Raw genomic sequence first — 71,526 nt, forward strand, 5'->3', positions numbered from 1 at the left:
CAAGAGCAAAACGCAGTATGTTTTTCCCTACCCTCTCAAGCCCTGACAACATACAGGTGCAACTTGTTCCAGCAGTCCAGTAACTGGAGCTAGAATTTAACAAGTCACATTATCTTGATTTCAGCAGCCATCCATACAGGTCCTCCAACCATCTCCAAGCATTCTGAAACACTCAGCATCTGGTCTTGGTTCAGCTGAGTCAGTTACACAGCACCTGTAGCGAGGAGGCAGGGGAAGGCATGATCATCATCAAGGAACAGCAACAGGAGAGATGGATCTAGGTCACAAATTCTGCATTTTCATGATGGGCACCAGCTACATTCCCTACCCCATGATACATAAAAAGTCTACGTAAGGTGCTCACTGCACCACAGGTACGACAAAGGGTTTGAAATTCCAACCTACTGCAGACTTCCACTACTAATCTCCTCCGATGGTCCACGTAACACAGATGATTTATGAAACCTCCAAAGCAACTGGGCAGTAGAAATAAAGACAACAGAATAAACTTCATCTTTTTTATTCTGCAAAGCAATATGCACATCTTAACAAACACAAAAATTAATCTAGGAGAGAAATGTCATTTCCAAATCAGCTATTAACTGTCATGCAACAAGACAAGTGAAATGTAAGAACAAAACAAAACAAAAAAGCCATCTTAACCCTACAATCACCTGCAGAGGGTTGAAAACCAAGGCTCAGATTTTCTATGTAATGCCAAAGAAAAACGCAAAAGAAAATGGCAGCTTTCTAAGAACAAGAAAACACATACAAATAGAATCAAAACTGATTCAAGTCAAGTCTTAAAAAGAAAAAGAAAACAAAAAAGGAAAGATCAATATGATCTGAACTTTAATATTAAGTTTTTACTCTTCTGTTTGGCTGCATTTAACTTTTGTACATTGTGCCTAGGAACAATCCAATATTCCTCAGTATTACAGCATTTCAACCTGATGGACACCCTTACCTCTCCGCTGCAATACAGGGGTGCAAAGGGATAAACTAAGGCCAAAAAATACCACTCTTCAACATTTTCCCTTTTGCGTTTGTGGGTTGCAATCTTAGTATTTCTGGGTACTTCAATACATTGGGTGATAAACTGCAAAGCAGGCTCCTCTAATTACCAAATAGCAAAACCAGATTAAAAAAAATTCTGTTTTCCCCAACAGACCAAATTCCACTTAGAACATTTGGAGTTTGATTTTTAATTTGCTGAAACAGAAAGGACTCGGCTTTGCTTTTTTAAAGGAGTTGCGTTATGTTGGGTGTTTTCTAGGTATTTCCAGAATTTGCAACACCACCCCAATCCATTTCCTATTCCTGCCTTTGGTCCCCAGTTCAAGCCACCCTCGTAGGCAACTCTAGAAGTCAGTATTAATGCAGAAGGCTGGGTATGCGTGAATTAGGAACAGCTTGGGCAGTTTTCATGAGAAGCCGTCTACCTGTTTTGACTTCACCGATTCATTTCAGCGAAGCAGTATTAGCCCATAGCAGCATCAGGAGAAAACTGGAGGCTTCATTTTATCCCTAGACTTCAAACTAGGCCATCTCTAAAGCTTTGCCTTAACATCCATGGAGAAAAATGCATGTTAGTTAACATCACTTAAGTAACTGAAATTCTATAAAGGAAACATGTTCTGAAGAAAAGTGTGACTATTTTGCTTCAAACGCTCTGAAGACTGGTGAACTTACTGAAGCCCCATACGTATGGGCCTACAGACCAGCAGGGTACCATTCAATAGTGTCTATAGGTAATAAACTAAGAATCTTATGCCAGCATAACTGAGACTGAGATTTTGACTTGCATTTCTTCTTTTGTGTAGTTTAGAGTGAAAGGAGGAGTGAAAAAAAGCTTATGTGTATGTACGCAGACCCACACTACCTGATGAGAAAGCTGAAAGACAAGATGAAAGGTCAATTAAGGCAATCAAGCGAGATTTCAAAAGCAGTGGTGGAAATGTCTGCAGGAAAACCCTGAATCCTGAAAATCAAGGAGGCTACTCAACAAGAAGCCAGAAAGAAACAGCAAAAGCCAGAATGCACAGAATAAAACCTCTGATTTAAGAATGGGCACAGAGAACAGTGTGTTTTACTGTGTGGTTTCTTTGACCTTAATCACAACAGCCCTAGTTCTCTCCTTGTCATTTTCCCCTGAGCGGACAGCATTAAATGGAAATCGGGCAAAGCTAATAAAAGTGTCATTTTCAGCTGCCCTTCAGAGATGGATGGAGCGTCCCAAAGTGAAGCTCTTTAACAGACTATGGGATTTCTTTTCCTTTCATTATTTGCACTTGCCCAAGGCTGTGCATAGCCCCAACAGGCCGTTAATACAATACGTCTTTTTATTAAGTTTCACTTTCTAGAAAAAAAAGGTTTACAGAAAGCTGCTCTGCAGCAGAGACGCACAATCCTGGTTTGAGAGCTGTGGATGGGAGGCCAAGTGGAAAGCTTTCCAGATAGTCTCTATGCTGACTGATTCTCTGGCATTCAGCAAGCCAAATGAAAAGGGGGTGAAAAAAACCCAACCAACCAAAACCAAAAAACAAACAAAAAAAACAAACCCAAAACTTAGCACTTTTCAGTAAGAAACATTTTAAAATGGGACTTCACTTCTTAATTTTTTTACTATGAATAAAAGCACAAGTTTGTCCTAAATACAGCACTATTAAAATGTGAATATGTATTTCTTTTTCAAAAAAAAAAAAAATCTAAAATGTTGATATCTTTTCTTGCAAGCAAGGAGCAAATGGAAGAAAGTATTAGGCCACACAAATACACATTTAATTCATGTAGTAGATTGGTGGCTTTGGAAATGCAGTATTATATCAAAGGTGCATACTGTTTCAAACACACTGTACATATCATTGGGCAAGAAACAAAGATCCGTTGGTTTGTTTGAGACACTTGCAAAGGCATCTTAACCTGCCCAGATGCAGCTAGACAAAAATATCTTGCTCTATGTAGCCATATCACTAAACATATCTACACAAACATTCGGCTATGTCCACAGGTAAAGACTGAAAGTTTCCGGCCGCACTACAATGCGGAACAAGTGCATCATCTGACCTATTCTGAATATACTTTTATAAATATGTACAAATCAATTACAGGCACTTGAAATGTCTTTGGTTGGAATAAACCAACATTGCAAGATAATGTATTCACAGAGTGTTAAGACCCATTCTGGGTTCAGCAGGCAATGATTACGGTTCTCAGTCATTCTCAGTAAAAGGAGACGATGGATTATGCTTCTGACAAAGCAACCTAAACAAAAGAAAAGATTTAATTAAAGTCAAATTCTTAATCCCATAACAGTGATATTACTTATCTCCATGCAGCTGGCATATCTGTCCTTGCCTTTTCAAAGAACCTTGAGAAGTCTAACTTGGAAAGGAAATCAAAGTAAGTCTGAAGATGTTTTGCACTTAGCATAACCAATTAAAAAAACCCAAACCAGCTTATACTACAAAATATAATTTCAATAAAAAGGTGCCACTATTAGCTTCCCACTTCACAATTAAATATATTCGTATTTAATCCTTCAAGCAAAGTGCAGGTCTCCAAGGCAGTACTGAATAGTGACTGTTTCAATAGCTTTGTCATTGTTTTGATTTAATTATGATTAACAACCATTAGAATTATCATGTTTGTTCAAAGTTTTCAGTCTGTTGTGATGAAAGATAAATAAAACTACTCAATGCTATCTATTCATGCTTCATACAAAACGGTGCAAGTAACTTCAGAATTCTGGCAGAAGAGATGCATTACAGCACTTACTGAACTGCAATACTCCACTTCTGTAGGAGAGAAATCTAACTCTGACTCCGAGGATCTACAAAGTACATATATGTATTTTGTAGCACCCATCTGTACTGTCCACAATGAAACACCCATGTCTGTTTGAAAGGGAATTAAATCTACATCTCCAGAGATAAGAAAAACCAGCCTGAACTATGCAGAAAAGGAGGGTTTCTATGTCTTCTTATCGGAGTCAACATTTTGTTATTGCACAGACTCACCTTTTCAGCGCAGAATTCTGTATTGCTTTGCCTCAGTTTGCTTGGTCTGCCCTTAATAACTGCATAGCAGAACATTGTAATCACCATCACAAAAAGAAAGTAACTGGTATGCATGAGATGCAGGTTTATTAGAGAGCGATCATCCTGCACAGAGAATTAAAACAATTTACTGACAATGCACCAATAGCTGCCATTTTATATTAAAGCAATAATCATCAGATCAGCACAGAAATTAGTTCATGAATCAAGTTTCTCCCCTTTGCACAGCTGGCATAGAAATGAAAGTGATTCCTAAGGCCAAAATGTTCCTTAAAAATCTGTACTAGAGATCTCTTCCCATATACTGGCAGTGTCTTTGATCAAACGATTCCAAAATATAAATGTTAGTTATTAAAAGCTGTGAGGCACATGGAGGTTACATGAAGACCAGCATGCCCACCAGGGGTAAAGCATACCTAACTCTGTCTCAGCCCTTGCACTACCTAATAAACCAGCACTGAATATGACTATTTTAGGACATAAAGAGAACCATATTCAATTAGAACAGAGCTAAGCATTTATTCAACGTAACATATAAAAACACCGTGGCACTTACATCTGGAACTATAACAGTTAGCTTGGGATTTAAAGCATGATACACTTTTCCGATTGCTCCTTTGTAACACCAGAAAGGGTTATAATCCTGTGCATATTTTGTATTAGAGTCCCTTGCTGTGGTAAAGATCTTGTACCAAAGCGTAGCATTGCTGTATGTTTCAGGAATACAATGTGGTGGCTGACTGCAGAAAAACAGAAATAATTAGCACCCCAATTGCCTTTCTCCATGTTCAATAAGGCTAACTTTTAGAACTGAGTCAAGCCCAGTCTTCTCAACAGCAGCATAAACCAGGGTTTTATTTTGGACCTTCAAAAACAACAACAAAACCAAAGCTTAACCAAAAGGGTGTATAAAACCCATATGATTCCTATACTAAGATTAGAATTTAACTGCATGTTGTTCCAGTAAGTCAACAACCCATAGCTTAATTAGAAAAACACTGGTTTTCATAAGGCTTCATAGTTATGTGAATCTATCTGGTGGTTCTCCAGGGTATATTGAATAGTGTCAGAGAGTCTAGAGAAGACAAAGGGAAACTATTTTGATGAAGGTCTGTACCCGCTGGGGTATGGCAGCAAAGCAGCATTAGGCTTACGCCGATCTCTCGGCAGGGAAGATGATAAGAACCTTAGAGTCAAGCCTTAGCTCTCACACAAGGTAATGAAACTAAATTATAGGGTATCTTTCTTAAATAGTCACAAATTATTTTGTTCCTAGTGAAGCTTAAATCACAGGTAGCATGTTGAAAGGCAGGTAGGGGCTACAGTTCAAAACATCCACAGAAAGAGTCTAGTGTTGCTAAAAGACAGCAAAAGTCTTAGAGACTCGAGACAGGGTTTTTACCGTGAGGGAGGGCAGGCAGGTACATAATTTCCATGTTCATCAGGAAGTAACAACCTCAGAGAAACACCTGAGCAACTAATCACCCAGTAACCAGTCAAGGAAGGAGTGTTTAAAAAGCACTTACACTGTAACAGGAAATACATTGCTGGCTGCTGTCACAGTCATGCAGGTTGTGAACACAACCTGCTCGCAGTGGCCATGAAGAACGCAGTCATCTGAGTTCCAGGCAGCCGGCAGGGTGAATGTAATATTTATCTCCTCATGGGATTCTCTGCCTTTGAGAAAGAGAAGGAAAGCTGCTTTTCGTTCACAAAAGTACCTGAGCAACAATCACTAGGATAAGGACAACACGCAAATGACTAAGGCAGCAACCATAACCCTGAATCTGCGCTTTTGAAGTCGTCCAGGGTCTTTACTATCAACAAAGAGAGCAAAAAGAAAGTTAAAAAACAAAACAAACCAAACCACACTACAAAAACGCCAGCTGCTAGTCTTTCTAATCTCTCTTGCCCCCAGAAGAAGTGGGGTCATTAGGCTCCTTTCAGAAATTAAAAACTCACTATTTATAAGTGAATTCATGCATGTTCAGAGAACTTTATTGGAAAGTAATTCACATATCTTTAGCCTTTCTCCTCCCAAAGACTTTGTTCCACATTTGCGTTTTCTGACACTTACTTTTCAAATTGGAGATTTGTGTAGACAAAAACGTGCTAGTGGATATTGAACTGCAGATTAAGTAGTGTACATTAACTCCACGTGGATATATTCATACTGAAAATAAATCCAGACTACTGGAAATGGAACCTGCATTTGATAGCTCTTAAAGCACTAACAAAATAACAACAACATAAAATACAGTAATACAGATTGAAAACTACAGCAAATGTCTCTTCACAGGTCTCTCGGGTTCAAGACAACTTCAGGCATTATTATAAAGTGCAACCCTTGCTAAGAGCTAAAATTCAATGAGGTTCTATTATCAATTTCTACTAATTTTCTACAATCTCCTGTCAAAATTTATTGACAGGGCAGCCACATAACAGATCAGTCTCTTCACACCGCAGAAATTGTAACCATCCTATTTGTTGCCGTTTGCAATATTACAGCTTATTCATGTATGCATTTTAGATAAACTCTATTTTTTTCAGAGAACATGCTACTTGATCTCTAATGTATATACATTAATGCCTTTAAAGTGCGAGTTAAGGACTTGAAGATGTATCAAAATGTATCAAGAACTGAAGATAGTCACTGTAGAAGCTTTTCCTGCTTGGAATTTTGTTGGCTTAAAAACTACCCTCCGCTGTCGTTAGGTTAATCATTTAAAACTGCAAAGCCTAATCTTGGCAAACCTGCAGGTTCTTTTCCATTCTAAATGCAGGGAAAAGTTTTTCTAGCAAACAAGTGAAGGGCTCTACATAGGAATAGACTCACGACACATCTGGAAACAAGATTTATCTCACCAATAATAAGCTGGTGAGTTTTCATTTGATTATATAGTTATCATTCAAATTTATAAAGGTCAAGTTTTGCATACCTGAGAGCCCAATTTGGTGTCCAAAAATTGTGGAACTTAGATGTGTGACATTGCGAGAATATCCGCCAAATGGTCTGAGCGGGTCCAGCGTCAACGTGATTGTAACAGAGATGTTTATTGGACCAGAGTCCTCAAGAGTTTGTGGAGACTGTGTAGAAGATCTCGCCTGTCCGCTAGTCACAGTACTTTCTGGAGTTGTGGTATCGTTGATGAGATGCTTTAAGGTTTCATTCTCAGATATACAGAAGTCCAAATCATTAAACCTCAGAAGGAAAGTATTCCAGTCCTTAAAACAAATGTGAAAATTTCAACCAGATTAGCAAGTTAACTCTTGGCTGCCACTTCTCTAGAGCAGTGCAGACCTTGACACATACCACCCCGCCCACAGTTCCAAGCCATTTAATGAAAATTACAAGCACAAATAACCACCCTGACTGTCTCAACAATGGGGCAAGTTGTTTACAAAAGTTATATGTGTTCAATCACAGTCACTGCCTGACCGCTGCTCACAGCGGAATATCCTCCTTTAAAATACAGAAGGAATATACTAACTTGGTCCGTTCTCCCCATGCTCAGGGTATGAGCTGTTTCTAGCAAGGTTTCCCTCGTAACAGAATAGTACTACTAGATAAGATCAGAAGTTTCACAAACAAGCTAGCTGACACAACAGAAGAAAACGAAAGGCTCCTAGCCATAGTAGGGAAGATCCATGTCAGATGATTTGGCCTCATCTTCAAACTAAAAAAAGACTATTCAAACATTCATACCAATAGCCTCTTTCCTTACAAAATTAGAGGCAAGTATAAATGAAGACAATCTCCCATAAGACTCTGCACACTCCCATGAGAGGGTTCTTGGGAGAAAAAACCCAACTCATTAGCTTTGGGTATGTTTTTCAGATTAGCATTCCCACAGTTTAGCTCACAAACTTTTTGTACCTACCTCTGTCATTTCTGGTGACTTGATCTCCTTGATTTTGAAGAAATAACCCAGTGTCAAAAAAGCTATTGCCATAGCACTTACACTGATCATAAAGACCACGAGCGGAGGTCGACTGCTGATGTAAACCTTCAGGTTCTCCAACAGGTTTATGTTCAACATTATTCTGATTGTTCACCTAAAAACAAAGAATATTGCAACAGAGTGACTGGGCTGTGTGTGTTACAGGGTGGGGGCTGGTAGATTACATAAGACCGAAGTTTGACAACAAAAAATGGAATCATATACTAAAATGAGATTCAATTATATGACTCTGTACTGTTCATTGAACACAGACTCAGTATGCCTTAAATAAAGCACAAATCAAAACACGCTTGACTTCACCTTCTCAGCACCTGAAATTGCCAGTTAGGAACAGATTTTAAGAAACGAGGACAACTTCTAGCACAGCCAAATACCGCTGATAAGCAGTGAAACCAGTTCTTTTCTTTCCCACATACCTAGGCAGGATATACTCTGCTACACTTTAATTCCAGTAATATTTGAATTTATCAAATTACAGTGCGGATGGAGTTGTAAGGCAGCCCACAGATCAAACTTTGTACATCCCTGCATATACTTTCAAAACTGAGGCTGAAACCTTAAAGATCCACCTTTCCCCCATCCCTAGGCCCAAAGGACCAGACCTTCAAAATGGGATCCGAAAAGCAGCCTACATCATTTTAGGCCTCTGAATCAAGAATCGTAACAACTGCGTTCAGGTGGAGGCTGGAAGACTCCTTTTTTTTTTTATCTGATTCTTGCAGGATCTAGAGAACTTTTGCTAGAGTCTGTAAACAAAGAGAGTATCTTATACCTGAGGAAACATATTGAATCATTAATTTTTGTCCAGAATATTGCACCTGATTCCCCTTCTGAATTTTCTTTTCATTTGCAGAGCAGAAGAACCCAAAGTTTACTGTATCTGCTTCCCCACCTCCACTCACAACAAAAAGCTAACAGTCCAGTGCTAAAGGGCAGCCTTGCGGCATCTACTTCAGAAGCTTGGCAAGGAAGGAACTTCAAGCAAACCTCTTATCTTTGTCTTGCCTACAATCCGATTGAAAAGGCTTTTAACCCCAAATAAACTAGAAGGGCAGCAACTGTTCCTAGCAATGTGTTGCTTATCCCCAAAATTCATAGGAAAAGGCAAGCTTCAAGACTAGTATTTAAAGAATTCAGCACTGCAATGGTTAATGTGTGAGCATTCACACAGATCTGATAACTTTTAATTAAGTCAGGGACTCTGCTCACTGCAGGTGTGGCTGATTCTCACTGATTCTTATTAGAAGCACCCCTCATTTACAATCCAGATGTAGCACGGCTGAAGCCATGGTAAGTCTGAGGGTGAGAGAGGGACAGGTTTTGGAAAAGAGGGCAAGGGAGGTAGAGCAATCTTTGATCTGATCTACTGATTTGAAAGAAAGCAAGAGAAAAGGACAAGCTTTCAGACAGAAGTCTTTTTCAGATCCCACAATGTACAATGATCACAACTTTCTCGCGTATACTCAAGATTTTACTGGCAGAAACACTTCTGTTATTCTTACCAGAAGGAATATTGACAAAACCTGCAAAAGTGCTCCAGAGAGGGGAAAATTCAACTCACTGAGAAGAGACCCGAGATCTGTGGCAGTAACACACACCAAGCTGTGCGTGCTGACTTTCCCCGTCTCCTTCCCCACACACCTACTTGCTCGCCTCAGTGAAATCTGCTGAAACAGGGCTCACTCCAGAGCACAAGATCACGTCCTGGGTTTGCTATTTTGCACCATCAATCAATTTGCATCCACTCTGCAAAGACCAGGAAAGCCAGCAACTTTTTATCAGCAAGAACAACTGGGTGACAAACACCCCTACAAAAATACGTAGCGTGTCTGAGAGTGAAAAGCACGGTGCAGAGAAAAGATGGAGAGAAGAAGAGAGGAAAGAAAAGGTGATGACAAACGTGCACCTTACCAGAACTTCTTTGTCCAAGACCAGCTGTGCTATGGCCGAACAGGCCAGTGAAGGTGTCAGAAGAAGGCAGGAATAAGAGGGAAAGGGAGAGCTGGTGTTGGCAAGGCTCATGCTGGGTGCGATCCGCACTTCTGTATGTTCTGCCTCCTATCTTGTTACTGGCAGCAAATTTCTTAAATGAGCCCTAGTTAAAAATCCCAAACACTCCATCTAGAAACATTGGAGACACATGTGGAGATGGAAAAAGATCAAAAGATAAACCAAAACCAGAGTTGTATTCAGTGTTCCCTTCTGAATTTCCTTTTGAAAATAACAACACAGATGCAGGCTTTATTACAGCATTTAATCAAAGCTGAATGTCACCCACAGCATCTAAGTACTGTGATTCCTTTTTAGAGGGGCTTCCAACAGCTCCATTAGCATGCTTGTTTACCACAGGGTCTAAAATCAGCCATAAAACTGGATGCGCTGAAAAGCATACATATAAAAATATTTGGGCTAATATTTTTATGTAAGAGATTACCAGCTTTTAAGTGCCGGTTGCTTAATAGGCTCCCATAACTCAACAGCTTTGAAAGCAATTAGAAAATACTATAAGCTGCAATTTCTGAAGCGTAATATGCCTTTTGAGCATTTGTGAGAGAAAAGGGAACTGTGGTTTTCAATACTAGAGCTGACGTGAAAATAGCAATTGGACACAGTCAACGCAAACCAGAACTAAGAAGAATGTTTCCACGCTGCTGCCTGAAGAACTACCGATCTTTTACAAAATAAAGTGCTTAAATACCACTAATTATCAAAGAACTTGTGAAACAGATCAGTGCACGTAAATCAAAATGTAAATTCCCACTAGATTTTAGGGGTTTGTTTAATGGTCCACACACTTAAACTCCTCCTTTCTGTTAGGACCTGTTAGAAACATAACATAAATGCTATTCTTCTACCAGCTCTGGTTGTAACTAACAACTTCCTCTGTGTAAATGAATAACCTAAAGAATGTAATTTAAACTTTTATTTCTTTTTCACACAGTTAAAAAAAAAAACTGAATGCTATTACCCCCGGCAGGTCAGGAAAGCAAGATCAGATTTCACTTTTTAGCTAAATAAATAATTTAGAAGGAGGCTCTAATAACTGCTGCCTGCCTCTCTCCACTCCGGCTAAGCCTTTTAATACTTGTGCAGTAAAAATCTCCACAGTCAGCCTTACAAGTAGCTCAAGCGCAACGGGAAGAATGAAAACTGCCAGCCTGGAACATTGGCCACCAACTCCAAAGTAATTGCTCGGTATTGAGGTGTATACATCAAGACCAAATGCCACGTTCAGGCAGAGTTACAGTTGACGGTAGTCATCTGGAAACACTCGACAAGCACTGGAGAGATACATGTCCTACAAACCCCAGAAATTCTGTTATACAGTTAAAAAGACAAAAATAGTAAGGGATGGAAATACACAACAGTTAATATATCAGAGTCCCAGGCAAACACAGAATTGGGTAGCCGTCTAAAAAGCAAGAAAATTGTCACTTATTCTACAGTTTAGGGAGTCTTCCTTCAGTACAGCTCACAACCGTATACAGCAACCTCAAAGAAGTAACATTTTAAATTCCTCCTTATTTGTACATGAAAGAGTATAGAAAAGGTAACTTCTGAAATAGACCTATGAGTTTTTCAAGAATAAATTGCAAATAAGGAAAATCTTGAAGTCTATCGCTAAGACCAAAAAGTCAATGAAATGAGTCATAGCAAAAGTATTAAATTCCCATTTCAAGGCCTAATATCAAAGGAACTGAATTCCTAACAACAATAAAAAACAAAGAGTGCTGTACTAAAACAGGTATTACATGTAGAATTGCAGTTGCCAAAAGGAAAAACAAACAAAATATGAATTTTAAAGAGATCAAAGTAAACGCCTGACAATTTTTACATGCATCTTGCCATAATGTCAACTACCATCTTTTCACCAGAAAGCTTAAAATCATGTAATTACCTTACAAGCATTTCCCCTTCCTGTTGTGCATGTAAGATAATCAGTCTAGAAGAGAAAAACATTTGGAGGGGTTTAAATAATAAAAAACCCCACCACTGAAATATCTTAAGGAAGAAAACTGTGGGTGGAAGAGAAGGGCAGCAGGCCAGCGCTTACCCATCCCAACAGCACTCCATTAAGACCTCGCATGTGTTCTAAGCCTGAACATCCTATTGCACATAATAGTGTCTAATCTTAACTGTGCAGTTCAGTTTATTTATAAATCAATTATGTTTTCAGAGATGCCCCATTACTAGTAATACAGTGGGGGTTAGGAAATGGGTCACATCAGGGTTAACCACTTTGAATGAAAATAATGTTGCCTGCCAGAAAAACGCTCATGAACACAAACCAACCAAACTGCGATTTGCCTAGCAAACCATCCATAAATAACATGCAAACAAAGAAATGGTGTTGATCTCAAACTAAAGTGCCTCTCATTTAAGAACAGTAAGCAGTAGCAGGTACCAAAAATATCTTTAATTTGGTTTTCTTCTCTTCAAACCGAACTTGATGTCTAACACCTGAAAAACAAAAATAGTAAAGCAAAACATCATAGTTGTGTTAACTGTGAAGCTGCCTATTAGAATTCAACATACTCAAAATGGTCTGTCAAAGCTTTATAAAGACTAATTAATAACAATGTCTGTATCTCTAATCTAATATCACCAGCCTATCAAACAGAACTAGCAAAAGTAACCTCAGCTGATCTTACAACTGAAAATAAAGCCTCTGCTGGTTCTCGGAGCAGCAGCAGCAATTATTATCCCCCCCTCCTTTTTTTAAGGGAAAGAAAATAGGATAAAAATTAAAATTAAACAGAAGCTTCTAAACTCAACAGAAGGCTGCCCTTTTATGCCCTGAAATGAACTATTAATTTCTACTAAATAAACTATCAAGAGCTTTTACAGTCAGTTTCTTTCAGGAATTGGGGAAGACCAATCAAGATTTTTTCTTCTTTAAATCTTTGTTATAATTTCACAACATAATATTTTTATCATAAAACATGCAGTTGGGAGGAAAAGAGGGGTTTCCTACTAATTTTATAGGAAGGCTTGCTTTACCATACTGATATGGGGGGGCGGGGGGGAAGAGGTGCCAGTATCTGCAGCTGTTTCAGTTCATGTTTTTAGGAAGCTTATCAAGACCCTGCGGGATGAAATTGGACAGCCTAAAACCTCTGTCTGCAGCAGAAGGGCAGGCAGGGCTGATTCCTAGAGGAATGAAGGGAGGGGAATTCTCCAGAGCAGAGCACTTTTTCTGTCCAGCTGATCCTCATCCCCTTCTCCTGTCCTTCAGCGTTAAAAAAATAAACAGACTCATAGTAAATGCCATCAGTCTTCTTCACAAAGTAGAGGAAGAGAAGTAATCAAGACTTGCGGAGGAAGAAAGTTGATGAAAACATCACCCAGGATCCTTCAATCCACTGCAACCAAACATAACCAAAAGATCAGCAGCCGGATGTCCACAAACACATCTACTCCCCCAAGACTGCTCCAGGAGAAAAGCACTCAAGCGGGAGACAACAGTGAATTGGCTCAAACCAGTCAGTGGCTCATCACAGTTTTCTGAGCTATTTTATCCTATAAATATGTTTACTGATAAAAAAAACATTTTCCTAGAGCCTGGAAGCAGAAAGCGTGGCAGCAAAATGGCCTGGCCCTTTGCACATGCAAAGAGCACAGAAGACACTGTACAGCACAGAAGGAGAGCAAGAACATCACCTGTTGAAATGGAGATTCTTTCCTTGTTATTCTGATAAAGGTGGCAGTCAGGAAGCAGATTATTAACGAAAGCCTGAGAACCCAGGGACTTGCAAGAACAGAAGGCAGCAAAATGCTTCATACTTGCATGAAATATTTCTTTTCACCTCTCAAAACACTTTTCAAAGCATAATTAAGCATTTCAACATCCCCAAGAACCACATAAAAAGCAAACATTTCAGTTCTACCCATAAAACAAAGCCAAGGAAGGGAAGCAATTTTGTCAGAGTTACAGTAAATTTTAAGGATCAAATTGATACTGAATTTCAAACACCCAAGTTTCTGACTATAAATCTTGTTAAAGACAGAAAACTTACAATAAAAAGTAGATGAGTTAAAAAATAAGAAGGAAAATATGTGGATCAAATGTCACTATTCTATGTATGCCCAACAAATGTGTGTTGTAGTTCAAAATGTCTGTAGTGGATTTAACACAAGCACCTGAACAGTATGCTATCTAATCCTCCTGGAACAGCAAAGTTGATTTTAATTTACCACTTGAAGAAAAATTTATGCAGAAACAGACAAATGCAAACAAGTTCCAAATACTTTTTTTTAAATGCTCAGTTTTAAAAAACTGAAGAACCAGAAAAGGGTAGAAAAGTTATAAGCCAGAAAATATAAATGATGTGAGGAAAGCCTTATTTCACTGGTTCAATGAAACCCAAATTCTGACTTTTTTAAAAAGTGAAAAACAATTTAAAATATGCCCAGCTGTAAAATGAAAGTAAACCTAACCTCTGGTTGAAAATAGACATTTTGCTGCCAAACTTTGAAAAGGCAGCTCTGTTTGCCAAGTGAGCCTGTGCCATGGAAAAGAGTATGCTTTCATATACACGAGTTCTGGCTTGGGCATTTTTAAAGCCTTCCAACTTTTACAAGTCAAAGTCGTGACTTACAACATGACTTACCACAATCTAGATCATACGGACTACAGTAAAACATACAATATTAGACTTAAGGGCTTTGAAGTTGTATTAAAAAAGTGCTATTCTGGTTACTGCTGATTAGCACAAGAACCTGGGAGAGGAAGGCAAAAGTAAAATGATTCTGTTTTATAGAATCTGTCAAAGTTCCATTACAGGATCTGTCCAAGTTCCATGAGAAATCAAATTCTGCGTATACCGTACTGACAATGGCCAAACAAATGCAGTTCCCAGAAAAGGCTTTACTCAAGAAGTATGAAAAGTATCAGTAACTGTTTAATAATCAGAAACTGGTTTAGTGACCAATTTAAGAAGGTTAATGGTTGACTTCATTAAGGCTATCCATTAAGGAATGCGGTAGAGAATTCAGCAGTGTAAGTACAGAAAAATGCCAGAAAAAGGCTCTTCAGACTGTTTCTAATGAGAACTGTTGCTTGTAATGAGAACTGTAAGGCGACAGAGATGCAGACAGATACACTGCTTGAATCACAAGCAGAAAATGACTGACAAGTTGAGGAAATGGCAGCTTTAGTGGAAATGGCAAAATAAGAGTTCTGGATGTAGAAAGAAGGTAATGCCGGCTGTGTGAGAGAAGCAGGAAAACAGCCAGCGGCCACTGGTGAAAGAGAGAATACAAACAGCACCAAAACCGACTGAAGTAAGGGACTTAAGCAAGAGCTGAAATGTCAAGGATATGGCAATAGCATTACCATGTCTCTATACTTCATCCCCACCGGTCAAAAGAAATAGGACTTTAATTTGCTTAGCCCAAACTCATGTAGGTAAGTACAGTCTCCATTTTACAGGTAGATAATTAACAAAACCCGACATGCCAGGATACATGAAAGTTTTCTTCCAAAACAAAACCCGGGAGTTCTGGGAACCAGCTTTATTCACAGGTCAGAATGGTCTTCTCAAAAAAATTAAGCTCCCAACAGAGACATGCTTTTGGCAAGGGGAGATTTGGGAAAAAGCAACAAAATCCTGACACCAACGAGTTTCACTAATATTTAGTTTAGGGCTCATTTGATAAAACAGGTTCATTTCTACAAAAAGCGTTATGCTATTTAATTAAAAAAAAAAAAGAAAAAAAGAAAGATCACAGCTAACAGCTCTGCAGGAACGCTGTCAGGGAGTGTTTAAGGAGGGAGCTGCACTCCTGTGCTGTGCCATCCACCCAGGGGTGATGGACGTGCCAGCCTCCTGTCTCCTGCCGGATGCATCCGGCTCAAACAAAGGACACCGAGGTCTGTTTGTTCGTGCCCTCAGCTGCTCCTCTCCACTGGCAGAGCGCACGGCCTATTTCGTATTATCAGGCGGCATTTCAAGTTCTTGTCTTTCAAGTGGAAAAGAAGAATCACGTTCCACCGGCCCTGAGCCACTCCTCAAATGGCGGGAAGTAACAAAGCTACCAAGGTCTTAATCCTGTTTGATGGGACTAAATCTAGGGTCAAAGAGCATTCAGTCTCGCAGGCACAATTCCGTATTACCTCTGCTCAGTCTGCCTACAAAAGTTGTCCCCTGTCCTGTGGACACCTGCTGACCAGAAATTGGATTGCAGCCATCGGCTTATTCCCAGGGACCAGAGGGAAAGCGGGTAGATGGAAGCGGCAGTAGCTCACGCGATGAACCTAGAACCATTTTGCATGTCCAACCTCGAAGCAAAAGGATTAGTACGCACTTCCGATAACTCAACCGTTTATAAAAATGCATTACCACAAAAGACAGGCCCGGCCACGATAGGCTTTCGCTCCATGAGATACTTCCAACTGCGGAATTTCTCAGAAGTTCAATGAGGATGTGGAGAGTAATGCTTAATGAATTCTTATCTAGACTCAAGGTTTGTCTAGCAGGGCAAATTTACCCATATAATTATACCGCTAAAGCTAACCATGCAAATAAATTTCCCCAGAAAAGACAAGCCTTTAAAAAGCAAACAGAGGGAAAGGGAGGTGAGGGGGGGAAGCCGAGCTGTAATCTGTTCTTTCCCTTGTCAGGCAGAAATGTTTCCCAGGGTGTCCATATCTGCGATCACGATGTACGATCCAAATTTAACGTCAGGTATCTAGCAGCCACGTCCTAGGCATGATCCACCAGACATTTTATTATTAAAAACATCATGACATCTTCAGGCAAGTTAAATCAGAAAAGTAAAAGAAGATAAAATATGGATACATACTGAATAGCAAAAAAAAAAAAAAACAATGAAGGAATCACTACTCAGAAGCTATTTTGAAACGGGAATATTTTTAGTGCTACCAGAATTACTCTTTCTTACTATTTTTTCCTGGTATGATGCCCCACATAGAAAGTTCACGCCAACAACCTTTTTAAAACAATTTTTGAAGTAAAAAATAAAGTAAAACTAACGCTAGGACATACCGGCCAAGCCAAATCACACCCGTTTATGCTATTGCCATGCAGATCTGAACACCAAGCACCTGGAGGCGAGCCTCGGCGGAGGTCGGCGGCAGAGGGGGCTGGGCCCAGCTCCCCCGCTCCTCCCCGCCAACGGGGCCGAGGCTCCGGCAGCCGCTCCCGCGGCGCTTCCCCCGTTACACAACCGTCACCGGAGCAACCCAGCGCCCCGCTCCTGCCCGCGCACCCGCCAGCGGGACCTCGGCGTCGAGGCCCGGAGCCCCCCCCCCCCCCGCGCCGCACACCGGCCGGACCCCCCCGGGGCGGAGGAGGGCGAAGGCCACCCCACATCCACCGCGCCCGGGCCCGCCGGGCTGGCGGCGGCCGGGATGCCCGCCCCCGGCAGAGCGCGGGAGGCCCGCGGGCCCCGTCAGCCAGAGCCACCCCCGTCCCCATCTTACCGGCGCCCGAAGTGGGGGGAAGAGGCCCCCGGGCCGGGCGGGTCGAGGCCCGGAGGCAGCGGCGGGGCTCAGAGGCGGCGGGGCTGCCGTGCGGGCGGGCTCTGCACCATCCTCTTGGCCTGACGGGGGCTACGGGGAGGGGGCCGGACGCGGGCGGGGGGAGGCCGCTGCCGGCGCCGCTGCCCGGACTGCTGGACTCGCGCCTCCTCCTCCGCCTCCCGCTGCTTCCGGGGACGCAGCCGTGACCTCTCACCCCGGCCGGCCGCGGGGACGGTGGCGCGGAGGGGACAAGCTTGCTGCGGCGCCGGCACCGCGCGGGCGGAGCCAGGCGGCGGGCGGGGCCCTGCCGCACCCGGAGCCCCCCCGGCCCCGGCTGAGCGGGCGCCGCTCGCTGCCGCCCCGGGAACGGGCTCGTAGGCGGCGGCTCGGGGGTCTGCGAGGCGGCTCGGGGGTGTGCGAGGCGTCCCGGCTCCCCTCGTTCTCAGGCCGGAGCGCAGCGCTGGAGCGGGGGGCGGCGCAGCCCCGGCGCCTGCTCTCCTTGCAGCGGTGCTGCCGGCGTTTCCTAGCCCCCCTCCCTCCGACCCCTTTTCCACTAAAAAATACCCAAAACCACCTAAAGGCGTTCGAGGTTAAATCCTTGAAGCAGAGGGCTTAATTGAAGAAACCAGAGGAATAACATTTTAATGATGTTCACAAGAGGAGAATGTAAAGTCTTGCACCTGGGAGGTGTAACACCGGAGCGGATCCAGCAAGGTGCGATGTAAGATGGTGGCGGGATGGGTACAGAGGGCAGAGCCGGGCTCTTCGCGGTGGCATCCAGCGAAGGGAGCGAGGCAGCGGGCCACGAGTCCATGGAAGGCGACAGCACTGCCAGCCCCCCAGCACGGCCCAGCTGCTTTGGGCGCTTGCTCCATCGTGACCCTGCTGCGCCCAGCTCTGCACCCTGCAGCCTCCAGCCAGGGTCCCCACCCTGCGAACCCACCCCGAGCCACCAGCAGCAGCTGGCCACGCTGGAAGGAAAGCAGCCCTAAGTATCTGCAAGAGTTGTGGTATCTGAAAAGGTAAAACGACGGTATTTTCCTGAGGATCAGTTAGGTCAGAAATCACCCTGGCTTCGAAGATGTCTCAGGATAGCACTGAATTACTCGCCTTAGTTAATGACTTAGTTAATTGACCGTGGCTTTTGGAAGGCAGGAGGTAGTGCCAAAGCACATTTGGCAAGCCTCTCAGATGATTAAAAAAAAAAAACACAAAACATATATACACTAGTACACATGTACACATCTCTGACAAAAGGACGGTGGCTATAGATAAAACAAAAGGACACCTCATCTCCTACTGGGTACCTAAATGAAGTGCCAAAACCATTTTGTCCTGTGTTACAGCCGCTATAGCATATGAGCCTCCGAGGTTCAGCTCCTTCTCAGATGGAACACTGCCTCATCTCCTTTTAACCATTTTAACCCTTTTTTCAAATTGCTGTTAAACAGCTACATATATATATATATATCAGCATCTGTCTGTGCCTCTCTACCTTAAGCATGAGATACCCAGCCACAAGAGAATATACACCAGAGAATTTGTAAACATTGATGATAACTGGGTAGAAGAATCAATTTAATTTCATAATTGTTGTGTGAAACCAAAGACATTGTACAGTTTAATTAACCTGTACTTCCTGTAAAACCGGTTCTTTACTACAGCAAAATAAACAGGTAGTTCACATGCAAAGAAATAGTTTACAACTTAACTTCCAATTCCTAGTAACGAGCTCACAGTCCTCTTTTTGAGTAATGCAGAACTAGTAGTGGGCTGCTGCAAAAACCCCTACTTTGGTGACTGTCACCAAAGCACAGCAGCCTGTATTCCAATTCACTGGAAGACAGTATTTCAATTAAACTCTCTGGTTCACAAGTAACTTGTTCATAGATGCTATTTCCTAACTTTTTGCATTGCTGGGGTCTCTCACTGTATCTTATCCCAAACTTGCCTGTGGGACCAGAGCATCTCCATACACTGATGCCCAGTACCTAGAGCAAGTACCAAGCCCATCTGGTACTGCTTACTAGAGTGTTCATCAGCTCATGCAGAGCCCAGAACTGACGCTGCAATTTCCCAGCTCAGCGAGCAGCACCCCACAGTGCCCCGTGCATGACTGCTTGCCTAATCTGAATTTTTAAACACTGTGAAGTTACTCTGCAGTTATTACCATGGCAACTGACCTACCTTAAGCAAGACAAAACTATTTACCTGGTTTACCTACGGACAGATCACTTGCCTAATAAAATACTGAGAAGGTCTTAAAGCAGTCTAGTTACTCAAACACTAGAATGCAAGTTCATGTGAGAGCTGCTCTCAGAGTCGTTACCACTCAGGCTATACTATGGCTACGAGCAAACCGCTCCTGCTTGCTAACTTTTAGATGGGGTATGGAAATCCATCTTACCTGCCTTTCGGGGGATTCAGAGGATTCGTTTGCTGAAAACACTCCCACTTTAGTGGCTTGATAACAAGATGGCATATGAATAAGAGATACTTTAGTTACAAATGCACCAGCAAGTCGTTAAGTACTTAATCACTACAATGATCTTTCTGCAAAGAAAAAGACATTGTTACCTAGACTTGCACTTGAATGGCTAAGAATTCTATCTCCCAAAACACAGAGAATGCAGAAGCAGTCACAATTCTATTCGCATTAATCATTAACAGCGTAACAAAACCCAGTGACGAGATCTTTAGGAACTCATTAACAAGGGCATAGTGTACACACTTTTATTTAAACATGGCAATTTACACAATAGCTAAAAGTTCACTTTTTTTTATTACTCCCTCAGGAAAACCTGTGTACCTGGATATCAGAATTAGCACCTAGTGTTTATAAAGGAAAATAAAGACTTTGCAGTATTATTTACTGCAAGCACTGGTCAGATTCTAAGCAATTTGGGCGCAGTGACACATGGATACATTAAATAATCTAATTTCTTGTGATCATCCGATTAGCTCATTGCTTCACCTCAGTAGTGGAGTTTTGGGTAACTGGTTATCTCTGAAACACTAGGAGTGCATAGTTCATAAGGCTAAATACATCTGACAAAATGGGACAAATCACAGTTGTGGTCTGAAATTATTGCAGTGCAAATTTAAAATTGCAGTGTTTTTAAAGCAGTGGAACATAATAAAGAGGTAGGTACTTTCCTCCTTGATGGTAAGAATTTAACATTGCTTAAGAGTAGTTCAAGTTAAGTAGCTTTATGTTAGATATCTCAGGTACACAAAAAAGTCATGGCAGACTGGATTAACTGGAAGATATTTAAAATTATATATAAAATGTTTCACTGGCATAAAAAAGTTATATTGCAAGAGGTTACTTATTGTGGAATAAGCTATTATTCTTAACTTGAAATACACCAATTAAACTTTTAGTGACATAAAGCCATATTTACCTTGATGTTCAATACTTTAGGAAGGTAACTCCCTTTGCTAAAGGTGGGCCACTAAAGATCAGAAGACAGATGTTTCATGAAAATAAAGTGCACTTTTCTGCTCAGAGCAATGGCTCATGCTTCTTCTAAGAAGGAGCTGCTAATTATATGAACTTATTTATCTACCAGGATTGTCAAAAAAAAGCAATCAAGACCTGATGGAAATTACTAGGCAATGCCAGAAAAAGAAAGCCACTTTTGGTGCAACTCGTGGACTATCTCCTCCCTTCCCCCTTTTTGTTCCACAGTATGCAATTTTTAGTAAAAATATTTCCTTCCTTTCTGAAGCTTGGCTCAACATTCTCTTCAAAAGTAGTAATATCAGCACTCGTGCACCACTGAAGGCTATCAGGTGTCCTGACAAAGCAGAGAGAACGTTTACATGAAGAAATGGCATATTTTAAATAGCACTTTTTTTTTTTTTTACAAAGCGGATTACAAGACGAGTGTCAAGTTTTCGAATCATTACAACAATATCCTCTCTGACTGTAATTCATCAGTTATACCATCTAGCTTACTGAAACATTCATTGCCTTTGAATTGAAACACGTACTTGCCTTTATACTGCAATGTGATTTAACTGAAAGGTGCCAAAATGAACACTTTTACATCATTTTCACTCATACACAAGATGTCATGCACAGTCGAGAGATTAGATTTTGAATCTATTTACAATTTTACATATTTTACAATATATATTTCATCTTTACAGCTACAGAATAAATTCAGACTAACATTGGTACCTTTCAAGTTTCTGCTGGAACTCCAATTCTTTAAGTTAAACTAATTATTAAAAACAAGTAAGTGCATGCCTAGAAGGAAGCTTTCAGGAAAGATGTCAATGGACTAGTGTTGCTTAAAAATTACACCTGTTTGTGTAGAAAATTTAAATTCAGTTCAAAAACCCACAAAAGCCTAATAGAAATCTACTTGACTAAAATAAATACAATTCATTACACTTAACAAAAAAAAAAGTACCTTTAAAAATGATTTAAGCTCATCTGATTTTTAGCCTTAAATTTATTTCCCTTCCCAAGTAGCAGATAGTACTAGGTGAGAATAAGGATGCTTTTCAAAGTTAACACTGATAATTATCCTGCATACACCTGAGGCTGCAGTGGTGGGGGCAGCTTGTCATTCTCCACATTTTCAGAGTCAATAGCTGCTAAGGCTTGATTTTTTGGTTTTATTTCTAATGGATATTTCTCAACAATATCTTGGACTTCCTTTGTAATTCCATCAGTCCAATCTATTAGGTCTTTCTCAAGCTTCTTGGCTTCATTGACAATTCTTTCCTGTCTCTCATTCAACTGAGATAGTAGGTCTAGGTTTTTATACATTTGCTTAACACCCAGGCACACATCAGGTGAAAAACCATCAGATTCTTGCTTCTTCGGGGATGTCTGACCAGTCATAAACCGATCAAAATCTTCTTGGCTTAGATTTAAAGACTGAGCATCCAGTTTTTCAATGAAGGCCACAGCACAGCACTACAAACAAAACAGAGAGTAAGCAACATTGCAAGCTACAGATTGGAACTTATGCATTCTATTTTTTTAATCCCACTGTTAGACCAGTAACCAATTATTTTACGCTTCAACAGATTGCTCCTAAAGAGCTTTTCCAGGAGCTAACTATATCGGACAGTTCATATGCCTCTCTCCTCTCCCCAAAGTTTGAAGTCGTCAAAATCTGGAGAATAATACAGGAAGACACCATTTCAGCTGAACGGTTCTGACTCACTGGATAATGTCCATTGCAGACCTCAGGGTCACTGCATTTTGGAGGTGAGAGACCAGAAAGAACAGGACATGACAACTAGACAAGAGCACTATATTAATATTTAATAATCTGATCAGCAGAGATCTGCTATGCTCTCTATTCATTTTCTGAAGGAATGTCAAATGCCCATCTTACCCTGTGGATGCCCTCCTCCTACTGAAAGGCATTTTTAACATTCCAAGTATTTCATTCAACTACATATTTCCCCTCGAGAATTACTTTACGATGAAATGCAGAGAAGCCAAGTTCATAATCATCATTACTTCTAATACAAGCAAGCACACCAATAAATCCCTCCTACAGAAGCTTTAAAAAGCCTGTTTACCTCCACACATTAATGGCCTAGTTCTGCAGTCCCTTCAAGGGATAAACTCTCATGGGCTTAAATGGGGAACTTTGCATCTGTAACATCTGCAGAGTCCAAACTCAGGATTTTAGGAATAGAAAGTACTTATCTCCTTACAGAATAAAAATATACCCAAGTCTTAGCATCAGACTGTTCAAATAAACGGTTTAATATTATAAAGAAAGCAAAGCACTGGTTGGTCAGAGAAGGAAGAGAGAGGAGATATAAAGCAAAAGAGCTTTCTGTACTCTAAGTAACATCAACCACTATTTGCAGAGTAGTTTTAATTTTCCTTCGATGTTATGCTGCATTTGCCTTTACTGGAAATTCCTACATTCAAATAAAAGACAGTCTTGTTGTACAAAACTTCAACACTGTTCCTGCGCTTACCAGGTTGGTAAAATAGTAGCCGTCTTCTCCTGTCATTAGCCTGCTTGGATTACAGAAGCGTGTTATATACTGGATGTTAGACTGCAGGCGGGGTGGGTTTCCCTTCAAAACAATGTATATAAGCGTTGGGAGAAAGTCATCAGCAGAAGCTGGTTCATTTTTTGTGATTTTAATAGCATTAAATATATGCTTGCTGCACTTGGTGATGCATGCTAATTTGTCTCGAGGGACACGCTTTGAATCCATTTCGATAATATCTGTAAGATAAAAGAGTTCTCAAATCATTAAAACCATATTAATCGGACACCTGAATGAGTAGGACACTTATTAGACAATACTAAAATGGCATGATTTTTATCTGTGGTACATGATGTTCCATAAAAGTATCTCCTTATTCAACCTTCTCTTGGTTCAGTCCAAGTATTTCAAATAGATCAGGTAAGCCTAAACACTTCTGTGATGGAAAAATTATTCCCCCTTCACAGATGATATACTAGTCCAATACCACAAAGACTACTGCAAATCTAAAAGCCCGGACCCCCTTCTGATGACAGCAGAAAATAATCTCGATGAACAAGAGATCTGAAATTTAAAGCTGTAAATATAAACTTCATGGTTCACAAACCTGTAATTGCTTTTACAACCATATCAGAAACTTCTGGAATTTCTTCATTGACAGGAACACACAGCATTTGTGGAGTTACCCAGTGCAAAGCCCTACGACAAGGAAAAAAAAAAGTTAAACCATTCTGTGCCAGTAACATTCAGGTGTTTGAAACCAGCTGCTTCTTGGATTCAATGCACAAGAAGTGCTTTGTGTAAATGAGGCACTAGTCCAGTTACAAGCTAGTTTATTCCACTGAGGTAATTTATTTCCAGGAAAAATATTTTCTTTTTTTTTTTTTTTTTTTTTTGCTATAACTTAACAAAAGCACACCAATTAGTTTTCCTAGGGTAGTAGCTTTCATTGTTCATTCTATTCATTCCTTCTGTTTCTTAAATAAAGTGTTTTAAACTCTTTCTGGTTAAAAAGCTTCCCATTTTTGTATGTACACCAAAAGATTTTTGATGTGCTTGATTCAGAGCTCCTTCACAGGACTGTGGATTACTCAACTATTTTTCTTTCAAAGACTTACCTGATTCTCTTTTGGACAGTAAGATCTTTCTTCTCATCATCAGTTGTTTCAGGGCAAAAGACATACTTATACTGTCGAGTCATAATGTATTTTTCAATCTGATCCATTGCTTTGTCAACTTTTTCAGGGGGCACTGAAAGGTACAAATCCCACCCCAATACAGTAAATAAACTATTCCGTGGCTGTTTTGAAGATTTAATACAGTTTGGTCCTAATATCACCAAATCAGTACTACTGACTTGAGCCAACCTGGGTTAATGAAGAATGGATATACTTGGAGAATTTTCACTCTCTACAGCAGAAGTAAAAATATAATGGTGAGAACACCACAGTGACACGCCAAAGTACATGCACAGGTTCACAATGAAGGGCATTCATTTAGCACATTTGAGAAACACATTAGGTTCAGCTGCTTGTAGCTTAGATGAATATTTCTCAAAAACACAAGACTTTGAGAATAAATCTAATAAGGACTTCCAAGTCCTCTGTTCCTCTTTATATCTAAAAAAAAAATCCCTGGGTATGTTTAAGCTGTGCCACTTACATACCAGGCACATAAAAGCAGTCCACAACAGCAACACTCCCCTCTCACAGGCTTCTTGTACATTACGGTGTAATGTAAGGCTCACAGCCTGTTAATTGGGTTGAGGCTACACATTCAACCTCAGTTTTAAACAAACAGTATTGAATTTAAACCAAGAAATGAAAACAACTAAACCACATTTAATTGAGAGCTTAACAAAAACCTGTAAAACCAAATAATTTAGACTGCAAAACTTTATAGAACTGGTGCTGCTGGGAATAGTTCTAACTATGGTACTAGAATTTGTTAACAGCATTTCTGAAAGCTAGTTAGGAATGCTTTGTTTTTACTTGAAAATGCAAGAGGCTTTATCCTCAAATCATTACTTTTTCAGCAGTAAGATATGAGGAAGAAGAACATGATACCTTTCCAACGTGTCTGTAATTTCTCTGCTACATTTTGATAGAAGTCCTGGGCACATTCAGATTGCTCCTCAATACTTAAGTCCTGTAACAGAAAACTGATTAAGTGTGCATGTGTGAAAGAAATGGCAGCAATGCCTCTGATGTTTTGTTTTTGTTTAAGGAAAGTGTCCAGATGCAGTAACAGTCTGAGAACGCAAATATATCGTCAGAGGTGTTTATGTTGGCTAAATTATATTAAAAAATATGAGAAACCAAGACATACTGGCTCTTTAACATGTGAAAGACATGTTTATTTGCTGAACAGATGTGTATTAGCAATGGAATTGGACAGATGCAATGCCATTTTCCCCAGACACATCCCTGAGTAACGGTGACAAAATAATGTAGACTATTAAGCAGAATCCTTGCTCCCAATTTTGGGTCTATAACTTTTTAAAAGATGATATACAGTATACCAAAAAACCAAGAACATAAATCATATATTTGAAGGAATATTTATACAGTAAACACTTCTAATGATAAAGTTACTATGAAATATATTCACAATGTTATTTGCAAAACAACATTGTCTTTTGAGCATTAACTGAGCTACTGAAGAACACTGGAGGTTTGAAGGGTTAAGATTAACTTTACAGATCAAGTCACTTTTCAAGTCACTTTTCACCATTAAATGGCACCATAAAACCATACGTTAAAAAAAAAAAAATGGAGAGACAACTTAGTTTCTGAATTCTTTAAGGCCAAAAACTACAGTTACCCTGAACAGTCTCAGCTCTGATGACAGTGCTGCATTTTAGGCCTGGTTTATGTGTAGCAAATTGTACGTTTTGAGAAAGACTTCTTTTTGACTAGCACAAACTATCAAGGAACCAGGAAATGAGAGTACATTCCATGTTTATAACCAATAACACCACCACACTATTTTCACAAACTCTATGCTCAGAATGAATCAGTTCTAAAAGGAAAAAAAAAAAAACCACTTCAAGATGTTTTCAAAGTGTAAGATTCCATCAAAACTCCCTTTAATTTCCAGTCCAATTTGAGGATATAATTTGAGTAACTACATACCAAATAGGAAAGGTTGGGGGGTGGGGGAAGTGTGTTGAATACTGACTGATTTCAACCATAGGTGGCACTACAGACACATTGATATTTCAAGAACATTAAATTCTTATATGGAGAATGAAGATGTAACCCTTATTCCATATTAAAAAAACCCACCAAAAACAAAAAAACCCACAGTCAGGTTCCCCTTCCCCAAAGAAAAGGAGACAGGTGGTTTGATACTGTATTATAACTTTTTAGACTTAAGATATCTAAAAACTCATTATGTAATATATTATCATTTCCACAGGTCATACTTATCTAGAAAATTGTTTGTTCAACAGACATTTCATCTTTCAGAACTAATTTATTCAGGATGCAAAGGGAAGTTCTCTCAAGACAGCCGAGATACTGGGGTTTGAGGGTTTCTTTGGTCACATACCCATACCAAAAAGGAAGGCATTCAGAATTTGAGACTGCTGCTAGATCTTCATTTGACTAAGCATATCAGCTGAAGACTCCTGTATACAATATATAAAAACCAAACTGCTGGAAGAGCAGCATTTTTCTCCATCTCTCCCTAATTTCCCCATTTTATTTATGTAAAAGGCATGCAAAACTTACCCTTTTATGATTCATTGTGTCCAAAAATAGTTTACATTGCTTATAGATATCTTGTCCAGGTTTATGATATGTCTTGAGAAATTCAATAAATTCCTTGGATACTCGATCTGTCTCGATGCTAGCCTGCCTGTTTATAGAAGGGCTGGGAGCCTTGGCTTCTTGGATCTCTGCTGGGAAAATTTGGGCACATCAGATTAGATTTGTTACACTGATGGATGAATTCAGGAAGCATTTAATGTGTATTAAAATTTCAGGGTTTTTTTTTCCAACTGTGTAGATGAATAAGCATTTATTCCTCAAGCTTTACCAGTGAAATGCTGGATATTATTAAACAGAACTCTAGGAAACCAAGTATTCCACTGAAGTGAAACATTGATAGCCGCATACCCATTTACACTAACGGCCTTTTTATATCAGCAAATTACTGTAACATGGGTGTGTTTTCCAGTGTCTTGCATTTTCATTCCCAGGTAAAATATCTCCATATACGGTCAAGGCTTCCAGATGGGATTCTGCAGCAGTTTAGAATAACGGAGCAGTCCCTTTTCCATTCTCCCTCACCTTTACTCACATTCCTGCTCCTTTGCTTGCACCAACACAAGTATTCATTCAACTGGCTCATGAACTAGCTCAGGGAGTAGTAGTGCGGGGCAGTCCTAGTCAGAAATTGGTGTTTCATATGGGGTTATTTTTCAGCTTGATCAGCTCCCCAAGCTGGCTTCCTAGCAGGTCACAGGAGCATCATCAACAGCACAAGACAAGGAATGGGAGCATGAGGTTGGTGCAAACGCAGCAGCCCTTCTTTGGCTAGGCAGCAGATGCCACAGAATCCTGCCTGCAGTGTAAATGAGAACTTGGCCATTTGTGTTTCAGCAAGAGCAGAAGCACTGCGTCTGTTCAAGGAAGAATTTGCTTGGCACTCAAGAAGGAGGTAGGAACACAGACTGCAGACTGCACACAGCACTGGATGCAAGTTTATAAAGCTGCAACCACAGGGTTTTTCCACACAAACACATCTGATTTTCCAAGGTATACGTTGCAAGTTAATTGTACTGATCCAATACCTTCACCACCCAAGTTTAGTTCACCCACCTTTCAACTTGCCAGCCAACACTGCTCAAAATGAAGGATTGAACAGAGATGATGTAAGTGAACATGATGAAAAGCAAGCAGCAAAGAGACAGAAAACGTTCATGATCAACATGATACAAACATTTCTTTCAATCTGAAAATACTAACATGCACAACAAAAAAAAAAAATCCTTGTTTCAATAAGCATACATGCAGAACTCCAAAATAAAAGGAAATAAATGAGATTAGTATATTTAAATTGGTATGTTTAATTTGAACTTGAGGTAGCTTATCAGAGGATTTTTGTTTGGTGGTTGTTTTTTGCTTTTAAGGAGATCCAGCACTATACTAAATTCAAAGCTGTATGATCCAGTGACTAACAAACACTGATCATTTGACCAAAGCACAGGACTCATTCGGACCTCTACACTTCAACATAACCTTCTCTGGATAATTTGGTCAGGTACCATTAGAACATTTATGGTATTTAACTGGTAAGAATGGAAAAGGTTTTACAAATATTTACATTCCAACTGTAGCAATCAAGATAAAAAGTGCAAATCAATCTCCTTTCTAGTTACACCAGAACACTTCTTCCAGTGGGGATTTCCTCCAACCTTCTTTATACCTAACATTCAAAGTAGAATGCCTGTACAGTATTCAGGCTGAACGGCAACCATTACTACATGTTGATCTAAATTTGTCACATTTAATATTACATAACCAGTAAGAAGAGAACATAGTTTTGAAATAATAAACAAAGAAAGCGGGTACACTTTTGAAAGGGTAGAATTATAATATTTTTTTCCCCACAATTAATTACTGACTTCATTTCAAGGAATGGCTGAAGATTTATTTACTTATTTCAACGCTGAGTTCACTGTATTATAAAAATAATGAACCTCATTCTGCTATTTGACCTTAAGGAATATGAATATGATTTGTTCAGTCACAAATTGAAAACAGATTATTTTTTAGTTACTAGAGAGATGTAGTCAACTGAGGCAGATTACTGTTAATGTAGGCATTAAAAAAATTGAATGTTAGAATGAACTGTCTTTTTAATGAGTCACACCAAGAACTACATGTAGTCACTCAGAAATGTTGCAACTTTGTTAATCTTTGCATTGAAATCCTGATTTAAGGAAAATGAATCTGTACAATATGCACTGATTACTAAGGACTGCAGGAACAAATGTACTTTCAGCAACAAAGTATTTTCAACTTTGTCATGTACGCTGAAAGAATTAAGTCTAACTAAGAAGCAGCTGATTACAGAAAAGAAATTCCATCTGAACAAGTTAAAGAGAACCTAGTAGAGGAGATATGCCAAAATAAAGAGTATGGGAAGAGTTAAGAAAGGATCACCTTTACAAAGAATAAACACTATTAACATTAAAATCTTTCTCAAGGCATTCTACAAAAATGCTAGTTGTCACAGCAGAACATTAGCACTCCAGTGATTCACTATGGTTGTGCCATGGTCATGGATCTGAGTCAAGTAAAGAATATAAAAAAAGTGTTGTCATTAGCTCTACCACCCCCCCCATTCATCATCTTCATATAATTTGCAAAATAAAAAATGGTACATCATCTTCAAATTTCTTTAGTCAGCAGAACACATCAGAATTGCAAACAAATAACACAGGACAAGATCCTGAAATTGTTTGCATCAAGGGTTTTGGCATCCTTTAGTTTAAATGAAACAAGTATGTCTTCTCTTGATTTGAAATTGTCTTCTTGACTAATATAACAAACATCTGGAGATGTTTTGAGAATGCACAAGTTCTTGAAGTGTGAACTATTAAACTGATGTAGTTTCAACTTATAATCAGATTTATAATGGCAACCTGGAATTATTTTTTGATAAAAATATGAAGCAGCACAAGATCTAGCTACTCCTTATAAAATTCTTCTTTTTTTTGAAACTGCATAATTCTTCAGATGTCACGCTAAGGTAGAGCTCAAAGAAGCTTCAGCTCTATTCCTATACTCTCCCTACCAAAAAGCAAAGAATTGGTTTAGAGATTCAAGTTCACTTCAAGATGCTAGACTTGCTTTTTTTGTCATCTTCATATTCAACAGCACGTTACAACTGGCACAACCCTAGTTTGTATTTTGCAAAGCCCAGCTAAGAAATAAGCTTACTAAAATCAAGCAGCCAGCTTGCTCAAGCTGTACTGCATTACCTTCAGTAGGGGAAGCCAGTTCCCAGGAGGGAGTAAAAATCTCCTTCAAATCCCTGAGAATGTTATCAGCATTTCGCTCCCTCCCAAGCTGTCCTTGCTTAACGATTTTCTCTTGAGCCACTGAAATAAATGCAAAAGCAAGCAAGACACCAAGAGCAGGAGCACATCAGGAGAGATGGTGAATGGGATAAAAAAAGAAAATACGGAAAGTAAGAAGAATGAATGTAAAAAAAGTTCTTGATACATAGCTGAATGCCTCATTTAGCTGGCTGCTGCCCATGCACCAAGACAAATTCTAAAATGAAATCCAGGCACATTTAGAACTTCTTACTAAGGAAATGCATCATCTATAAGGCTAAGATACATTAATGTTGCTTTTTCTTCTGGAATGCCTCCTCCACAGTCTAGCATTTTCCAGTTTTTGCCCATGTAAGCTATTGCTATGCAAAGACATCAGTGCCATTAATCATTCTTACTTGTAACACATGCTGTAGAATGAACATTCAGCCAACCACAAACTTGATATTCACAACCCACATACACATAAACACTACAAGTTTCCTTTCACATTTATTTTCATGTAAAGGCACCCTGCTTACACATTCCATTTTTTCTGTGAAAGCTGCTGAAGCGATCCATTATGGCAGCATCATCTGGTATTTTACATCAGCATTTCTATCACACTTAGACATATCCGTTTGTTTGAGGTGACTGACAGCCAGTACCTTTTCTCCTGCTTTCTTCAGGAATAGTTCCCCTTCAAGTCCTAACCCACAGTGCCACACTATGGTTGGTGCATGAATCTAGCAAGAAACATGCATCATACAACCAAGATAGTTCCACTCAGCAGTGCAGTGGTAGACCACCACCACGAATACGTTTATACTACACTTTAGTGGAAGTGTTCCTGCATAACTAACACAAACACAGCCACAGATTTAGAAGTGCAATGCTCTATTTAAAAGATTGTTTGGCATCACCCAAAAGCTTATGTTTTTCTGTGTTTTCAGTAAGACTTCACATACTGCTCTCCAACTTTTTAAAGTCAAGTCACAGAGCATTACTCTGCCTCTTAGTACAATACATCTATCAAAAATACTTTTTAAGTTAACATGTCATACAGAACCATTAAAAGCAAAGGAGAAAGTTACCCTTCTTAGCTCCTGTTCTGGAAGAGGCAGTGAAGAACTTCTTGACAGTAGTGACCTTTCGTGTTTTCTCATTGGTTTTCTTTTCTTCAAATTTTGAAAAGGTCAGTGACTGCGCCCCTTGGGTACTCTGACTACTGGCATACGCTTCTTCCTCTTCACGCTGAAGCCTGGAAGTAGGAAAACGTAGGTCTAATTAAGGTGCTTAAAACCAGCACAAACAAGCTAATTTCCTGTGCAATAAATTAATTACTCATTTGACATGCTAATTCTCCTCTATACCCATCTTCATTTCTTGCTTCCTACCACAACTGCCTTCAGTACATTAAGTCCACTCTTTCCATGTTGTAATGGTGAAAGTGAGGGAAAGCTTACGATGGCCAGGGAAGATTAAATAGTAAGGTCAAAAGGGAGGAGACAAATATAATCATGGTCACCTTCCCCTCATAGAATCGTTTAGGTTGGAAAAGACCTTTAAGATCATCCAGTCCAACCATTAACCTAACATTACCAAGTCCACACTAAACCAATCAAGGGTAGACTAGACTAAACCATGTCCCAAAGTGCCACATCTACCCATTTTTTGAACACTTCCAGGGATGGTGACTCCACCACCTCTCTGGGCAGCCTGTTCCAATGCTTGACTACCCTTTCTGTGAAGAAATTTTTCCTAATTTCCAACCTAAACCTCCCCTGGGGCAGCTTGAGCCCATTTCCTCTCGTCCTATCACTAACTACTTGGGAGAAGAGACCAACACCCACCTCACTACACCCTCCTGTCAGGTAGCTGCAGAGAGCGATAAGGTCTCCCTCCCCTCAGCCTCCTCTTCTCCAGGCTAAACAACCCCAGTTCCCTCAGCTGCCACAGCCCTGAATTCTACAAAGGCAGAGGTGAAGGGAAAGACTGCGGGAGCACTTCCAATAGTTGATTCAGTCACCTTCCTCCCTACATCCTGTTCCCGAGTTTCACCACCTATTACTGCAGGCAATCCTTTACCATCTTACTGAAGATAAAAACCACGGCTCACAGCTGAGCAAGCGAAATACCCTGTTACAATCTCAGAAATATTTTGCGAGACATTACTGTTGTCATAATCTGTTTTCAGAGTCTTGGTAATACATACGCTTGATTGAATGAGTGAGGCAAATCACTGCCACACTGATGGGTACTTTGCAAAGACCAAGCCCATCTTTTAATCTACATGTACAAAGCAGGGAAGGGCAAACATACTAATCCTTCAATGGCTGCTTTTCTTCCTGTGCAGGAGGATTAAAATAGGTTAAATTATATTGCCCTTCAAGATGCCAAAAGGTTGAGCAATTTTCTTTAAAAATCCATCCAGCTCAGGATGGACCATAAATGGTCTTGCATTTGTAATCTCTTGAGGCAGGAACTGTGTCTTATCTGTGCTGACAAGCCTGTCTGTTCACTACAGCAAACAATCACAGCTTATCTGTTCCTTTAGCATCTCCCTACTGAAGAGTTACTTATTGAAGAATTCCTTAAATGCCCTATTTTATTGTACATCCATGTTATAAGACTGACAGCATAACTATCTGCTCTAGTAATGCTGAAGTCCTTATAACTGTTTAAGCCAAATTTATGGCAGAGGAAAAAGTGACATGTCCTCTGTACTGTACTCAACAGCTTATCTGGCACCTTCTGATTAGGCTAGAAAAGGTTTCAAGCACTTCCCTCTGCTTGTCTTTGCAGTTAATCTGTTCCAGTGCCAGACAGTAAAGAGAACTTGAAAAACAAACAAACAAACTACTTCAAGGCCTAAGGTAAGAGGGTCTAGGGTTAGATACCAGAAAACTTGGGGCTTCCAAACCATAACCGTGAGTTTGGACCCAACTCAAGTTTGGAGAGCTTCCACAGATGTCACCTTCAGGCAAGCCGATGCAAACACCGCACTTAATGCCTCCTCTTTTTTTTTTTCCTCCCAATGACCTTGGTTAACGTATCACTAGGTAAACTCAAGTTCACCACAGGTTCCAGACTCAAGTGCAGACATGTGTCTCAGTCATTTGCACTTTTTCCTAGAGCTCTGGTACATCTCTAATACATTAAGGTAAGCCTATGTAGAGAATCTGTGCAATACGAACAAACACCTCAGCCAGCTCAAGTCAACTGCCAATCAACTCTTAGTACACAGCTAGATGCGCCTCCATCTCAAGAATTCACATAACGCTGAAACAGTTAATTCTGAGTAGATGTCATGTAACTCACACCTGGAAGCAACACAAAGGACAGCTGTAGTACAAAAGAGGATGCTTTGCAGTTTCTCAGGCAGTGGATAATGCTTTTGCTTTCTACCCAAATCCAACAAAAAGCAGTTGTAGCTGCTCTTACTTTCTCACTCAAGCATAGATTTCCTCCAACCCCCATTCTCAGGGTCAAGCATTTATTGGACTAGGAAAACTAGACTGTTTTGCAGAAAATACATGCTTAGAAAAATTACCTGAATTATTAAAACTAAAGCTTTGATGCTTTTGGGCTTAACCCTGCAGTTTATAAGAATGACTACAGACCAAATTTTTTAAGTAAGTAGCTGAAATGTAAAACCATTGTGCTGGCTATATTCAAGACAATAACTGTGGTCTCCAGAGGCAGAGGCATTTTAATCAAAATTGTCACTTTCACCCTTCCAACCACTAGTTAGAATTACAGCTTTCAGTATGCAAATTAGGTCAAAGTATTTGTTGAGAGGGTGGGGGTGTTTACATTTGTCACTTCGCAGACTTTCTTTTAAAACCTTTTAAATTAGAATGTCATAAACAGTCATCTTTGCATCAAAAGACAGATTTTAATTCCTGCTGGAAAGGTCAAATTTAAGAACTTACGATGCAACTGAGCCAGAGTACATAGGACTAGAAAACGGGAGACGGGAATAGCATTTAGTGAAGTCACCCTACTGTAAAAGACAAAGGAAGAAAGAGGGCTCTTTACCGCTCTGCCAGCTCCCAATCCTCTTGAATCTGTTTCTGCCTGGCCTTATGGTATTCCTCTCTCCAGCACTTGGAGCAAAATCCCTGCCAAGCAGGATTGCCATAGTAACCACATCCCTTCTTGCACAGCAGCTCTGACTGATCAACGTGAATTCCTCTGCGTTCAGATTTCAGGTTCATTTTCTTCCTGTTTAAAGAGAAAAGGGTTAAAGACAGAAATGTGGTAACAGCCTGCTAGAAACAATTTCTTTTGAAGGCTTGTTTTTTTAGAAAGAAGTCACTTGTTTTAATTATTGAAGAGTTCCATAGTAACAAAATAAAGGAAGGGCACGGTTATATAACCATACAGCCCCAAGAGCCAACTGCAGCATTAGCATATGTTTGCATATCTTTAACCTGCAAACAGTACTAGACAGCTGGCCTGGAAAGCAAGCCAGCAGCACCAGTCATACAGCTACATACACATGTGGAAAAAGGCACAATTCTCTGATCTCACCAGCGCAGTCGCAGAGGCACAAAGCAATGGAGGAAAAAAAAGAAATACAGAAAGTTAGTCACCACCAAAAAGAAGCAAGCTGAGTAAGAGACAAAATGTAAATAGGTCTGTATTCAGGCTGAGACTGTCTCTGCAAAGAATCACACTAGTGAGACTTTAGATAATGTATCTTTGGCCTCGAAGAATACGTCTTCACAGCACAGTGAAGTGTCACAGCTAACTCAGCAGTGTACATTAACAGAGATGAGATGCGCCTCCATTTCCTTCAGTACTCAAGTTACTTCACGGTTAAGGTGAGCATCTGCATAAAGCACAGCCCTATAGAATTTATATATAGTGACTGCAACAAAAAGATTTATTTTCATGTCTATGCTACCACTGTGCAGAGCCTGTCTTCCAACAATCCAGCCCTCCCCTTTCTTTTTTTGCTTGACAGAAACCATCCCACATGCCAGCTTGCTCCCAAGGGCATTTCAACTACTTCATTCTAATTCTAAATGCTGGATTCATTTTAGGAGAAAAGCAGCACAGGATCACCAGCACTAGCAAGTTTAAGGTCCGCATATTAGAACATTGACATCTGGATTGCAATATTGACATACACAGACACTAGAAATATCACAGCATGGCATTGGAAAGCAGGTCTTGGTCACCAAATCCAGTACCTTAGCAGTTCGGTTTCTTGCTCTCACATTCGTAACCAAAGGTACTCCTAGCACTTCTTCCTCTAACAGGAAAACCAGAAGATTTTTAAACGAACACTGCCCTGCAGTTTGAAGACCCTGCCCTCCTCTCCAGCACATTACTGAAGATCATACAAGGAAAACAGAACACACATTGAGGTGCAATGTATGGAAAGCAAGATGAAAAGCATTTTTCTTCAATTAAAGAACATCAGTAATGGTCAGAGTAATCTTGTTTTTCCCCCAAGATTCATAATAACCCCTAAGTTCATATGTTTGAGGAATCTGGCTCTCCGGTTGGTCATGCTTCTGCCCAACAAAGGTTACTCACCCCTGGAAGCTCTTGCACTCAACAGTGTCAGAAAGAGCCCCAAACTCTTCCCTGGGTCAGCCAGCAAAAGATGTGACATGCACAACTGTCACCACACCAAAGATAGTTTTCTACTCTAGGAAGTAACAGCTACTTTGTTCCAAGCTGAATTATACAAGATCAACCATTTTAAAAGATTGATAATATTTAACATTTCCCATTAATCTAAACAAGTTATTTTAAGTAAAGTAACGGGGAAACACATGAGATTTTCTCTGAGGGGGAACAAATTAAATATTCCATCTTATCTATGTAAGTATTAAGACTCCTTCCACTAATATCTTTTCTATCTTTGAAAGAAGTCATGAGTTTCTAAAAATAATCTAAAAACAGTTTCATTGTAGAGACCTGTATATTAAGGGAATCAGTTTCTTAATGGCATCGTTTATAAAGATACATTTTCTCATTTATATAGAGGAAAAGCAGCTGAATACTCTCTTCTTTCCCACAGAAACATCTGACAGTTAAACAGACATTAATACTCTTCTGCAAAGCAAAATGAAAAAAAACAACTAGATCTTAAATATTTGAGCGTGCTTTACTTCATTCCCATATGGACAAATTAACAGGGGAAAATAAGTACATTGCCTTCACAAAAATCTTTTGGTTTCTGTACTATCTTCATTTTCTGATTCCTCAAGTAAGGTCTTTATGTTGACTATAATAGTACACAGATCTGCTGACTGACAACCTATCTGGCAGACCAGAAATGAAACATCAAATGTTTGTCAACTGCACAGCCTGGGACGGAAATTGCATGTTGGCAGTATTTGGAAACAGCACCACACATGCCCTTTATCACCAGTTCTGAAAAGAATGGGGAAGCAAAAGCTTGAAACTCTTTAGTTGCTCCTGATCCAGTTTAAAGACCACTTCCTAAAAACAGAAGCTGCAGCAGCATTTTGATTAGAAACTTCTACTGCAGGTGGTGGTACTAGAAAAAAAAACAAACACACCACCATGCATAAAATGTTTCCATATTGCCATCAATGGTAAAGCTGATCAGCCTGAATGTTTTCCTTGTAAACTACAGGGAGCTATAAAGACACAACAGGTAAAAACATTTTCATAACACAAACTTCAGAGAAATTTTACACTGATCTTTATCACCCAAGGAAATAACATCCCTGACCTATCACCCACTACACTGGAGGAAGCCACAACAGTTTTGCAGCTGCAGTCTGTAGGCTAATTTCACCAATGCAGGCGTCTGCTGTTATTCAAAAGCACCGTGCTTCAGACACTCAAGATTTTTTGGAAACTAAAGGTGTAGAATGAAATACATGACCTTGCTTCTATCCCGCATCAAGATCTTGTTTTCTGGAAGTTTAACAGCATACTCTGTTTCTATGCCAATTGTGTACTTTTACTAGCTCTATACAGACGCACAGAAACTAGCTTTCTGTATCCACAGAGCTTTAACCACATACTAGAGCCACAATTACCTTTGGCATCCAGCTAGCCCTCTGTGTAGATTAGAACTAAAAATAAGGTTCTGTTCAGTGTCAAAGTTCAGCAGCTTTCCCTGGAGCAAGCAAAGCAGGTCTCTTAGTAGCCTCTTAGTAGTCTCTTGTTACTTATTTGCAAGTAAAAGTGTCTTCCCTCCCGTTTTCCTCTGAGATGGAAAAATGGAAGACACTCAACCCCTTTCTATGATCACAGTCTTCAAGCTCCACCAAACACACCGTGTGTGCGGTTCTGTCATGGTTTAGCCCCAGCCAGCAGCGAAGCACCACGCAGCCGCTCGCTCACTCCCCCTGCCCCGATGGGATGGGGGAGAGAATCGGAGGAGTAAGAGTGAGAAACACTCCTGGGTTGAGATAACAACAGTTTAATAATTCAAATAAAGTAAAATAGTAATGATAATAATATGATAATGATAATAATAATATACAGAGCAAGGGATGCACAATGCAATTGCTCACCACCCGCCGACCGATACCCAGCCAGTCCCCGAGCAGAGATCGCTGCTCCCCGGCCAACCCCCCCAGTTTATATACTGCGCATGACGCCATATGGTATGGAATGGCCCTTTGGGAAGTTTGGATCAACTATTCTGGCTGTGCCCCCTCCCAGTTTCTTGTGCACCTGGCAGAGCATGGGAAGCTGAAAAGTCCTTGACTAGCATAAGCAGTACTTAGCAACAACTAAAACACCAGTGTGTTATCAACATTCTTCTCCTACTAAATCCAAAACACAGCGCTATGCCTGCTACTAGGAAGAAAATTAACTCTATTCCAGCCGAAACCAGGAGAGGTTCCTTAGAGGATCACCGCTAACATGTACTGTTACGTCATGGCTGCAAAAGTGGATTTATTCTGCACAACTACAACATGGAAAGCTGTCCCATTGCTGGCAATCAGCGTATTCGTACCAGAGCTAACAGAGGACTAGCCTGTATGGACACCAAAGAGCATCTTGTCTTACAGCCACATGCATTCCCAGGCTGGTACCCACCCGGCCTGACAGCATACTAACTTCGAGCTGTAACATCATCTGCCTCTGGCTACATCCTTCCATGCTGTTCTAGATGTCGAGCTTTATTTTTCCAAACTGCAGTGATATCAAGAGCAGATGAATACTTGTGAGCCGTTGGTAGATGAGGCAAACAATGCACGTCACGTTAGCTGTATTTGAAGGGCTGCGCATCAAAGGTCTCTAATGACAGATCGGGTCTCCTTCTGTAGCTTTTTCATAAACATTAGAATATTTAACTTTGTTACGATGTCTAGCATCCGGAAAAAAACCCCACTGTTCTTTAATTCAAAATTAGCTTTTTACTTGTCTTAATGCAATGTATTCTGAAGCTCTTGAATAGATCTTCCTATCATCACATTTTTCTTCTTGTACCTAGACTCATCTAAATTTTTTCTTTTTATTCAGCAGTATTTGAGCACCCGTCTACTTAGAGCAAATACTTTTTTTAAAAAGTGCAATACCAACTCAGAGGTTTCTCATCCCTTGCTCACACCCCTACATTTTTCCTATCAAGTTTGTCATGCAAGAAGAATATCCAATAGACCATAGCTCTTACTTCAGAAAATGGAAATTCACATAATTTTTATTTTTAGGAAGGATAAACCAGCCGTCTGCCCGACAGTTCCTCTGTGACTCTGTCGAAGCTGCAAGTGAAAACATATGTGCAAACAGTACAGGGTTTCGGTTACCACAGTCATGGAAGCAGACATCTGAACCAAAACCAGAAAAACCAACTTTTCTGCAAAATACTGCTGGCAGAGAGCCACATCACTTTCCCCCAAGTCACATACTTCAATCCGTCTTTGAAGATTTACTAAAGAAAATGCAGAAACAGTTAAGACACAGGAAACATGCATTTTGTTACAAGTATTATAAAAGAAAAAGAACCAAAGCGTTAAGGTCAGCCGGTGGGATCAGGGGAGAGCGGAAGAAAGAAGAAAGCGTGGGTTTGGGGTTTTTTTAAAGAAATGTTTTCCATTGACCTAAAGTGCAACAGTATTTATCGAATGCCAGCGCTTAATAAAACCTATATTCTAGTTTTCAAGGATTTTCAGTTTCAGGTCTCGGGAGCCCCAGTTTCTCATGGGAAGCAATAAGGATACATCTAAATCTACAAAGGGATTCCATCAAAGCATTTAGTCTTCAGACACTTGCAGACTGCAATCTACAATCTTAATTCCCTACACACTGCTAGGAAACAGCTACAGACACCAGGGCACAATCTACAAGTCACCAAAGCTCAGGCAGCAACACCTTGCTTACGTCTCATCTTAGATGCCCACATTCCTGTATGGGTCTGGTCCCAAGTACACCAGCCTGGACGTTCAGCCTCTGGCATCTTGACTGCTCATAGGAAAAGACAGTGAAGTTCACCGACATTGTTGCAGAACTAACCAGACTGCACTGACACAGAATTAGGCAATCAGATACTATTTGACTTCTTTTCTCTCTGATGATCTTCCACTACATTCGCATGGGATTAAAAATAAAACCTTCATAATCAGTGCTATTTCACAATTAGAACTATGGGATAAGAAGAGAGCTCAGAAGTTTGCCACCACTTGATGATCACACGTGGTATCTTGGTATGCAGGCCAGTTACATAAAGCACAAAACTAGCTCTAAATTTCCAAAAGGCGCGTTCTCCTCCAATTATAAGCCCATAAATCCTTAGGCCATTTTTGTCAGTGTCCTGTAATGGGGACTGAAGTAGCAGCAATTATTGCTCCAGGACATCGTACCTTTCGTATCAGACTCAAAGCTCTCAACAACAGCAAAAGTCTATATTCTAATTTTCACGCAGACCAGATTACAAAATAGCTGGAAAAATTCATAGTAAACTTATTAACGCCAGTATCATAGTCAAAGCAAAGAGCAAGTGCATTCTTAGCTTTTATGTAATATGAAAAAAGGGGCTCCTTTCATCAAAAATAGGATCTGTCACTAGGGGCTGATTTAACGCACACATGAAAGAGACTGTACTTACGTAATACGTTCTTTTCAGCAATAAGTCAAGATAATTTTCATAACACATTAGGGTTTCCAAAGACTGCAGACACAGCTTTGGCCTCAGGAAAAGCACTGTGTGTGAAATAACTTTCAGAAGTAGTATGGCTTTATCATGAGTTCAGACACCACCGGCTTGTTTTTCTTGTTCCTCTCTGACATGTACCTACCCTACCTCCCAGGGACTGAGTATGCAAACAGATACCTTTATTGTCAATGCAGATTGCATCACTGCCACAACAAGAAGATACTGACTTTTTCATAAACTATTTATTAGTCCTGGATTGTTTAGGTCACCTTTGATGGAAGAGCTGGTTAAAAAAGCTCACGTACCAAAGATGAGTAGAAAGGGGTCTCATTTAACCAATCTATAGACACCTTTAGTAAGAGGTAGGTGCAAGTCAATTTATAATTATTACAAGCTATGAAAAACAGTTTCTAAGTAACTCTGCATGCTAACTCTGGAAATAAAAGCAGTAGCTTTGTAAGACTGTTCTGTAAATGAGTTTCAATATTGGTATCAAAGTTCATTAAAGATATCTAAAAACAGGAAAAGACTTCACATAACAGGCTCAAAATAGGCAGGTTGACACAAAGGTATGAAACTGCCTTTGACTTCTGGGAAGCCTATTTCAGCCTTCTACACTTTTGACCACGAACAAAAAACCACTGCCTCCTGACATCTGACTCCCTCCTCCTGCTTTTGGTTTGGGTTCATTTTGTTATTGTGTCCGTCCCCGTCCCCCGCCCTTTACCTTACTCTACTTCCTGAAATCAACAGTCTTCTCAAAAAAACCTTGGCACAACTCTTAGCAACAACCTGTACCAGTCTTTTCACTGGACCGAAGCAAACGTGAATTGGCTCTTGAAGTTTAAGTCTTCATAGCACTTAACGAACAACTTGCATTAATTCTTCTCATTAAAAAATATCAAAGCACTCGAAAGAGTGCTTGCAATGCCTGATGCAGCACCACACACTGAACCTGTCTGCTCATTAACGGCCATCCCCAGCCGTAGGATTTTAGAGCAGGAAAAGAAGAAAAACTGGGGAAGTCTCCAAACACACAATTCTTACAGTAACGGTTGCTGTTTTACTTTTTACTGGTGCCTGAACAGTACACCTTACTTTACCTCAGATCAAGAGAGTAGCAAGTCCCACCTAAAATTGCACGCAACTTCAGTGACTGAAAATAAATTTACAAGGTAGACTAGAAAGTGCATCAAAACAGAGGGGGTGGAAGGATGGGACTGGGTTAAGGTCTCTAACAACTACAAATTTTGCCAACGGAAAAAGGTCCTTAAAATAACATGTATTTATTTCAAAGAGCAACCACTGACCCCAGTGCCACAAAATTCTTAAGAGCCATGTAAGTGTTGAAATAGTCATGATTCATGTGTAATCCTAAACATTCAGGCATGTAATTATCAGAAAGGTAATTAAACATGAGTTAATTTCTTCTAAAGGAAAGGGTGGGGCAATATGATCTAAGAGACTCATGAACAGAAAATACGAAAGCCATTAGACAACTTCCAAATCAGGAAAGAAACGCGGTAGCTATGTCTGCAGAATAGATCATACGAGTCTTCACAGTTTCAATGGGCATCTGTCTTGCAATTAGGAAATTTCAGCTATAGCAGTTGTTTCCTACTATAAACAGTACAGGTTGCTAACTAATGATCCTGAGAAAAGAAACAGTTGTTAACTGTGATGGCAGGCACGCAGACTGTCAGCCACCTGAAAATAACCGCACAGTTTGGTACTGTAATTTGGCAAGGAAATTGCAGCCACTACTTAAAACCCTCTGAAACCGAATGGCCACAAGGCTTCAACGCTCTACCCACAGAGCTCACAATTCACTTCAACCTGAAGATGCATTTTCCCCCTCCGATGTCAGTACAGACCTTAAGCTACAGTTTTGTTTGTCTGTGTCAAATTCTTAACTATTCCCCAGAGCAATGACTGCTCAGCTAGGAGTAGCATGTATTCATGAATTAACAGACTATGTCTCACCATCTACATGTGACTCATAATTGCACTTTTAAATGAAATCACAAGAAACATCTAAAAACTGCTTTGCGCTGTTTGACTGGGAATTCAAGTAAGAACATGAAGAGGATCTGCTAAAACTTCTAAAATCTCCTCAGAAGCAGCAGCAATTGGCTTCTACATGCTCTGTGTTTTTTGCCAACATGTCAACCACGCTCACCTGCATACAGATTAAAACTAAGTTTGCTATAAACTCAGAGAAAAACTTCAAAACGTCTTATGCACTAAACTTGTTACTGACAGCATTTTAATAGGACTCCACAAGCATGATTTTTAGGTCTAGTTTGAGGTCATAAGTAGCCCATCATCAGGAGGGGGGAAAAAAAAAAGGGTAATTGGGGATTAGATAGCAAACATCAGGAAGGGAAGGAGGATGCTGAGAAAGACTGTTCGAGACTGCAAAACAAAATTATGTATCAGAATCATGGACTATCTTCACGGTTATCATCATAGTTTGTTGTGTAAAGCGATCTTATGAATTGGTATAATTGACTTTATATCCTATTCTTCCCTTTTATTGTGTGTGGTTTTGGTTTTTTTGTCAGCAAAGCATTCCGTTGAGTTACAGATCTCTTCCTAATCCTCCCCCCTGCAAAACACTTGTGTAGCCATGTCCAGAAGGCCACCACATCCAATTCCCAAGTAAAGTACTGTTCCTGGAAAACACTACATCTTTCTACGGTAATCGGTCACTAGTCTCAAACGAGTCTCAGGTAAGTGGAAAACCAAGAGCTGCCCAGTACACATCCCAGAGTACTGGCATGAGGAACCGCCAATACAAAGCACCGCTTTGAAAATAGTTTCATGACTATGAGACCAAACCAGAAAAGCATGGCAAGTCACAGCAGTAACGGCTTTAAATCGCAACGTCCATAATGCCGCCCTTTTTCCAAAACTGTGCCGTGACACTAATTCCCAGCACCGGGCCAAATCGGGGCCCCACTCAGCCAAAAAAAAAAAAAAAAAAAAAAAAGTTATTTGAGTTTTGCCTGTAACAACCCCCTCAGTTAATCCAGCACTCCGTCACACACACAATGGTGCCCCTGCCACAGACCAAGGCAGCCCAGACCAGCAGGATTTAAGACGATGTCGAAGCACCCCCTCTGAGAATTTTTTGTGTTATTTCAAATGTGTCATTCATCTTTCGATATCTCACACCCTCTCCGAAAATACGGCCACTCCCTACTTCAAGGGAATGACCTGAACACTACACGAGGCGCTCATACAGTGACAAACACCCACAAAAGCATCCCAAACGCGCTGCTCAGCATCTTCAATACAATCCAGACTTCATTTGGCTGGAGTTGAAAGGACTTCGATCCCCAGCCTTACAGCAAGAAGCCAGGCAGCAGCGGTACTTACAAGCAGAGTCAAACCCCCTCAGTCCACAAGGAACTTAGCAGGGAAACAGGCTGAGGGGCAGACTTGCAAAGGTGTCAGCGACACCTTCGCCCTGATTGACTACTGAAACATACCCATGGGATTAAAAAATAGCAGCAATAAAAATACGTATCACAAGAACAACTTAGTTTTAGGAGGCGCGCACGGAGGAAAGCGGTTCGCTAAGTTTCTCTGCCTCCCGGTGCGTTCGGCCCGATCGCCGCCCACCTCCCGGCGCCCGCCGAGCCCCCGGCACAGCCGCAGCCCCCGAGGAGCGGGGCCGGCAGCGAGGCGCCCGGTACGACCCCCCTCAGCGCGGGCGGGGGCGGGCCCGCCGCGGCAGCGGCCGTATCGCCGACACTCAGAACGAACTGTAACGACCGGCGGGGGCACGCCGGCAGCCGCGGCTGTCACCGCGCCGCTGCCGGGGGAGGGGGCTCGCCCAGCGCGGGGACCCCTTCCCGCAGCCGGGCCCAGCGGCACAGGCAGCGGGCAGCCCCCGAGAGGGGCCGCGGGCCTGCCGGGCCCCTGCCAGCGGCCCCTGGGCGAGAAGCGAAGCGGGTCAGGGCCGCGGCTCACCGGTTGCCCCGGGCGGCGGGGGCGACCCCGCCGCTCCTCTGGGCGCTGCTCCGCGCTCCGCTCCTCCCGCCGCGGCGCTCCCCTCCCGGCGGCCCGGCGCTCGCCTCCCTTCCGCGGCGGCGGCGGAAGGGCGTGCCGTCACTTCCGGGGGCGGGGCCCCTTCCCGGAAGGAAGCGAGGGGCCGGGCGCCTCGTGCCCGCGGAGCAGCGGCGCTGCGGGCCGGCCCGCGCGGAGCTCGGGGCAGGGCGCGCGGTCAGGGGCGGGGGCGGGGGCGGGGGCGGGGGCGGGGGCGGCAGCCACGGCCCGCGGCGGGGGCGGCGGGAGCGAAGAAGCCGCCGCGCGCCTGGCCGAGCCCCGCCTGCTTCGCGCTCTCTGCCTCGCAGACGAGCTGGAAACGGGAACGGAGCCGCTCTCCCGGGGGTAGCGGCGTGGGCTTTAATTCCGATTCTCGTTCCTGCCCCTCGCAGCGCCGCACGGCAGCGTCCCTCCCCTCCCCTCCCCTCCCCTCCCCTCCCTTCGCGCACGCCGGCTTGGGTTTACCTCAAACCCAGACAACTCGCAGGAGCCGCTGAGTGCAGCAAAAGGAGAAATAGCTACTGCTACTTAAAACTCGCTCCTCTTTCCCTCCTGATTAACACGGTGCTGTCATGCGCTGGTTTCGGTGTCTTCCCCCCCCCCCCAGCTCAACACAGACATGCAGTTGTGAAAGCAGGGCTCGCTTCAGCAAGACAACTGCACAGCAAGGAAAACGTTATTTTGGTTACTTCAGAAACAAGGGGGAAATAGTTCTGAACAGAGCCAGCCAAGCAAATCCAGAAACTTCCTTCTCGAGCACTGCACAAGCAGGGACAGCTACCGGCCTCCTCCGGGCTCTTTGGCGTGAACGGGTGGGTACGGAGCGAAGCAGAACTGAAATATCTGACACCAGTCAGTCTCCCTGCAGACTGCAGATGCTGTGCCATCTGTTAAGGAAGTGATGATCAACGAGTTAGTGGTTGGTGCCGTTAAACGGAGCCTGCGACAGAGACCGCTGTCTTAATTTTCGTTTGCAGTCGTGCAAAGCAAACTCAAATCACAGGGAATGTGAGGAGGGGGACTGCAGCGGCTGCAGACCAGACGAGCCAGTTTCCACCAATTTTCAGTATAATACACTTTTTTATTGCACAACACGAATTTTATATCCACATTTTCTTCTATGTATTTTAAATAAAAACCACAGACTATGTATTACCTGAACTGAAAAGTCAAACGTAGTAAGAAATAATACACTACAGTACCCACAGTATTAAACATCACACATCAACTTACTTAAACAAAACACATTTAGAGATAATTCCAAACCCTGATCGTTAGCATCCAGGATGGATTTTCAAAGGCATTACGGGTTACAATGCATAGACACATACAATTTATAATTCAGCAAAACAAAATCCATTTATAAAAGTCACAGTGAAAGTGGAGGTAAACATACTAAGCTTGTGTAAGTAAAATGACTAAGAACTGCTGTTCTGGAAAGCAATTTCCAGTTAGAGGACTATATACAGAAGATAGTAGCAGAACATAATTACCCTCTGAAATCTAGCTTATTTGTAGAAAGATAGGGAAAGACTGGAGGTTTTTTTCTGTTAAATGAAATTATGTGTCCATAGCCCAAAACTCAGAACTATCCTGGGTGCTCTCTGCTGTGCGGGAACAACCTGAAAACATTTACAATTGTTTACCTACAAATAACCGAAGAGATCAATACAGCTCCAGGGTTCAGTAATACCAATCGTAACTTAAAGTCAGTGGGGTCTATAAATTGTGCAGAGTAAAGTAGTTATTAAATGAAGAAAGTGAAAGAAAGATCCTGTCCCACAGACTTATGATGAGTTAAGACATCATCTTTCTACAGTCTTTGTTCTGAAGTCTTCTCTTACCTGTCAGGTAGTTGCGTCCCAAACTTCATTACTGTGCTTTGCCATGCAGAAAAGAAAGATCCAATGCATAAGCTGTGGCATAAAGGTCCTCAGACCTCTCAACAGCAATGCTGAAATACAAGTAGTGTGACCCCCCCAGTCACCTCACCTGCCACTGCTGTATTTTCCAGTGCAATCCACAGCCACCGAATTTTCCCACCCACTTAACTCGACATAGCGCAATACAATGAACTTACACAGAAAACGGTGGACACAGTCGAGGTTAGCTGGGCTTCCAGACAGACTGGATCCTCTGCCTGACCTCACATAAATGGTGATCAATGTTCCTCTGCCTCACACAGCGCAAGAGTTGAAATAAAACGGAAAGAACACTCTGCAATGCAAACAATCAGCTCTGACATGAGACTTTCCCTGTGGGCACTTCCATCATCTTCCTCATCATGCCACCTCTCCCAGGTCATCTATAAACAAGAATGAGCAGTGAGAATAAAGCTGAGCAGGAAGGTTCCCAGGGGTTGCAAATGCCAAACGAAGCTAGAAAATCATGACGTTTAATTGTTTCAGTAATTTTTAAGGAAAAAAACAAACAGATGAGAGAACATGCACTTACCCTTCAGCTCATAGCAAGCAATAAACAAGGCCCTCAAACCCCAAACTACAGGTACTTAGCCTGAATACCTATTACTATGAAGCAGATGTAAGCCCTTAAAAGAAGTAGAAGTTTACATTACTTAACAGTCTTTAGAAAAAAATAAAGCAAAAGAGTGAAACTAAAGTGATTATGCTATAAATATGGGTTTTTAATTAATTTATTCAGGTATTTTTGTCAGTAATAAGATTTTCACTGATTCTTTAGCAACTGTCAGTCACCATACTGTAATATTAAAATAATCCCTTTAGTTTAAAACAGACTAAGTATTCACCTTGCAAACAAATTTGAGGGTGCAGCAGAGAGAAGTAAAACATTTCCTGCACACAGAACTGTACATCTTAACGGTTAGAGAAAGGGGTGAGGACCAAGGGGGAATCCAGTCAGAGTCATTATCTCACTGTGAATCTTCAGGCTAGACACCTCATTTCCTTATGCCTCTTACACTTCATCTAACAAATGGAGATGTGGGGGAGTGTGGATCAGGATCTCACTGAAGTCTTTCTTCAGAGCTAGCGAGGATTGTCCCTGGGGAAATACACTGCGGAACTAATTCCCTCCCACTTTCATATCTGCAAAAACCAGAGCACGCTCAATGCACAGGACACATCTGAAACAGGCTGTATTCAGTTCTGGGGGGCGGTGATCAGCAACCTCACTCGGCTTCAGATTTCCCTAGGAAAACAGATATATACCAAGAACCGTAAATAAAAGAACTGGCCAACCCCTCTTTCACAAGACATACATTGGAACAAACTGGCTCAAAACAGATTAGGGTTTAACAAAGCTATCATTTAGAGCAGTTTAAAATACCAACATCCTTCAGAGATTGCTGGAATTTTAACAGTCACTTCAGTGAAGGCCAGACTATGTGCTTATACAAATCAGTACATTTCTCATACAACAGAAGTCTTTGACTTTTGCCTTCAAGGACTTGTGCTGGCCTGACCCAACCCCGTGACTACTTTGCTTCACAGCTGAAGCGATAGGCATCTAAGCGGAGCAGAAGCATGGAGACTATAATAGGATTAATAAGTAGCAATTCTCTTAGTGGGCTCACTGTTGAGAATCAAGGAATATTATTGATTTTCCTGTAACTATAATAGCTGTTACTTTTTCATACATTGAATGCCTCTGGGATGAGTGATTTTACAAAATGGGGGAGGGGATATCTAAGGCATAAGCAGGCTTATCAGAAAACCAATGTTGAACTCAACCCTTAACTCTCATGCTAGTTTCAGGAAAAAGTATTACACAGCTGAGCAACAACAACAAAATCTCAAAAATATTCACATTATCAAATTCAGGTATTTGCATATATTACATCAGGATGTGACTCCCAGGCAGACTTCCTAAAACTTAAAAAATCCATCAAAAGGGGGGTCTGCAGAACTTTGTGCTGCAGTAACTTAGTGCTTTTGCTATTCAGGTAACTAAGATCTGAAACCCACCCAAACAAACCAAAGAACCCACACCCTCATCAGTGCAGAAACTGATCCCTCATTATAGTTTTGGTTAAAATCAGCTTTAAAAAAAAAAAAAAAAAAAAATCCAGCAGTCTCAGAAGAAAACATGCACCACAAGGACAAAAGAGAATTTGCTAATGGCTCAAAGGCTTCCCAAATCAAAGATGCTAGCACCTTCACTTTCCTCCAAGGAGGATGGAGGTTCAGCAATGAGCATTTCAGACTACTATGTAGAGTATTGTGGTATTCAAGTTAAGAAGCCCGCACCAAGTTGGAAAGTTATGTTATTTTTAATTTTTTTTTTTTAAAACTCTTGAAATCAAGTCATTAAGTGGATCCTGCACATAAATATCTTTTCATGTCATTTTTGAGTGCTTTATAAAGATGAGTAGGTATCCTTCCTATTTTACAAGTGTAAAACAGATGCAGAAACATTTAATGTGCTGTGAAATTGGCCAAGACACTTAATGAGACCTGATAGTAAGACCTCCCTTTGCTCTCTGTTAAAAACCACTAGACTATGCATATATAGAGGGGATGTTAAAACTATTAGCTGTCTTATGCTTTTGTTCAGACACACAGCAACCTAAAAAAAAAAGCTACCAATTCTACTTTTTAAATAACTATCCCTCAACTGTCCCACCATTACCCCCACTATCCATAAAAATCAGAGTAATCACTGCAATCCAGATATGCAATCTGTGCTTTGAAAATATTTGAGACTTCTTTTTTTTTGGGGGGGAGGGGGAAGAGCTGATTCTAACACACATGTTCCTATCTATCAATTTGGAACCAAAAGTGGCATGTATCCTGTCTCAGAACACAAAATAAAAAATGTCTTTCCTCCAAATCGAATGAGCTAAATGGACTGACATGCATTGTTGTTTTAATGATCTGCAAACATGATATTCATAGCAACATTATATTGATGAGGTGAGACTGTTTACTGCATGGCCCATTTGTCTATGGTGTCAGCTCGCAAACACAGGGTATTTGGGAGCGTGGGGGTGGAAAAGTAGCTACGTAGATTATAAAGTGCCAAAAAAGCTAAGTAGGAGAAGCACAGAGAAATAGGTAAGTATGTTCTAGCAAACCTCTGGCCCAGCCAGATATAAAGAAAAGTCCTAAAGAAAAAACCAGCAGTATTACATAGGCATTTAATTTGACAATTATAAAGCATTCATGATATACAAAAACATCAATCATCTTAAACATGACTTCGTAGATCAGCTACTCACATTTTTGTCGCAAACGCAGAATTTCAAAAATTAGCTATACGCCAAGAAAAGATAAGTCAATGTTATATAAACCAGTTATTAGATTATACTCCCCTGACATCCGCCTGCACAACTCTTCTGTTTCTGTCAAAAAATGAATATATATTAGGCAATATAATCTAAATCATTGTAAACAAAGACTGCTTAGAACAAGTGTAGTCAGTAACAATATTGTTAACTTGCACAAATCACAACACACAATGTATGTGTTTAATGAAAGCATGCTGGCTCAAATCCATGTTTTCTTTTTTAATATTGCACTTAATGTTTGCTGTCTTCTGGAGGATCTGAAGGATGAAAGCTTCAATTAAGATGCAACTGATACAGACCAAGATTTCAATTTTTATCTTTTTGGTCAGATAGTCTTCCTTACTTATTTAAGCAATAAACATGAGAAAGTTATAAAATATCAGTGTGTGCATATTAAGAAATAGCAAACATGATCGAAACAGGAATTATGTCATCATAACTTCTCTAGACCAACAGCAGAAAAATTCTTAAAGCCAAACCAAAAAACATACTGTTAAATCAGACTGTGTTCCTTTTCTGCAAATAGTGCTGAAATTCAAACCAGAGTTACGTCCCATGTAAAGAAGCATATGGGAAGTGGCAAAAAACACTGAATAACCCAGTAAAACTGCAATTCTCATCGTAGTCTCTAAATAAACTGATGCTGAAAATCCTGAACTTAAATGTCTCAAGTGTACAAGCAGCCAAAACTTTGTAAGCCTCAGCTTTAAGATCTTACATCATTGTATTAGAAATTGTGGTTTGCAGTTTAAGATTCCCTGGAAAACAAAACAAACAAACAAACAAAAAGAAGTCAGCAGAGTAGTGAAGAAACCATGCAAGCTTCCCCTTATTTTAGGGAAATTTTACTAGTCTCAGTTTGACTTTTAATTTTGGGTTGTCAAACACAAGTACAACAACTTGTAACACAAAGGCCAATATTTAAGAGAACAATTTAAATGAACTTAAAATAAGATCCAAATGCACATAATTTCCTGCTTCCCTCCATTTAAAAATTTAAGCTCTGGACTTGAAACTCAGCACTTGACAATGATCCTCTGTAAGTAAATGTCTGAAAAGAGATCATTAGAGCTATGTGCCCCCACCTCAGAGAGACAATTTACTAAAAATTCCTAAATTAAATACATAAAAGTGTGACAATGCAAAAAAACTGCCTCTTTTTTTGCAAGACAATTTGATCATAAAGTTCTTAGAATTATTGTAAAAATCACCTCAGGTAACTGAGAGTTTTGATCATTGTAATTAACATGTTTCTTAAGTGTTTTGGTCAAAAGTTTAATTTAGCAATATTCTTGGATTAACTAATCCAATGGAATGCCATAGGCAAACATTTACTTTCCCTCTCTCCTTAAGATTATTTTCAGGCCACTTCAAGTGGGGTCTTTTTCGAAAAATACTTGCGTTTTCTGTGCCTCACAAAACAGTAATACCTTCAGACATTTGGATCTACCTTTCGGTTTTGGACATAAAGTAATTCAACTTTGGGATGTGGTTACTAATATCAGAAGTGCAACAATTGCCTTCTGAAAAGAATATGATTCTGCAATGGCTGCCTCTTTCAGCATGGAAAGAAATTTACTACCGAGATACACTGGTTTATAATTGGAGAAATATTTGAATATGAAAGTTGAATTTTTTTTTTCATGATATTACACCAGGAAGGGTCAACAAGAATGTTAAAAATGAGACTTAATTGTCTGAAGAAGGTGAGGTGAAGGAAGCACTTGTCTAGTGTCATCATTTGACTCTAACTCTACAACAAAGTTTACTATCACGGAATGTAAAAAGAGTCAGTAATAAAATAATATACATTAAATATTCCTCTTACTTCTGCTAATAGGAACATACATATAGGGTTTTCTCATTTACCAAAAGCCTTTGTAAATGACCTGATTCTAGAGAGCTTCTTTTTTTGTAGGTACTGTAAACATTTAGAATTTCTAAGGCTGGAAACAGGCACAAGTCTTCCATGAACAGTTATTATTCCTAAAAGCATTAAGGAATATATTCTAAATCTGCTATTCTTTTTTATAACAATGGGAATAATTGAAATATAATATTATAAATCACAATGCAGATTCTTAATTGAAAAAAGAAATATAGCTGAATCGTGACAACAATTAATAATATATAGGGAATACTCCTTTTTTTTTTTTTTTTAAATTATCTATTACATTAAAATTACATTTCCAGAATCTCTGTGCTGGGTGTTACTCAATTTTATAAAGTGGTAAGTTTAAGTAGTGACTAAAACATTTCTCAGAGGGTAAAATTCAACCACGTTATGTCAGCATTATTAGCACCCCGGCTTTATAATAATGCAGGTGAGATCTGCAATATCCATTTTTCAGACTATGATACTAAAGCCACATGGTAGGTGGCACCTTTTAAAAGATGTTAGACGCTCCTCTCCATAATTGCCATGAGGTGATTTTGGTTTGTGCCTCGTTAAGGTACCTGAGCCAACAGTCTTGTTTCAGGCTGGTTTTTCAGGATTTCAGAGGTTTTTCAACCTCTGCAACAGGTTCCCTTTTGCTGAGCAGGTAAGCGTTAGCCAACATTTCAGCAGACTGATTCCAATATATGTTAGCAGCAATGCATTTCCAGAGACACGTTGCAAAAACATTAAAAGCAATTGTCGTCTAGAAGTCCTTTCATTCCCTGCACCGTTCTGGACAAAATAACTCACCACCAAGTAATCTTGAATTCATAGATAGGACGCTTGCAGTAATAGTGATTTATCAGGTGTTTATCACACACACCAATACACTGATGATCCACAGTTATCCCTCTATCAGACAGGTCTGTCACAATACAGTGCAAAAGATCATATACATCAGCTACGGCCTCCCAGGGGCCAAAAGATACATCTACTTCGCAATGATGTTCAAATAGCTTTGTCTCACTTTCACTCCTTTCAAAACGTAAAGAATTGAAATGTGGGCATTCATAGGGAGTGATGGGCATCTCTTCTTTGAAGACACAGACCTTCAATTTTGCAAATCTTGCTTTTCTTTGCATAGCTCTAAGCTTTGCTATTTCGATTATCCGTTCCAAATGATCTAAAAAAAAAAAAAAAAGATTAAAATATCAATGAAGCACCTAGTAAAAGAAAACATGCAATTATTTCACATGAAACACATTACTGCAGTGTTCAACAAGTTATTCTTAACATAATATTAGCAGCAATGGGAAGCTGCATGTAGTTAGATATATAGTAATTAAATCAATCTCAGTTATCTTGTGAACTTGGTGTCCTTATTACATGCCCAAGTTTATTCAGTTGCAGATCCTAACAGAACAAATGCAGAGGCAGAGAAATCTTCTAATTTAATAAGCCTTGCATATTACGGCCTAGATCTTGCTCCCTTTTAAGACAGCATAAAAATCCACATCTGTGGATACAGCAGGAACAAATCTGACATGGAGACCTCAAAGATCTAAAGAGCATGAAAGGGACGTAATAATCTCCTCAAATACAATGGAATTAGTTTGAAAGCTCAAGGCAGACCTGAAAGCACCATGTATACTACTTGAATCACGCTAGAAGAAACAGTCAATACTACTTTGTTTATTTACCTTTGTAATATGGCATTAGGCCCAGGAAAGCTTGTCTAACTTTCTCTCCTTTAAGAGGCTGGATATCCTCTAGATTGTCCAGCAATGGTCCTATGGAATAATACTGAGCTTCCTTGTAAACTGACCTCACTCGTTCTCTCGGTGGCAGGTCACCAGATCGTAGAAAGTTAAGTATGTCTCTAAAAAAAGGTCAAAAATACTATTAAGTAACAAGTTTCCACCAGAACTGCTGCAGGTGGGAAAGGAGAGAAAATGCTGGATATTCACTGTTTAATCTATTGAAGTAGAAATCCTTACGCTTAGACAGTAACCAAAATAAGTGCAAGTCATACTTCCAACATATGTTTTTAAAAGCATTTGCCATGTTCAAGTTTCCAGGTCATCATTTCACATTTTGCCTCTGTTAATGTCAAAACTCATTCAGAAAAATACCATCATATTTTAAACAAAAAGTTCAACCACTTAAAATAGAAGAGGACACAATATTCCATGGGAAAGAGATCACTGTCACTGTATTTCAAATTTACGTCTGTGACAAACTAATCTTTTCCATTTTCCTGGAGAATCATATGCATGGACATTTTATCCCACACAGAACCAGGATTCTAGCTGAATGGATGGTATATTTGCAAAGGAGGTGTTCTCTTCACAGGATCAGGGTCGTATACGCTTGTAGTATATATAATAATATCAGTAATAGTAAAAGAGAGAACATTTCCTTGTAGTTCTGAAATACTGTTAAGCTACAAGATTTTTAACAAGAAAAGAAATCCCTTTATAAGCATTAACCAACAAAATTATTATTGACCATATCAAATAAAACAAGCATTACTGCAATCTTCATTAGAATGTCAACAAATACAGCAAGTGCTAACTTGGCTCTCTGTTCCAGCTATATTTTCAATTCAGATTGATAATATCACCAATTAATTGATTTTCCAATAAAGCAGTGGGCACTTCCAAATTGTCAAATGTAAAGAAACAATTATTTTCCAATAAATATAGTGACTTAATCTATTTCTGTCCCAGATTATGGTACAATTCAAATGTGCTTTGAAAGTAATTCAGTCCTTGTCTGTTGAAGAGATTAAGGAAATGTCTACAAAGGAGAAACAAGAAACACAAGTTAAATTGCAAAGTGTGCTTTGGGCAAAGACTGTAACCCATGAACATTAACCCATGAATACTGCTTACCTTTTCTAGCAATCTCATACCAATTCAAACAGAGTATTAGTAAGATCACAGTTAGTTTAATTAAAAATAAAACAAAAGCTAAACACGTAAGAAAGAATCCTGAAGGTGAAGGAATATGGCACTACCAGCAAAAATAATTTAAAAAAAATTCTTTGAGGCTTGTGCTTTTTTACCAGTTATGTGATATCCTGTTTAAACACTGAAAACATCATACTTTCAACTGTTTAAGAAACCTAGATGCATTCCTTCCATTCCCTCTTTATCATAAATACTGCAATACCAATTAAAAAAGTATTGTTGTGCAAAAGAGCTTTCTATGAAAAGCAATGCCAAATACATTCTTTTTTAAAACATCAAAACAACTTGATACCTTGAAAGAAGGTACTCTAGAGGAGACAATGCACTAATTCAAAACATTACTTGTTTTTCTTTTCCCATTGTAAAACTTAAGCCCTTAAGAATAAAACAAATAGTTTTTTAATTGCAATATACTCTTGTCTTGAGACGGTTTGAAGGCGTGGATGCCAGCCAGTCACATTTACCTCCTACACAAATACGATTTAACTAGAAGGAAAAAAAAAAAGTTAAAACTTATTTTTCTTTAAAAATTATTTTCTTTAGTAACAACTTTTAAAGTATACTACTGAGGACACTGTACATACCCAAAGTAGGTTCCATCTCTGTCAATAAAGTATCTGCCTTCAGCATCTGTTGGAATATAGTGTCTTCCACTGAACATAGCCGCCAACATTGTGTCCTCATAGCGTCTCAGCGTTGACAGTCTTGTTGTAAAATACATGCCTCCTACGTTTAGTGGAACAACTTCTGGAAACTGCAAAAGCAACCACATCATCAGAAACGGGCCTCTAGCCCTTTGCAGACATGTTCAGGCCAAAAGGGTTCCAACTTCTAGAAGACACAGCCTACGGTCTTTGCCACGGTGACATAATTTGGTCCGACAAATGCCGCTTTCCTGGCCTGTTGCCGCAAAACAGTGAGGTTCAAGGGTTAACACCTCGAACAGTTTGGCTGGCTTCTGGGTGTAATCAGTGAAGGGTTTCATTTTAGTTGGAAATCTTAAACAGCAGTACTCACTCAGCTTTAAAACCAGATATTCATTAACAGCACGAATGCCTCCTCTTGGCTCTTTTGGGGAAAGAAAAAACCACCAACCCCGCCTCCCCTTCCATACGCACACAAAAAAATGGTAGAAAATCTCAGGCCAGCCTTGGGACTTGCACTCAGTTGCTACTGCCCTGGTTCCTTTACGCTACACTACTATACCATACCATACCATACCATATCATTCACTGAAAAAAACAGTGATTCTGTATTTACGTTAGGTTTACAGCAGGCCTAAAATCTTAGATTCACACCGTAAGATGCTTTGGTACCAGAATAAAAACTTACTTGTATTTGTCGAGTCCAAACACGGGGGGAAATTCTGAGTAACGCTGCCAAGCTACTGACGTGAAATTCAGGAGACTTAGTTTTATTCAACCTTTTAGCCACTAATGGAAACGGAACTGGATATCCGTCAACACTCCAGCAAAGAAATCCCGAATTCTCTGGCACCTCAGCAGTGCGTGCTGGAACAACTGCACCTTACGAGATGAAGAGTGCCAGAGCTCTCACCTGCTGGGGTAGCAGCGGCAGTGCTGGTCCCGCCTGGGTGGCAGTCGGGGTGGCTGGCTCTTGGAAGTCATCCTCGGCATCTGAGCTCGACATGGCATCATCCGCGTGTCCGCTCACTTTGTTCTGCCCTGTGACTACCACCATCCCTCTGGCTCTCGTCAGCAGGTCTGCTGGGCAGGCAGCCGTGGCAAGGCTAAATGGGAAGCGAGACCCAAATGACTCGGGCACCTGACGGGCGAGTCACGTCCCTCCCCGGCTTCACGCTGCTAGTTTACAACGGCATCGTCATCACCGGGAGATCAATCGCAGCGAGGATGCCTGAGAAACAAACTGGGAGAGGGCCGCCCCTGCAGGACCGCGGCTCGCGGGGCCGCGCCGAGCTGCCGCACTCAGAGCCCCCGCCAGTGGCTGGATAAGAGGCCGGCGTCCATTGGCTGCGCGGTGCAGCGCCGCGATTGGCTCCGCCGCGCTTTTGCAGCAAAATGTCATTTGCTGGGCGAGCTCGGGTGGCTCCCGCCCCGCCCCTCCCGCAACGGGCCCTCTGCAGAAGCACGTGCTGAGGCGCGCGCCCTCACCGGCCGCGCGCGCCCTGCGACACTGCCCGGCTGTCCCCTCCGGCTGCAGCAGCGCACCGGGCCCCGCCGCGGCCACCGACAGGCGCCCTCCGGCCGCTCTCTTCAGTTCCAGCGCTTGCCGTGAGACGCGAACGCGGAGCGCTCCAACGGGCGGCGAAAGCAGAGGTTTCCCGGCCCACTGCGTCACAGCGCGCTGTACACAAACGCACGCGTCCGCTACGCAGGTATTTAACTGCGCAGACAGTCTCGTGCAGTTACTGCTAATTACCAAAGCTCCTTTCCTGCACAGCAAAAAAAAAAAAAAAAAAAAAGAAGCATAGCAACGCCAACTACAATGCTTTCGCAGTCCGTCTGCAACCAGCAGACAGGCCGGACTGACAACAAGCTGCATTATAAAAATAATAATTGAAAGAGCAGAGTAGGAAAGACTAGAAACCCTGCTCTTCTGACGCTGCATTCTCATGCACAAAGCACCTCTGTTTACAAGACTGCGGTGGTGTCTCCAGTGGCATCACAACATCCTAACAAAGCCATGATACTGCTGGAGGCTTCATCTAGCTCTGACCCTGCAAGCTCCTTCCCTCAAATCACAGTAACACATAAAAAGAAAAGGAATATTTGCACAAGCGCATCTGGAAGCTCCTTCCCTCAAATCACAGTAACACGTAAAAAGAAAAGGAATATTTGCACAAGCGCATCTGGAAGCTCCTTCCCTCAAATCACAGTAACACGTAAAAAGAAAAGGAATATTTGCACAAGCACATCTGGAAGCTCCTTCCCTCAAATCACAGTAACACGTAAAAAGAAAAGGAATATTTGCACAAGCACATCTGGTACATTTATTTATTGACTACATGTTTCATAAAGGTGGTTTCCAATCAAAATCGACAAGCAGACATGACATAAATTTTTAATAGCCATGATTAATTATTCTGCCTTACTAATTCTGCTGATAGAGTCATTAGCGCATCGTCAGGCTGGCTGTAGGTCTTAGCTCTTAAAGGAAACGCTGCAAGTTAGAAAGGAACCCAGACAGAACCGGGACGCTCCTGGTCAAAACAGATACTCTTTAGAGAGCTAATCAGATCAAAACCTTCACGTTCTGTGGGACTATAAATCACCTTCTTTCACCAAAATTTGGAGGTGTACTCTAGATCCTGTTTAACACCCTAAGAAACCTAGATAAGCAGGTACCATGAAGTTCCAAAAATTTCTTTTTAAGCTGCAGCTTGTTAAGAGGTTTGTTTCAGCTCAAGATAGGTATTTAATTTCTCTTCTCTACGGTTCAAAAGGTGGACTTCCACTTCATAATCCTTTTTCTACCACATTACAATGCACAGGCAGATAAATAAGGATGGAAGGGCTTCTCAGTGTCCACACCCTATTAACAATTTTTATATTTGTCCTGAAACAACATTTATTCTGAAATCATCAATTATCAAAAAAAGTCAACTATGCCTCACAGATAAAGAACATACACAGTATAAATGAAAGATTTTTTTGGTAGGGACTCCTTTAAGGAGGCAAACAAATTACCATCAAGAAACAGCTTGCAGAAGCCTAATTTATTAAGACGTATAGTCAAAACTGTGTGTGAGCCTGTATTTACTGTGAATGTGTTATTTATAATGCTGCTACCTGACAGCAATGCTTTGACTGATGTATTTCCAGTTCTCTTAAGACTACTCAAAATGTCTGCATTTTTCAAGAATGTCCCACAGATTTCATGTAAATGGAGCATACTGTGAATAAACAAAATGAATCTCCATTAAGTATATCAGAATCACGGACCACAGAATGTGTTTTGGGTAAGTTCATTAATTTGGCACTGTACCAAAAAGGTCCCTCCTTCCCAACAGAAGTAGAGATTTGAGAAAAAGGAATTCTTCTTCCTCTTTCATAATCCTCCTTCAACATGACACCAAGATTTAGGAAAAAACCATGAGAGAGCATACATTAATTATGTTATGCTCATGAGTAATGACCTGCTTTGCCATTGGAACATTCACACCAAACAATCTCCTGAAGAGTGAGGTTTAGCATACAAGATCTCAGCCCATAATTAGTCCAGGATTTCAAGAATAAGATTAGTGGCAGTAAAATGAAGAGATTGAGCATTGACAAGTTAACCTGTTTTTTGACGTTCATTAAAAGGTTAAGCGAAGTTCCTCTCTAGGTTTGCTTCACTTCCTGTTCATCCACGGACACAGAGTAGTGAAACAGCAGTATGCTGACTGCAACAGAGAGTCTTCCTAAAAGAAAAACATAAGCTATTCACTAGCCAGTTTTCTGACATACAATCTTCTGCATTTTGGTTCTCTGCATTTCATGAGGAATATGCATCCATCTGAATATCCTCTTCTTGGCACTTAAAGCATGCACTATAATTATTATTAACTAGGCACAAAAATACTTCTCTGTCAAATACCTCACTAAAGTTATAGGGTTTATTTTCTTTGTTTAAACTAAGTAAATGCATCCATTTCAGTTTCCAATATGTCCAGGTCCACATCAACAGATAATTAATGAGAAAAGATCACCAATAAACAAAATGATTACTAAATATTTAATTGAACCACACGTCTGAACCACACGTCAGCACCATCCAAACTCTATCAGAAATAGCTCCTTTCAGTTTACAAGCTACTTGTCATTTAAATGGCAGAGATTACTTCCCAGAGCTTTGTTATCGGACAGCTCAGATACTGTCTCACATACACACACCCCCTAAAGAAAGCTTCCTAAATGAACTGGACCGGCAAGTTCTGCTTCATTCCCTAGGGAATGATAGCAACCCTAGAAATGCATCGAGTTTTACTCGATGCTAAGATTCAAAAAAGCTTTTCAAGGCTCTGCTGTTCCCTCAACTGTTCTGTATCAGTTTAAACAACTTTCTCTTAAAATACCTTCTGAGGTTACATCGGTGTTGGCAAAGTTACATACCTATAAAAAAGTGACATCATAATTACACGAGCGAAGTCTTTTTCAAGGCACTGATGTATGAACCCATTGTAGGAGACCTACACAAACAGGTATTGAAAGCTAACTCATTGGAACGTGCTTGTTTTGGGGGGATACCGACCAGATTGTTAGGAAGGCTCTCCCTTTTTCAGGAGAAACTGGGTCCCTGTGAGGATGCAGAATGAGACATGACTTAGCAGTCTCTCCATAGCATTCTTCAAGAGGCTCAGACGATCAAAGGTTTGTGTGAGCAAAGCGGGAAAAGACACGACATCCACTTAATTCTAACGAATCCGCATCGGAATAGCGAAGAAACATCCTGAAAAAGGGCAGGGATCCCTGAGCTGCAGCAGACCGTAATTATACGTTTGACTGTAAAATTCCGGCCGTACTCAGCATCTCTAGTCATCAGCAAAACACAACCCAGAGCATGATGAAGGGGCACCGTGACTTAACTTTTGCATCAGAGAGCAAGGCCACACCGTGTGGGAGGGTACGACGGGACGCTTCATCACCATCACCAGTGACATTCGGACGCTTCATCACCAGTGCCATTGCTGGGTAGGAACGGGGCCGGGGAGGCCGAGCTGCAGCCTGCTGAGGGGCCGGTGGCTGAAGGCTGCTCAGGCCGTACTCGCCGGTTGCAGCACCTGCCGCCTTACACGGAATTTCGCGCACGCCCGAGCTTTGCTGAGCGTGAAGCAGCTTTCCCGTTCCACACCGTGAGGCGCGGAGCCGTCATCCCATCTGCGGGCGGGGCAGCACAGTCCCACGCGAGCCCCGAAACGGAGCCAGGCGCGGGGGGTGAGCCCGGTGGCCAGCAAAGGAGGCGTTAATTAGGCACTTAAACATTAACTGGCGCTCAGCGCCTCGCTAGGTGCTTCCAAACGGCCTAGACGTTAGCGGAGTTCACCGGGCAGCGCCTGCAGAGGCGGGAGTCGCGCCAGGCCCAGGCCGCGGTCCCGCCCGGCGGTCAGGCGGCGGCCGCAGGCAGGGCAGCAGCTCCCCGCTGCCCGCTCCCCGCTGCCCCCGCGGCCACGGGCAACCGCCGCGCTCCACGCGCCTCGCTGACAGCCGCCCGTCCCGCGGGCCGGGCCCGGGCAGCGCCTCAGCCCGGCGCCGCGGGTGCTCCCCCGCCCTCACCTGCCGGCGTGCCGGGGCTCGCTTAACGGCGCCGCCGCCGCGCTCACGCCCCCTGCCGGGCCGCCGGGGAATCACCTGCCGCCGCCGCCGCCGCCTCTTCCGCGCCCAGCCCGGCGCCGCCGGCCGCCGCCCCGCCTGCCGAAGGAGGGAGAAGGGCCGTCACCGCCCCGGCACCCGCTGCCCCCGCCGCCCAGGAGAGGAGCGGGGCCGCCCGCCCTCACCGGCGGCTCCGGAGGGGGAAGCGAGAGCGGCCGCCGCGCCCCCGCGTCACGTAGGGCCCATCCGGGTCCCGCGCGGGCGGGGCCGCCGGCCGGCACTGTCCCCGCACGGGGGGCGGCGGCGGCGGGAGCTGCTCAGAGGCACGCCCGGGCCTTGCGTCGGTTTCTTCCTCATTTCTGCTCATCCGTGAGGGGAAACGGCCCGTAACTCAGCCATTAATTACCGCTCCGCCGTGAAACGCTTGCGCCGGCGCCTCGCCCTGCCTCCGCCGCGGAAGGGGGGCACCGGGGCAGGCACCGGGGCAGGCACCGCGTCCGGTCCCTGCCGCCCCCGGCAGCCGCGGCTTCGGGGCGAGGGGCGGCGCCGTTCGGCCTCTGCCAGGGGGAAGCGAGGGGCAGCGCTGCCCCGCGCCGTCACTAGGGGATGCTCCGGGGTTACTTTTGCAAACAGCTGGTTTGGAATGGATTTGGTAAATCCTTACCCAGCTGTAAAATTAACTTGTTTCCTCAAGGCACTTCAAAGGTCGTTCCTGCACTGTTGGTTTTACAAATATGTGTTAATGACCTCAAAATGGAGTTGTAGCAACAAAAGAAACGGGAAAAACCAAAACTGTTTCAAATCCTAAGAGGCAGAATTCGTGGAAACACAAGCATTTTGGAAAGCAGTCTTAAAATCAGTGGAGAAGGCTGAGGCCACCTGCAGTTTGCCGAGAACCACTGAGGTGAGCAGAAAACGAGACACAAAAAAATCCATCCCCAAAAAAACCTTAATTGAATAATCATGTTCCACATTGACTGACAGATGCTCAACCCTTCAGCATACAAATTTCACAGCAGGGTTTTTCAGAAGCAGCTTCACCCCAGCAGCACCTGTCTGAACATAATTGCTTTTGAGGAACAAATTCAAGAGGCTAAAAATTACCTACTTTTTCCTGCAGTAAACAAATCTCACATTACTCTTTTATACCTCTCAGCAGGATACTCTAATTTACTTTTTCTCATCACCCAGCTATTGAAAGCAAACTGAATGCATTCAATTGCAAACCTTAAAGAGAGCTCCAAACCCAGGATATTAGATCTTATCTTCCATCCGAGTAATACATCAATATCTTGAATTATTTAAATCTTAAGTCTGAGGCAAACACATTAATAAAAAAAAAATCACATTTAAAGCATTTATTTTGAAAAATAAAATACAAAAGATCATTGAATTGTAATTGTACATGTACATTATCAACTTTTTTTTTTTTAAATAAAAGATATTTAACAATTTCCACACATGAATAAAACAAACAATTGTTCCACCAAAAATCTTTTAGGACAAGCACAGACCACTCTTTTGAAAGCTTCATACATTTAAAACCAAACTGCTACAGGAAAAAAAAAATTGAAGATGGAGTTTTGTAATTAAGACAGAATAGCAATTTCAGAGTCAGACATTGCTCTGCATTTTTTAAAACCTTAAAAAAACAGTTGTGCGAGTGTAATACAGTTCTACAGCAACATCAGTGATTTTTTTTTTTTTTTTTGACAGGTTTACATGCGCTCACAACAACAAAATTTTGAACAAAAACAGTATGAAAGAAATGGGGGAGAAAATTGAGAAAAGCAGGCCATGAGCAGTACACCTCACTGATGTCAGTGGGACAGTCCTTGTAAGATCATTTCCATTGAAAAGGCAGCAGTCTTTTTTCTAAAGAAAAAGAAAAATAAAGTTATGTTTGAGCTTCCAATGTAATAGTCTGTTTTTATCCCTGACAACATTTTGAATTACAAATAATGCAGAATTAAGTGTAATCGCTGTCATCGCAGTAGGTGAAAAGTCGCTGTCAAGACCAACCACAGCCACTAAAAACTTCCCTGTAAGGAATGTAGCTGCCTTTTCCATCATTCATCTTCTTGGAGTTACTTCTTGGAGCATATTTAGATGATGTTAAAAAAAAAAATCTGAATTGGCACTTACATTCAAAATACTTGTGGAAGTGGGCTGCATTTACATACTGAAAGTGTGTGTCTCATTACAATGTAAGAGTGGTAGTTACCGCTGGGAAGTTAACAATTCTGTTTCCCAGAAACTGGACAGCAGCTTTAGCTAGAAATATTGAAAAATATATTTAAAACTAGAGAGAGATAAGTGGCAACATGAAGTAGGTGTTTCAGTCATTTTAACACTGACTACATGAAAAGATTATGGTTTCCCTATTGATTTCAGAATAAAGGCCTGCAATTAATCTTTGGGAAACTTTTATATCCATTATTTCTAATTGGTATGATGCTTTTGGCTATATTTAGGGCTATAGAGCAAGCTGTATTTACAGCCACATAATATCTATGCTGGGTATATTTGTGTGGCACGTTGCTTTTGGCTGTATTTAAACTGGATGCATTTTGCAATCTTTTATTGTCATGCTAGAACATTTGATAATACAGTTGACAAGTAAAAATCCTGGATTAATATAGTAAATCTTGCACCATTCATTCATTGACTAGGCTGGAGTTTACCGAGTTCCCTGAACAATCTTGCCATTGTTAATTCAACAACTAAAATACAGTTTATTGAAAATACTGGCTATGGGACATAGTAAAAGCAAGTTATATAAATCAGCTCATCTTTCGCTGTTTCCTCTATCTAGAAATGGCAATTGATTTAAACAAAGGAAAAGACAATTACAAGCCATCTTTAAAGTTTCACTGTTCTGTTAAAATGGGCACCTGAATCTGTTGTGCAAGTATGCCATAGTGCTGAAAGACACACAGATACTAAATGAACGTGAAACTCTGCTGAAGAATGCCCTGGACGAACAGTGGTACAGTTTTATGTACTCCTTTCAGTGTCAAGCTCTAAAATAGTGCCAACAATCCAATACTGCAAATTGTTGTAAGCCACGTAGAACTGCATTGTGATTCCTAAAGCATGTGAACTATGCTTTTGTAGCTTTCACCACTAGGACTTACCTCAATGTGATTTTTACAGATTTTGAATCAAGATCTGTATCTTCATATTTTTCTTACCCAGAATCTTACATGGATTTACATAAATTAAAAAAAAAAATCACCGTAACTAAATCAAGAGGAAAAAATGAGCAGGACTGCATGTTCTTTTATTACCTTCTGTGCAAGAATATCCTTTCTATCTTCTATTCCATAGGTTCAGTCTGTCAAGTAAATAATTAAAATGAAATTAGCTATTTTAAGTTAGAGAAAAAATATCATTATCAGCAACAATGTTTGTACTCAAAGCCATCTAGCTGTTTAGTTACATTATGTTAATTTTATCTTCAGTATAATACTAAAGGAGAACACTATCGGAATCAATTTCAACTCCAGCATCAGTTTTTATGGTTTAAGCAATATTCTCTTACTATTTCACAAAGTTATTTTTGCTTTTTAGATGATCTTTCTTTACTTTGGATAAATCTGCTCAGAGTTTGGTAAATACTGTAATCATACCAAGCCAACTGTATAAATCCACCTCCTGAAATTTAGCAGAGTCCCATTTTGAAACCTATCATATGGATTGAAAGAGGACATTTACTAGTAATAGAAGACCAAGTTCTTTTGATATAATCACAAGATAACTGGAAAATATGAGCAGCATAATTTAACTAACAGATACTGTAGGCAGATCAAGGATCACTTATCTTGCTAGCACACTGTCTATACACAGTGTACTAAGTTTTAAAGATAGCTCATCTCCCTGCATTTTCCAGAAATCCTGATCAGCAATATTTAATCTCCTTCTGTTCTGACACACCCTATGCTTGCAGCCATACATGCTGCAGCTTTATCTGTAAGGTTGTAGATAATCTTGAAATAACCACAATAATTGCATTTGAAAGCATTAGAAATAACTACAGCACACTTTCTCAATACAATTTGCTGACAGTAACTTTTAAGCAGCACACATTTAAATAGTTGTCTTGCCATTAAGCTGCATAGACATTTTGGCCAGCAGTTGAGAGTGAACAATGCTGTGAGCAACAGCACATGTAGCTGCACGGTGCCAGGTTCTTAATGGTTTTCTATTAGCTGAGCACAACTTGCAAAGCATGAGCACTAACTGTTCAAAGGGTGAGAGCAGGCAAACATCCAGTAAAAGAGCGAAGCCCACATTAGAGATCACACAAAGATTTATCAGAAAGATTTGGTGTCCACAGCAAAAAGTTATATTCTGAAAACATGAAACAGACACTACAGCTATTTGACTTTACTGATCCATGTTCATTTTATCTTGCCAGGAGACTTCCTTTCTACTGTCTTCTTTGGCTGGAACAAAAGAAACCAGTTTTCCTTTTTAATCAATTAATTTTTGTTTGAATGGAGTAAGTCAAAAGGCTTTGTTTGCATGTGGTAGATTCTCCTGTGTATTCTTTAATCTCTACATCTAACAAAAGTCATAATCAAGGAGTCCTTTCCTAATATTGAGGATCCAAAGTCAAGAAAGCTTGTGCCCATTACTTTTAAAAGAAAAAAAAAACCCTAGAGATATTAGAAATTATTTTACTGTTGATAGGCTACTTGCACTTATATTCTAAATAAACTTCTGTACTGTATGTATCATTAGGGATGGGAAACCAAGTAGAAATATAAAGTAATGCAAGCAGAGATACACAAATCTGGAGGCAGAGCACCCCTAAAAATGCTTTCTTTCCCAATCCTGCAACGCTGTACTCCTGTATATGCAGGAGGAATTGAAAAAAACCCAAGTATTTTTCTACTTAGCTTTACTTGAACACACTCAGACAGTAACAGTGATGGGCCGCTTCCTGTTTTTTCTATCAAAGCACAATGTAGAGAGCACTTTAGATGGCATTTAGACATTTACCATCAATTATACAGCCCACAAAAACTCATATTTTTATTAGCCTAGTTGAGCAGCTCTTACCCAAGAAAACAAAACCAACTACTACATGTTCTACTTATTTCATATAAAATATTTCATTTAAGCAATTAAATATGAATATTTTTGTTATTTCTTTGAATTTATTAAATTATTTGCTCCTTGTCTAGATCATCTGCTCTGATTTTTCATGGCTAGATTAGCAGAGCTTAAATCTGCAAGGCTATGGGAGGAAGGATTAATTTCACTACACATTGGAGAGGGGGGGAAAAAAAAAAAAAACCGAACCCCCCCACACACACAGAGAAGCCCTTCAAGCTACTGAAACGGAGCACTCCAGCAGGCAGCTCCACGGAACAAGTCCATGTTTTCTGCTCTGCTACCTTCAGGAGACACAGAAGAGCTGCCCAGCAGCAAGGGATGCCATCTTCCAAATGGAACTCCTGTGTCTGTAAAGGGGCTAGTGGTTACAGCCCAAAACCTTTCCATCATGTCTGCATGAGGAAAGGGCATGAGGTTGGAAGCATGCCTCCCACACATTCACATAGATGGGGGGAAGGTATCAAGAGATCCTGCAGTTTAAGAGAGCTCCACGGTAAGGATTTTGCTTTTTCAACCGCTGTTGCAAAGGTTAGGTCCCTTAGTAGCTGATGACAATTAGTAGCATTTGAAGGGTGCTCTTGCTCTCTTCTGCTCACTTGATCATTAAATCAACACACCATCACTATCCATGGCTGAACTGTTTCTTTGTTTTGCCAGATACAGTAGTATTTCTTTTTAAAAATCTCTCATTACTTATCTCTGCTCTCTGTACTATACTTGCTTTAAACCTTTCCATGCAAGGCAACAAAAGATAAAGCTTCTCTACAAGTAACAAACTTTGCAATTTGGTCTACACAGAGAGTCAAACTTTCCTCGAGTTTCACAGCAACATTCAGGCAGCTCAGTTTACAGACACCATACTATTAACACTGGAGTTACACACGCACTCAAGAGAGGCTTCGGACTGCTGAGTGCAAGAGCACTGGAGACTCAATCTCATGGACAAGCTATTCTTTTACAATCTCTTGTCACCTATTCTCTTATAATCAAAGAGAAAATCAAATTTATGAAGATGTGGTTTATAAAGACTGGTTGCATACTAACTTGCTGCTATACCTGCAAAAAGGAAACTAATCCAATACTGTACCTGTGGCACTTCTTTAAGAAAGTCAGGAAGCTGAAATTCACCTTTATAGACCTGGAAAAACAAAAAAAAATACACTACTCAACGCTAGCAAATGCTGAAGAGCTTGTTAAGGTGTGGGGGGGAGGATTCTTCTGGGTTATTTAGCACCCAGTAATGCTAAAACAGATCTACTCAAGCTGAGCACAACCTATTTGTAAAAGGAGGTTTTATTCATGAGGCTTGGTCACCCAAAGTAGTTCCACAGCTGTACACTCAGTCCCAGGCTTGCTCTGTACTCAAGGCTCTGACTTTGTTTGCATTAAAATGGTAGAACTACGTAACTCATATTTCAAGCTTGCTCGAATTACTAAACTCCTGTGCAATCCATTCACTATGCTTTTAGAAAAAGATTTTTAACAGGATTATTAAATACAGAGTGAGTTGAGGTTTGTGTAATATTTGTGTAACAAAACATACTTTTTTGAAGTTTATGTAACAAATCTGTTCCTTCATGTTTTAGCATCTTCAATAAGTTAAGTTCCCGTTGGGCTTAAGTACAATTTAGAATTAAAAGAGTCTCCATTTAAAGTCTTCTGAAAGAGCTACTTATCATGATCTCATGGACTGCGTCAGAACTGATATACCAACAACCAACATTCAGTTCTCAAACGTTTATGTTTTACACTTTAGAAACTCAACAAATGTCACATAATACAGCATCATAGTATTTGTCATGTACAAAATACATATCATTCATGCAAACAGAAGAATCACACCTGAACAACTGATTCCACCTTATTATGCTGTCAAAAGAAAGTTCTGTTAGTTTTCATGTAGTTTATGGAGACAATGCAACTACAATCAAAACATGGAAATGCTAATAACAGCTTTCAATTCTGTTAAAATGGTCAACACTCAAGGAGTGTCAGCATCTCCTCCTACTCTATTTTACACCTATCTATCCCTTTATTCTGCATATCTAGGTGGTATAATTTTCAGGTTATAAGAAAGTTAATATATTTGCTTTAATCCTTAAAGATACAAAGATACTGTTATAATAGGTACAGATATATTACTAGCAATTTTCGCCAAGTACACCATGTCAGACCTTGAGTCACTTAGCAAACACACTGAGTGAGATCAGACACTTAACTCCTTCCCCCACAGGCTGTAACCACACATCTGAAATCCCCAGCTCCTGAAGGGAGACCACAGGGTTGGGTAAGGTTTAAGTTTTCCTTTATTATTTTCATACCATTTAGTCATTAAATTGCTTTTCATCTACAGAAATGTAAAAAAAAAAAACGAACCCAAAACTACAAAACCCGGTGGGATAATCCTTTCCTATACTAATAGACATACAGATTTAATAGCTTCACATGAGTACAGAAGAGTTCCACTTACTAGTAGGGCTGTCACAAAGTTACAGCCAGCAACTCTTATGATTATGAATTTCTACAACTGTAGCCTCATTGCCAGCCTGAGTTCACAAGAGTTTGTCATTACCATAATTTCTGATCTTTTAGAGCACAGTATTATTTTTGAAACAACACTGTTTGGAGAAAGAAGCAGCAATAAATATCCTCTAACATACCAACAGCCACACCAAACAAGTGTTTCCACTGTCTGACCAATTAGGAGATAAATTGGCAACATGCTGTCTTCTCTCTAGAGGATACTTAAAAGCTGTTTGCTTCCAAGATTTAACTGGAATACATTTCAGATGGGGGGGAAGTATTCTGGGGGTTTGGGGGTTGGTTCCCCCCCCAAATAAGTATACTTGAAAGGAAGAGTTTTAGACCAAACACCCTACTGTCATGAGTTCTTTGTAGTCTTGTGTAGGTGTAATCACATAAAAATCAAAAAGCCACAAACCTATTTAGAAAAATTCTATAAAGCCATGAAATGGAAATGGGGCTACCCCAAAGCCTCACTCAGAGTTGCACTCCCTGGTTTGCAAATTGCGTCAAAGGAAGACGACTCAGGAGGGACGCTTATTAACAATATCCTTTTTCTCTGCTTTCCTATGAATAGATGGCCAAAATATAAAGACAGACTCATTTTGTCAGTATACTGCAGTGGCCTAGGACTGCAGCTGAGTCAGCTCCGAATTTCCTGTCTGTAAGATGCCTCACCCCAAAACAGGCCGGCAGCGTTAAGCCATATGACTCATGTGGAGTGGGCTTAGGAGCAGGCAGTTCTCATTACTCTATCACCAGGCTAAACATATCCAAACAACAAGGCTTCACTGAGTCCCAACACAGGAGTAGGAATTACTATATGCACACTGCAGAATGTTGTTCCTTCTGATATTCCATGTTTTAGATAAAATAGAAAGGCCGATTCAAAATGATAGGCACAGCTCATTTATATTCAGCTAGGGGGTACTGTCATTCCAATGGAAATGTTAATGAAAGCCACACCGGTCAAAAAGTCAATGTGTGGTTTACTGCATCCTAGATATACTATAAATGTTTATAAATGAAGAAGAGTATTTCATATTTTCAGCTTTTAACCAAGCCATTAAAATGCAGGCTGTATTCTAGAGAGCAGAAATGGAAGTTACAAATCAACAATATTACCACATCAAAAAATGCTACAGAACAACCTAGGCAAGGTTCACAAGGAAAACCAGTGTCTTTTATTAGACTAGTGCTGACATTGGAAGAAACGGACAGACTTCTTCACCTGTTCTGGCAAACCACTGCAGTCATTTTCTGAGAATTCTTAAAAACAGTTAATACTGATGATGGTGGTACTTTGTGACAGGTTCAGAACCAGAGTGACCAAAACCATGTTTGTCTCTCTGGACGCCTACTTCTTTCCTTCTGCTGCAATTATGACTTGGTCTAATTTTTTATATCTATATATACATTTGTCTGCTCTAAAAACCTTACCATTGTAATGCCCTTTGTAGCAACAGCATTTACTCCTAATAAGCATCAATAGTGGATAGTCAAGGGTATTCATCCATCAGCAATATTAAGAAAAAAAAAAAAAGACACTAATGTCATAGCCTGGAAAGATAAGAAAATGTTTCAGGGACATTTGATATTACATTCACATTAAATATCAGAATTTACACACCACAATTTACAAGGGCAAATCTAACCAATGACAGGCCCAAGAAGATGTGTCTAGATTAAGTTTAAAACGTAAGTGTGCCTAATTTGGGTATGGAGCTGACATTATCTAGAATGCTGGTTTTGTCAAGATTGAGACTGCATATAAACTGTTTTAAAGTAGTTCCAAAACCAGTAAGGGGTCCCTTTTGAATCAAAACCCAGGGATCAACTGCAATCCAGAAATTCTAAAAACAATGACTCCATGTGCAGCCAAAGAAATTAAATGGTTTCAGATTCAAAATTCTTTTCTGACCAATTTCTAAGTCTAAAACACATAATTCAGAGAGTGGCAGCAGAGGCAGAAGCAGAACACTGGAATGATTTCCAGTCTAAGCAAGAATTTAGTAAAATTGAGCAGAAGTGGTATTTACCATTTCTAAGGGAATTATTTTGCAAGCCCAAATGGATTTCCAAAGGGGGGGGGAAATCTGAAGTCTGTGTCAGTTTGTTGTTCAGTGTTGGCAGTACTCAAGCTGTTCTATTAAAAAAACCCAAACCACATTCTTATAGCCAAACTAAATGCATATTATTCTCAAAAAGAGATCAGAAAACAAGTTTCACATCCAGTTGTAAAAAACCTTATAAATACACAAGGAAAACTTAAGAATGGAAGTGTAACTCAGAAGCGTAACCTATAATTCATCTTTATAGAAGATTAAAGCACTTCTTTTCACGCCCTTTCAAGCCTGGTTTAGAAAGAGTCACATTATATTTGGTCAGTTCCAGTACACAGAGATAATGGATCTTTTTGTCTAAAAGTTAGCCTGCAAGTATGTGTACTTGGGCTTGCTGGATTTCCAAAACATCAAAGTTGCAAAGTACAAAGCTATCGATGTTTAACTGTCAAAAAAAAAAAAAGGGGGGGGGGGGGGGGGGGGGGGGGAACAGAACACTAGCTAAACCAGAACAGAGCCCCTTTCTAGAGACAATCCTTTACTGCACAGTACATGGGGGCACCCTCATCTTGCTCTTTCAGACTCGCCTTAAGTTTTAAGGCAGCTTACAAGGCTTATACAATTCTTCACCTCTTTGTTGGAACTGCCAAGAAAGCAGACATCTGAGATGTAAATATTTACCCAGTAGGAACAACAAGAGCAAGATTTTAGACAGGCCTATGAATGTCTGCCAAAAGG

At 40.8% G+C, this 71,526-nt stretch overlaps 4 protein-coding genes across 12 annotated transcripts in view; all 4 read right to left on the bottom strand.

Moving 5' to 3' along the window:
* Positions 1-522: 522 nt before the first annotated feature.
* Positions 523-17,511, bottom strand: TMEM248 (transmembrane protein 248). 2 transcript variants are annotated; one of them, XM_075719682.1, is made up of 7 exons: positions 17,466-17,511; positions 8,021-8,114; positions 6,998-7,283; positions 5,585-5,735; positions 4,615-4,798; positions 4,020-4,163; positions 523-3,264 (listed from the first exon to the last, which is right to left on the bottom strand). In XM_075719682.1, exons 2-7 carry the CDS (start codon positions 8,096-8,098, stop codon positions 3,244-3,246), a joined length of 864 nt encoding a protein of 287 aa, XP_075575797.1. In that variant the 5' UTR covers positions 8,099-8,114; positions 17,466-17,511; the 3' UTR covers positions 523-3,243. The 2 variants fall into 2 exon arrangements, with proteins under 2 accessions (XP_075575797.1, XP_075575796.1); XM_075719681.1 differs by having other exon boundaries at positions 7,940-8,114.
* A 2,390-nt stretch (positions 17,512-19,901) lies between these two features.
* Positions 19,902-35,906, bottom strand: RABGEF1 (RAB guanine nucleotide exchange factor 1). 8 transcript variants are annotated; one of them, XM_075719386.1, is made up of 11 exons: positions 35,736-35,906; positions 34,576-34,761; positions 31,629-31,795; positions 30,478-30,597; positions 28,310-28,330; positions 27,218-27,387; positions 25,550-25,631; positions 24,602-24,734; positions 24,091-24,182; positions 23,466-23,722; positions 19,902-22,437 (listed from the first exon to the last, which is right to left on the bottom strand). In XM_075719386.1, the coding sequence occupies exons 2-11, from the start codon at positions 34,752-34,754 to the stop codon at positions 22,039-22,041; spliced, it is 1,620 nt and encodes a 539-aa protein (XP_075575501.1). In that variant the 5' UTR covers positions 34,755-34,761; positions 35,736-35,906; the 3' UTR covers positions 19,902-22,038. The 8 variants fall into 8 exon arrangements, with proteins under 8 accessions (XP_075575501.1, XP_075575503.1, XP_075575502.1 ...); XM_075719388.1 differs by lacking the exon at positions 28,310-28,330 and having other exon boundaries at positions 27,218-27,384; XM_075719387.1 differs by lacking the exon at positions 28,310-28,330.
* A 16,734-nt stretch (positions 35,907-52,640) lies between these two features.
* On the bottom strand, positions 52,641-56,522 carry KCTD7 (potassium channel tetramerization domain containing 7). Its single transcript, XM_009483297.2, has 4 exons — positions 56,364-56,522; positions 55,391-55,560; positions 53,535-53,713; positions 52,641-53,017 (listed from the first exon to the last, which is right to left on the bottom strand). The coding sequence occupies exons 1-4, from the start codon at positions 56,505-56,507 to the stop codon at positions 52,641-52,643; spliced, it is 870 nt and encodes a 289-aa protein (XP_009481572.1). The 5' UTR covers positions 56,508-56,522.
* Positions 56,523-64,397: 7,875 nt separating this feature from the next.
* TPST1 (tyrosylprotein sulfotransferase 1) overlaps positions 64,398-71,526 on the bottom strand; it is a 21,096-nt gene continuing 13,967 nt past the window's right edge. The window contains exons 3-4 of the mRNA XM_009488479.2: positions 67,290-67,340; positions 64,398-64,415 (exon numbers count right to left, since the gene is read on the bottom strand). Coding sequence (XP_009486754.1) covers positions 64,398-64,415; positions 67,290-67,340 — 69 coding nt within the window. The remainder of the gene's footprint in view (positions 64,416-67,289; positions 67,341-71,526) is intronic.

The sequence above is a fragment of the Pelecanus crispus genome, chromosome 12, assembly GCF_030463565.1.
Source record: "Pelecanus crispus isolate bPelCri1 chromosome 12, bPelCri1.pri, whole genome shotgun sequence".
NCBI lineage: Eukaryota > Metazoa > Chordata > Aves > Pelecaniformes > Pelecanidae > Pelecanus > Pelecanus crispus.

Excerpts from the sequence above, each read along its gene's own strand:
- TMEM248 (XM_075719681.1), bottom strand. The coding sequence starts at position 8,098 with ATGTTGAACATAAACCTGTTGGAGAACCTGAAGGTTTACATCAGCAGT. Across the intron at positions 4,799-5,584 it reads AATGTATTTCCTGTTACAGT|TCAGCCACCACATTGTATTC; the intron begins GTAAGTGCTTTT and ends GTTTTTCTGCAG. Across the intron at positions 3,265-4,019 it reads CAGAATTCTGCGCTGAAAAG|GTTGCTTTGTCAGAAGCATA; the intron begins GTGAGTCTGTGC and ends TCTTTTGTTTAG.
- RABGEF1 (XM_075719386.1), bottom strand. The coding sequence starts at position 34,754 with ATGAACCTGAAATCTGAACGCAGAGGAATTCACGTTGATCAGTCAGAG. Across the intron at positions 31,796-34,575 it reads GATTGGGAGCTGGCAGAGCG|GCTTCAGCGTGAAGAGGAAG; the intron begins GTAAAGAGCCCT and ends TCCTACTTCCAG. Across the intron at positions 24,735-25,549 it reads ATTACAGACACGTTGGAAAG|TGCCCCCTGAAAAAGTTGAC; the intron begins GTATCATGTTCT and ends TGTACCTTTCAG.
- KCTD7 (XM_009483297.2), bottom strand. The coding sequence starts at position 56,507 with ATGGTGGTAGTCACAGGGCAGAACAAAGTGAGCGGACACGCGGATGAT. Across the intron at positions 55,561-56,363 it reads TGCCGCTGCTACCCCAGCAG|TTTCCAGAAGTTGTTCCACT; the intron begins GTGAGAGCTCTG and ends TTGCTTTTGCAG. Across the intron at positions 53,714-55,390 it reads AGAGATGGAACCTACTTTGG|AGACATACTTAACTTTCTAC; the intron begins GTATGTACAGTG and ends ACCTTTTTTTAG.